The sequence below is a fragment of the Oncorhynchus keta genome, unplaced genomic scaffold (assembly GCF_023373465.1).
Source record: "Oncorhynchus keta strain PuntledgeMale-10-30-2019 unplaced genomic scaffold, Oket_V2 Un_contig_7430_pilon_pilon, whole genome shotgun sequence".
NCBI lineage: Eukaryota > Metazoa > Chordata > Actinopteri > Salmoniformes > Salmonidae > Oncorhynchus > Oncorhynchus keta.
Genome location: NW_026289456.1, coordinates 4,798 through 76,190, shown reverse-complemented (window position 1 = coordinate 76,190; position 71,393 = coordinate 4,798). Strand labels below are relative to the sequence as shown.

Here is a 71,393-nt window from a genome sequence, read left to right as displayed (position 1 = left end):
GGGATCACTGTTTCAAAATGTGGAAGACAGTAGGGATCACTGTTTCAAAAGGTGGAAGACAGCAGGGATCACTGTTTCAAAAGGGAAGGAGGATCACTGTTTCAGTAGGGATCACTGTTTCAAAAGGTGGAAGACAGTAGGGATCACTGTTTCAAAGGGTGGAAGACAGTAGGGATCACTGTTTCAAAAGGTGGAAGACAGTAGGGATCACTGTTTCAAAAGGTGGAAGACAGCAGGGATCACTGTTTCAAAAGGTGGAAGACAGTAGGGATCACTGTTTCAAAAGGTGGAAGACAGTAGGGATCACTGTTTCAAAAGGTGGAAGACAGTAGGGATAACTGTTTCAAAAGGTAAGGTCACTGTTTCAAAAGAAGACAGTAGGGATCACTGTTTCAAAAAGGTGGAAGACAGTAGGGATCACTGTTTCAAAAGGTGGAAGACAGTAGGGATCACTGTTTCAAAAGGTGGAGGACAGTAGGGATCACTGTTTCAAAAGGTGGAAGACAGTAGGGATCACTGTTTCAAACAGGTCACTGTTTCAAAAGAAGACAGTAGGGATCACTGTTTCAAAAGGTGGAAGACAGTAGGGATCACTGTTTCAAAAGGTAGAAGACAGTAGGGATCACTGTTTCAAAAGGTGGAAGACAGTAGGGATCACTGTTTCAAAAGGTAAGGTGGAAGACAGTAGGGATCACTGTTTCAAAAGGTGGAAGACAGTCAGTGATTCAACAAATAAATGAGATTGAACGTTGTTAGTTTTAAAGCTGGGGGTTCATTAAAGGTGCACTACACTGTTATCACAAAGGTGGAAGACTAACTGTTGGTCTCCACCAATAGCAGGTGTCAGCCGATGCCTATTGAACATCTGGACAACCTTTTGACTGATACACCTTTAATTATCACCAGACAGAATTAAAACAAGGCAGAAATTAAACAAGGCAGAAATAAAACGGCAGAAATAAAACAAGACAAAAAGAAAATGAAAGAGGGTGAGGTCTTGCAACACTTTTTTCCGCTGCCACCAGAGCCGCATTGCAAGGTTTAGGGGAGAGAGAGAGTAAGAGCAAGAGCAAGAGAGAGAGAGAGAGGGATCAAGAGAAGACAGAGAGAGAGAGAGACTGTTTCAGAAGAGAGAAGAAAGAGGTCAGAGAGACAGAAAGAGAGAGATCAGAGACAGAGAGACAGAAAGAGACAGAGAGCAAAAGAAGACAGAGACAAGAGAGAGACAGAAAGAGAGAGAGACAGAGAGAGAAGAGAGAGAGACAAGAGAGACAGCGAGAGAGAGAAGATCAGAGAGAGAGACAGAAAATGAGAGAGAGAGAGCGAGACAGAAGAGAGAGAGCGAGAGAGAGAGCAGAGAGAGAGAGACAGAGAAGAGAGAGAGAGAGCAGAGAGAGAGAGCAAGAGAGAGAGAGACAGAAAGAGAGAGAGAGCAAGAGAGAGAGAGAGAGACAGAAAGAGAGAAGAGAGCAAGAGACAGAGAAGAGAGAGACAGAAAGAGAGAGCGAGAGCAAGAGAGCAAGAGAGAGAGCGAGAGAGAGAGAGAGAGCAAGAGAGAGAGCGAGAGAGAGACAGAAAGAGAGAGCGAGAGCAAGAGAGAGAGAGAGAGAGAGACAGAAAGAGAGAGCAAGAGAGAGAGCGAGAGACAGAAAGAGAGAGCGAGAGCAAGAGAAAGAGAGAGCGAGAGAAAGAGAGAGAGAGCGAGAGAGAGACAGAAAGAGAGAGAGCGAGAGAGAGACAGAGAGAGAGAGAGCGAGATGTAGAAATAGAAAGAGTTGTGATCCCTTCAGGTGAAATATCACTACTAGACCTCATCAATATTACTGTAAGATTGACCCTACTGACTGCAGTCTGTACCCCACTCTCTCTGCCCTACTGACTGCAGTCTGTACCCCACTCTCTCTGCCCAACTGACTGCAGTCTGTACCCCACTCTCTCTGCCCTACTGACTGCAGTCTGTACCCCACTCTCTCTGCCCAACTGACTGCAGTCTGTACCCCACTCTCTCTGCCCAACTGACTGCAGTCTGTACCCCACTCTCTCTGCCCTACTGACTGCAGTCTGTACCCCACTCTCTCTGCCCAACTGACTGCAGTCTGTACCCCACTCTCTCTGCCCTACTGACTGCAGTCTGTACCCCACTCTCTCTGCCCTACTGACTGCAGTCTGTACCCCACTCTCTCTGCCCAACTGACTGCAGTCTGTACCCCACTCTCTCTGCCCTACTGACTGCAGTCTGTACCCCACTCTCTCTGCCCTACTGACTGCAGTCTGTACCCCACTCTCTCTGCCCTACTGACTGCAGTCTGTACCCCACTCTCTCTGCCCTACTGACTGCAGTCTGTACCCCACTCCCTCTCCCTAATGACTGCAGTCTGTACCCCACTCCCTCCTCCCTAATGACTGCAGTCTGTACCCCACTCCCTCCTCCCTAATGACTGACTGACTGCAGTCTGTACCCCACTCCCTCCTCCCTAATGACTGCAGTCTGTACCCCACTCCTCCTCCCTAATGACTGCAGTCTGTACCCCTACTCCCTCCTCCCTAATGACTGACTGACTGCAGTCTGTACCCCCTACTCCCTCTACCCAATGACTGACTGCAGTCTGTACCCCACTTCCTCTACCCTAATGACTGCAGTCTGTACCCCACTTCCTCATGACTGACTGAAGTCTGTACCCTCTCCTCCCTACTGACCTGCAGTCTGTACCCCACTAATGACTGACAGTCTGTACCCCACTTCCTCTGCCCTACTGACTGCAGTCTGTACCCCACTCCCTCCTCCCTAATGACTGCAGTCTGTACCCCACTCCCTCCTCCCTAATGACTGCAGTCTGTACCCCACTCCCTCCTCCCTAATGACTGACTGACTGCAGTCTGTACCCCACTCCCTCCTCCCTAATGACTGACTGACTGCAGTCTGTACCCCACTCCCTCCTCCCTAATGACTGACTGACTGCAGTCTGTACCCCACTCCCTCCTCCCTATGACTGATGACTGCAGTCTGTACCCCACTCCCTCCTCCCTAATGACTGACTGACTGACTGCAGTCTGTACCCCACTCCCTCCTCCCCTAATGACTGACTGACTGCAGTCTGTACCCCCTCCCTCCTCCCTAATGACTGACTGACTGCAGTCTGTACCCCACTCCCTCCTCCCTAATGACTGACTGCAGTCTGTACCCCACTCCCTCCTCCCTAATGACTGACTGCAGTCTGTACCCCACTCCCTCCTCCCTAATGACTGACTGACGTCTGTACCCCACTCCCTCCTCCCTAATGACTGCAGTCTGTACCCCACTCCCTCCTCCCTAATGACTGCAGTCTGTACCCCACTCCCTCCTCCCTACTGACTGCAGTCTGTACCCCACTCCCTCCTCCCTAATGACTGCAGTCTGTACCCCACTGAAGCAGATGTAATAGAAAGTGCTGAACAGAACAGAGTCAAAGGGAATGAAAAGGGTAGACCTTGTGTCGGCCTGCCGTCAAAGCCTAGCCGTTTCAAGGTGCACAGGAAGACACACCCCTTTTCCTCCTATTACAACCAATCAACATAACGGAAACATTAGGATTCATATCAATAGCAAATAGGAAGTAGTAACAACTTGAATTAATTCAATTCAATTTCTTTAGGAAAACAAAGTTATTTGAAAGTAGTTATCAATTACTAAAAAAAAAAAAATGTTCACAACAAGTGTTTTTGTCAATAAAATGATGCACTGTTGTTGTCTGTTATTTTGTCAATAAATGGAGAGAAAAAAGGTGAATGCAGAATTTAGACAAATCCAAGAGGTGTTTTACCTTTTCTGATTCCCTCTTTCCTGTCTTTTCCTCTAAAGACCTCATTTTGGGACAAGTAATGAATTTGAAACTATAACAAGACTGTTGGTAGATCAACTCAAGACATTAGTAATGGATGTCGGGGTTGAAGGGCAACAAGCAACAACAAAAACCTTTGACCTTTAGGGACTATGAAGTCTTTATGTGCTCAAAATAAGTCTGTTGCCAACTGTCACAGAAATGGAACAGCATGAGGTCGCAGAGATGTTCACGTCACTACTTAACTAAACAAGGTAGTGATCTTTCTGCTTACCAGGATGGTCTATTGTTTTGCTCTTCAGCGGGAGGGGGCTTGTTTTATCGTTTCCCTGAACGGTGTTGTCAAGAGGAGACTTCAGGTAGCTCTTATAAAAGGTAAGCTAAGCACGGCATCTCCCCCCTCCTGTCTGCGTACCCCTTTACAACTAACCAAACCATCTGAGGAGGCCAATATAACATAGTAACTTAGTGGTATCACAACTAAAACGTTCTCTGGCTGACAATATCCCAGAGCTGTGTTACACGGCTATTTAACGGCTAGTGGTGACGCTGTGCCTGCAGTGTATTTAACATGTTTACATGGTCAGCACAACGGTAGCTTACTTTTGATTACATCAATTCTTTAAACATTCACACAAAAATGTGTTTTAACTGATGAAGATTATCTCATAGAACAAAACATAAGTTATATTTTCAGCGTTTAGACAACAACAACAACAAACGACAAAGAAAAAAACACTAATCTCCCCCAATGGCTTGCCCAACGAGCCCCGGGGGACTTATCCTCCGTTAGTGCCTACAAAAAGACACCGCTACTACTGCTCACTATGATTGTGAGTACCATACTAAGGTATTTCACGTGTAGTGAGTACCATACTAAGGTATTTCACGTGTAGTGAGTACCATACTAAGGTATTTCACGTGTAGTGAGTACCATACTAAGGTATTTCACGTGTAGTGAGTACCATACTAAGGTATTTCACGTGTAGTGAGTACCATACTAAGGTATTTCACGTGTAGTGAGTACCATACTAAGGTATTTCACATGTAGTGAGTACCATACTAAGGTATTTCACGTGTTGGTACCATACTAAGGTATTTCACGTGTAGTGAGTACCATACTAAGGGTAGTGAGTACCATACTAAGGTATTTACGTGTAGTGGTACCATACTAAGGTATTTACGTGTAGACCATACAAGGTATTTACGTGTAGTGAGTACCATACTACCATACATATTTCACGTGTTACATACTCCCGTGTAGTGAGTACCATACTAAGGTATTTCACGTGTAGTGAGTACCATACTAGACCATACTAAGGTATTTACGTGTAGTGAGTACCATACTAAGGTATTCCACTGTGGAGATGCCTAGTTTGACTCAAGCTGACGAATGGGGGTGGTAGGGGGTCAAGGAGGAGAAACAAAACCTACATCAGTGTTACAACTCCCAAATCTAGCAACACCAAAGACAGACCAAAACAACCAACCACATCCCTCCACAAATATTCTATCAAATCAGATAATTTGTGACATAGGGAGAACGACAGGGCTCGACAGACAGAACTACACGATAACCTACCATTGGGCTCGGCAGGCAGAACTACACGATAACCTACCATTGGGCTCGGCAGGCAGAACAGAAACCTACCATTTGGCTAGACGATAACCTACCATTGGGCTCGGCAGGCAGAACTAAACGATAACCTACCATTGGGCTCGGCAGACAAAACTACACGAAACTACCATTGGGCTCGAGAGAACTATAACCTACCATTGGGCTCGGCAGACAGAACTACACGATAACCTACCATTGGGCTCGGCAGGAACTACAGAAACCTATTGGGCACGATAACCTAACCTACCATTGGGCTCGGCAGACAGAACTACACGATAACCTACCATTGGGCTTGGCAGGCAGAACTACACGATAACCTACCATTGGGCTCGGCAGACAGAACTACACGATAACCTGCCATTGGGCTCGACAGACAGAACTAAACGATAACCTACCATTGGGCTCGGCAGACAAAACTACACGATAACCTACCATTGGGCTCGGCAGAGAACTAGACGATAACCTACCATTGGGCTCGGCAGACAGAACTACACGATAACCTGCCATTGGGCTCGGCAGACAGAACTACACGATAACCTACCATTGGGCTCGGCAGACAGAACTACACGATAACCTACCATTGGGCTCGGCAGACAGAACTACACGATAACCTACCATTGGGCTCGGCAGACAGAACTACACGATAACCTACCATTGGGCTCGGCAGACAGAACTACACGATAACCTACCATTGGGCTTGGCAGACAGAACTACACGATAACCTACCATTGGGCTCGGCAGACAGAACTAGACGATAACCTACCATTGGGCTCGGCAGACAGAACTACACGATAACCTACCATTGGGCTCGGCAGACAGAACTACACGATAACCTACCATTGGGCTCGGCAGACAGAACTACACGATAACCTACCATTGGGCTCGGCAGACAGAACTACACGATAACCTACCATTGGGCTTGGCAGACAGAACTACACGATAACCTACCATTGGGCTCGGCAGACAAAACTAAACGATAACCTACGTTTGAGTGTGTGTGTGTTTTAGTTTGATCCATCGAACCCTGTTTAAAGTTGTTGTTCTATGTAAGAGCGCTGCTGTTGATGCCACATGCTCCTCAAGGGGGAAAAGGCCTAAGTAACACCACTGTATCTGACATTTAGCAGACGTTTTCATCCAGATCCACTTTTAGTCATGTGTGCGTACACGTTTACATACACGTGACGTGGGGAAATGGAACCCACTATCCTGGCGTTTGCAAGCGTAGTGCTCTACCGACTGAGTGACAAGTGAGTTGTAACTACCAGCACCTAACTTCCTCACAGCTGAAGTGCTGCGACCCTCCACCAACGGGTGCTCCCTGCGGGGTTTTGACTTACTTTGGTGTTCATGCTCTGGGAGAACTCCAGTATGGTGTCCACTCTGGTCCAAGCATCCGGGTGCTCTTTCAGCTGGGTCAGAACCTCCTGAGCCAGCCTTTGCTGCAACGCAGGAACAGGAATGGATGAAATACCATGTTGAAACATGGGCTCACACACTCTTTCACACACACACACTAAAATGAACACCCGCCAAATGCAGGTAGATTTGGCATTGGTGAGTAAGATGTCCATTTCAAGCCTAATCAAATCTTACTGGTCACATACACAGGGTTAACAGATGTTATTGGTCACATACACATGATTAGCAGATGTTATTGCGAGTGCAGCGAAATGCTTGTGCTTCTAGTTCCGACTGTGCAGTAATATCTAACAAGTAATCTAACAATTCCACAACAACTACCCAATACACACACATCTAAAGGGATGGAACAAGAATATAGACATTACCATTCAAATGTTTGGGGTCACTTAGAAATGTCCTTGTTTTGAAAGAAAAGCACATTTTTTGTCCATTAAAATAACATCAAATTGATCAGAAATACAGTGTAGACATTGTTAATGTTGTAAATGACTATTGTAGCTGGAAATGGCTGACTTTTAATGGAATATCTACATAGGCGTACAGAGGCCCATTATCAGCAACCATCACTCCTGTGTTCCAATGGCACGTTGTGTTAGCTTATCCAAGTTCATCATTTTAAAATACTATTTGATCATTAGAAAACCCTTTTGCAATTATGTTAGCACAGCTGAAAACTGTTGTGATTAAAGAAGCAATAAAACTGGCCTTCTTTAGACTGGTTGGGTATCTGGAGCATCAGCATTTGTGGGTTCGATTACAGGCTCAAAATGGCCAGAAACAAAGACCTTTCTTCTGAAACTCGTCAGTCTATTCTTGTTCTGATAAATGAAGGCTATTCCACCGGAGAAATTGCCAAGAAACTGAAGATCTCGTACAACGCTGTGTACTACTCCCTTCACAGAACAGAGCAAACTGGCTCTAACCAGAATAGAAAGAGGAGTGGGAGGCCACGGTGCACAACTGAGCAAGAGGACAAGTACATTAGAGTGTCTAGTTTGAGAAACAGACGCCTCACAAGTCCTCAACTGGCAGCTTCATTAAATAGTATCCGCAAAACACCAGTCTCAACGTCAACAGTGAAAAGGCGACTCCGGGATGCTGACCTTCTAGGCAGAGTTGCAAGGAAAAAGCCATATCTCAGACTGGCCAATAAAAAGAAAAGATTAAGATGGGCAAAAGAACACAGACACTGGACAGAGCAACTATTGCCTAGAAGGGCAGCAAGCATAATTGCAAAAGGGTTTTCTAATGATCAATTAGCCTTTTAACATGATAAACTTGGATTAGCTAACACAACGTGCCATTGGAACACAGGAGAGATGGTTGCTGATAATGGGCCTCTGTAAGCCTATGTAGATATTCCATTAAAAATCAGCCGTTTCCAGCTACAATAGTCTTTTCCAAATTAACAATGTCTACACTATATTTCTGATCAATTTGATGTTATTTTAATGGACAAAAAAAAGGTGCTTTTTTCTTTCAAAAACAAGGACATTTCTAAATGACCCCAAACTTTTGAATGGTAGCGTACATATAAACGTTGGCATATTGGTTAAAAAAATAAGAAATAAATAAGAACTATACCACATTACTTCTTACTAGTAAGACATGTATTGTTTTAGACACATTACAAAGCATTCTCATCCATTTCTGCCATTTTTAACAGAAAAATCTATTTTGTCTGGTAAAAAAATGTGAGTGACCGGTACACCGAAACGTGAGTGACTGGTACACCAAAACGTGAGTGACCGGTACACCAAAACGTGAGTGACCGGTACACCAAAACGTGAGTGACTGGTACACCAAAACGTGAGTGACCGGTACACCAAAACGTGAGTGACCGGTAGACCAAAACGTGAGTGACTGGTACACCAAAACGTGAGTGACCGGTACACAAAAACGTGAGTGACTGGTACACCAAAATGTGAGTGACTGGTACACCAAAACGTGAGTGACCGGTACACCAAACGTGACACCGGTACACCAAAACGTGAGTGACCGGTACACCAAAACGTGAGTGACTGGTACACCAAAACGTGAGTGACTGGTACACCAAAACGTGAGTGACTGGTACACCAAAACGTGAGTGACCGGTACACCAAAACGTGAGTGACTGGTACACCAAAACGTGAGTGACCGGTACACCAAAACGTGAGTGACCGGTACACCAAAACGTGAGTGACTGGTACACCAAAACGTGAGTGACTGGTACACCAAAACGTGAGTGACTGGTACACAAAACGTGAGTGACCGGTACACAAAACGTGAGTGACTGGTACACCAAAACGTGAGTGACTGGTACACCAAAACGTGAGTGACTGGTACAAAAACGTGAGTGACTGGTACACAAAAACGTGAGTGACTGGTACACCAAAAAGTGGCTGGTACAAAACCGAGCGTGAGTGACTGGTACACCGAAACGTGAGTGGCTGGTACAAATCCCGAAAACGTGATTGACTGGTACACCAAACGTGAGTGGCTGGTACACAAAAACGTGAGTGACCGGTACACCAAAATGAGTGACTGGTACACCAAAACGTGAGTGACCGGTAACCAAAACGTGAGTGACTGGTACACCAAAACGTGAGTGACTGGTACACCAAAACGTGAGTGACCGGTACACCAAAACGTGAGTGACCGGTACATTTATGCCCTGCACACACACACACATTTAAAAAGGCAGATGCATTTAAACTTAAACCCTTCAACCAATGACAAAGTGTGATAGAAAAGATGTCCCTGTTAATACATCACAATTTCAGACATTATTTTCTGCAATAGTAATTTGTATCTGTCCACCCAAAAACTATAAGTAAAACCGAGCAAGGCACCTGGGCAAGCAACCATCATAGCAAAATTACAAATCCCGCAAAACTCCATTAACTTTGTGGTTACTTGACAACTTACAGTTAGTGAGTAATTTAGCAGACACTCTTATCCAGAGTGACTTACAGTTAGTACATTCATCTGAAGATAGCTAGGTGGGACAACCACATCTCAGTGGTAGTAAGGGGGGTCAGTGGTAGTAAGGAGGGGGGGGAGTCAGTGGTAGTAAGGGGGGTCAGTGGTAGTAAGGGGGTCAGTGGTAGTAAGGGGTGAAAGTCAGTGGTAGTAAGGGAGGAAAGTCAGTGGTAGTAAGGGGGAGTCAGTGGTAGTAAGGGGGAGTCAGTGGTAGTGAGGGGGGAGTCAGTGGTAGTAAGGGGGAGTCAGTGGTAGTAGGGGGAGTCAGTGGTAGTAGGGGGTCAGTGGTAGTAAGGGGGGGTCAGTGGTAGTAAGGGGGAGTCAGTGGTAGTAAGGGGGAGTCAGTGGTAGTAAGGGGGGTCAGTGGTAGTAAGGGGGAGTCAGTGGTAGTACGGGGGAGTCAGTGGTAGTCATCTGGTACAGTGGTAGTAAGGGGGAGTCAGTGGTAGTAAGGGAGGAAAGTCAGTGGTAGTAAGGGCCAGTCAGTGGTAGTAAGGGGGGTCAGTGGTAGTGAGGGGGGGGTCAGTGGTAGTAAGGGGGGAGTCAGTGGTAGTAGGGGGTCAGTGGTAGTAAGGGGGGTCAGTGGTAGTAAGGGGGGTCAGTGGTAGTAAGGGGGAGTCAGTGGTAGTAAGGGGAGTCAGTGGTAGTAAGGGGGAGTCAGTGGTAGTAAGGGGGGAGTCAGTGGTAGTAAGGGGGAGTCAGTGGTAGTAAGGGGGAGTCAGTGGTAGTAAGGGGGAGTCAGTGGTAGTAAGGGGGAGTCAGTGGTAGTAAGGGGGGAGTCAGTGGTAGTAAGGGGGGAGTCAGTGGTAGTGAGGGGGAAGTCAGTGGTAGTAAGGGGGAAAGTCAGTGGTAGTAAGGGGGGAGTCAGTGGTAGTAAGGGGGAGTCAGTGGTAGCAAGGGGGAGTCAGTGGTAGTAAGGGGGAGTCAGTGGTAGTAAGGGGGAGTCAGTGGTAGTAAGGGGGAAGTCAGTGGTAGTAAGGGGGGAAGTCAGTGGTAGTAAGGGGGAAAGTCAGTGGTAGTAAGGGGGTCAGTGGTAGTAAGGGGGGAGTCAGTGGTAGTAAGAAACGGGGAGTCAGGGTAGTAAGAGTCAGTGGTAGTAAGGGGGAGTCAGTGGTAGTAAGGGGGAGTCAGTGGTAGTAAGGGGGAGTCAGTGGTAGTAAGGGGGAGTCAGTGGTAGTAAGGGGGAGTCAGTGGTAGTAAGGGGGAGTCAGTGGTAGTAAGGGGGGTCAGTGGTAGTAAGGGGGGTCAGTGGTAGTAAGGGGAGTCAGTGGTAGTAAGGGGGAGTCAGTGGTAGTAAGGGGGAAAGTCAGTGGTAGTAAGGGGGAGTCAGTGGTAGTAAGGGGGAGTCAGTGGTAGTAAGGGGGAGTCAGTGGTAGTAAGGGGGGGTCAGTGGTAGTAAGGGGAAAGTCAGTGGTAGTAAGGGGGAGTCAGTGGTAGTAAGGGGGAGTCAGTGGTAGTAATAATAATAATAATATATGCCATTTAGCAGACGCTTTTATCCAAAGCGACTTACAGTCATGTGTGCATACATTCTACGTATGGGTGGTAATATAATAATAATAATATATGCCATTTAGCAGACGCTTTTATCCAAAGCGACTTACAGTCATGTATGCATACATTCTACGTATGGGTGGTCCCGGGGATCGAACCCACTACCCTGGCGTTACAAGCGCCATGCTCTACCAACTGAGCTACAGGGGAGTGGTAGTAGTCAGTGGTAGTAAGGGGGAAGTCAGTGGTAGTAAGGGGGGTCAGTGGTAGTCATGGGGGTAAAGTCAGTGGTAGTAAGGGGGAAGTCAGTGGTAGTAAGGGGGAGTCAGTGGTAGTAAGGGGGAGTCAGTGGTAGTAAGGGGGAAAGTCAGTGGTAGTAGTGGGGGGGGGGTCAGTGGTAGTAAGGGGGGGGTCAGTGGTAGTAAGGGGGAGTCAGTGGTAGTCATGGGGGTAAAGTCAGTGGTAGTAAGGGGGAGTCAGTGGTAGTAAGGGGGAGTCAGTGGTAGTCATGGGGGTAAAGTCAGTGGTAGTAAGGGGGAGTCAGTGGTAGTAAGGGGAGGAAGTCAGTGGTAGTAAGGGGGAGTCAGTGGTAGTAAGGGGGAAGTCAGTGGTAGTAAGGGGGGTCAGTGGTAGTAGTCATGGGGGAAGTCAGTGGTAGTAAGAGGGGGAAGTCAGTGGTAGTAAGGGGGGAAGTCAGTGGTAGTAAGGGGGTCAAGTGTCAGTAGTACTTACCTGTGTTCCGATCCCGTGGTACAGACAGTTGACCACGTTGTCCAACAGGTTGATGTCTAGTTTCTGGCTGAAGTCTAGCAGCTGCTGCGCTGCATGATCTGCTAACACTGTCATAACTGCTGGCATGGAGCTCTGCAAGGATGGACAGCAAGGAGGGGTTAGACTATGTGTGTGTGTGTTATGACTGACAAGAGGCAGAGAAAACATTCAACAGCAACAGGCAGAGAGTCATGTGAATGAATGGAGCATTCCAACCAGCTAACCACCTCTCCTAACCCCCTTCCCCTGCTCCCCAGTCAGTTACACACACACACAGAACGCTGGTGGCTCCTTAAATTGGGGAGGATGGCTCAAAGTGATGGCAGCAAAGGAATCAATGTAAAGATATCGAACTCATCAAACACGCGGTTTCCATGCGTTTGATACCATTCCATTCCAGACATTAGTATGAGCTGTCCTCCTCACAGCAACCTCCTGTGACACACCCCTCCTCACCATCTCCACCAGTAACAGTTGTATTTGTTGTATTCTGACAGTTGTATATTGACAATTCATAAAAAGCTTTTTCTGATATCGTTTAATAAACAAACATGTGTGACATACTGAAAATATCACATTATCATGCCACCTCCAGAAAAACAATCGAACCACGTGCCACAGAACGTCACTTTGTTTACATCTGCACCTGCCAGGCGTGGCTATTTCGAAGTTCAAACACACCTTAAAATTTTACAGTAAACACTGACGAATGTGGAAGAATACTGAAATAAGCTGCTTTATCGTCTTATATCCGATGCGATCCATCAGTTTTTCCTCGCTTAACACAACCACCAACTGCGGTTGATAGCTACGGTGTAGTTAACGTTAGGTAGTATTGGGTGCGTTCCAGGTCTATATAATGCCGCGTTCAAAACAACTGGGTGCATGGAAAAATACAAAGTCAAATCATGACATCATTGATCTTCAGGTGGGAAATTCGGAGCTCTAGAAAGAGGCCCGACTTCCCGAGTTTGATGACCATTCAAATCGATTTTTCCCAGTCAGAAGCTCGTTTTTCTCCCGACAACTGAAGTCAGAGATGTACTAGTTCCCAGTAGATTTGAACGCGGCAATAAAACATGCGCTAAGCAGCCCACGTGACATTTATCCATTACCTGCAACACTTCGTAAACGATAACAAGTTAGCGAAACTGGATACTGGTAAGGCTAGTTTACAAGTTCGTTTCAATTGGGGGAAAATTCAACGATCTCAATTCGATTAAAAAAAATGTAAAATTGTAAATACACCAGCGCATTGCCCTGGCTAAATTCTGATTCGGTACCAAGCTATTGATAGGACTGTCGTTGATACCAAGACAAAAGGAAGTCTATGCCTCCAGAGAAAACATAAGGTGAATGCACCAATTTGTAAGTCGCTCTGGATAAGAGCGTCTGCTAAATGACTTAAATGTAAATGTAAAACGTGTGGTCCTCCATAGCAGGCTATCATCACCCTGACTCCCAGACACACGCCTCCCCTACCCCTCCCACTCCACGCTTATCAAAGGGAAGGATTGCGTCCTTTACTACCCAGACAGTACAGCAAGTAATACACGTCTAACAAAATAGCTTTTTTTTTTTTAAATAAGTTTGAAAAGTAGCTATGACCCTAATGTATCTTAATGTTTTTATGCCTTACTAAAATAACAACTAACTTTGCCGTCCAAACACGGCGCATCACTGGTAAAGTTAACACAATTAACGTTAGAAAACTAGCAACAAAATGCATCCGCTCACACAACGGACGCTGTTTCTGAGGAAGGACTGAATGAATGAATTCATAATTTTTTTGTTTTTGTCGTCCCCCCCGGTCCTCAGCATTGCTTGCTATCATCACCACACCACTCACACCCAACCCTAGCGGACTTTCTCACACACCCGCATCCCTTTGTAAAGTGCATCACACAGAAACGTTACCACTTACTTACCTACCTAGTAGTTACACTTTATTACTGGATGCTCTCTGGATTTTACATTCCAAAAGTGAAATTAAAGTCTAAAATATATATATTTTACCCCCCCCCAAGTCAAATGCTACTTTGCACCCCTGAGTTACCTACCAAAAGTCCAAGCCTCTGACTGAAAGAAGATGGGCTTTTTTCCCCACAGGGAAGCTTGCTACAAGGTTATATACAATATCGTTGTTTAGTCAGAAATAGACTGGCTAACTGTTATCTCTGACACGTTAGCTGGCTCCAATTCCAGAAGGTGTATATTGATGGCTAGTTAATAAGGATCACAGATGTGGATTCCGCAACTATTATCACGGTACGCTCAATAATATACTCCGATTCATTTTACGAAATAAAAAAAAAATAAACCTTGATTTACAATTTAATTCTTTAACTATAATGTTGTTGTTTTTTTTTGTTGCAGCGGGGCGGTTTTGAGAGATTGTATTCCTGCGCCTCTTCTCCTCGTTGAAGCAACTAACTCACATAACCGGTTGAAACCGGTTCAGACTGGGAGATTCCATCTCGGTTTAGTTTTCAGCCGATGGCGCCGCGGAAAGTTTGGACTAACGGCACGCCCATTTTACACTCCCATTGGTGGGGTTGTTTTTTACGGACATCGTTGCTTAAACTCTATTGGGTAACTCCGTTGTCAATCAATTTAAATTCGTCCAGGCACCCACGCGACTGCTCCGCCCGTGGTCAGAAAAAAGAGGGCGGACTCCGATCTTGCAGAATGGACTTTTCAATGCCTCCAACGTGAATGGCAAATAGTGCTTTCAATATTGTTTTGCCATTGTGTGCGCGTTTGTTAACAATCAACAATCACTTTGCAACTTGAGAAGTGTCGCTAGTATTGCACAATAGTCTTGACTTGATTGACGTTTAGAGAAATATAATTTTCCAACACTGTATCCATTGCAAAAGGATGTGTGACTTATCAACAGCATTTAATTTCGTTATCGACCCAGCTCACCATCACGCTGTTTTGTTGTGATCATGACATTGCAATTCACTAGTCTGTGCTGTGCAACCTACACGAGATTACAAAGAGGAAACGTGTTTACATTAGGTAAAGGAGATACAGTCCACAATACAATCGCCTGACTCGTGAGCCTGTTGCTGGTAATTTTCCACCAGCCACGAGTGGGAGTGGTTACAATGAATCCGCGCACTGCACAAGTTTACAAAAATGACATGGAAGGGAAATGTCCACGCTATGTGGTGTCCCTCTTCAGTTCAGAACATGACGTTAGCGTCAAAGACCATGTAACATTAGTCCCGATTGCAATTTAGGAGAGTTAAACAAATATGTCGTATCATTGCTACTCTCTGTAAAGGATGCAAACATGACAGCGGTTTTTTTAAAACCCTAACTGTCACGTGACCCAGCGTGCCACTTGATGGAAAAATACTGGATTTAGTGTCGGCAAGCCGTACTAGTAAAGTCATCCGCGAACATAATTGAGAGCGAGGTTTCAGAAGGACGTACGTTCCATTATTCTATAGGCTACCTTGCCCAGCAACACAACGCTGTTTACCCTCAAATTCAATGTGCTCAGTGTGATTTGAGCTATCATAGAGAGAGACATTCATGACAGATTTTCAATCATTACGTGGCTATTACACACGTGCAATAATCAGTGTGTGGTTTTAATGTTCTATACTTTTGCACACAAACAAACATGGTCATCAATTAAGCAGACCATGCACACTGTCATTGCATGCTATTCTGCACAAGTCTGATTTACAATGCACACTACATGACCAAAAGTATGTGGACACCCCTTCAAATGAGTGGATTCTGCTATTTCAGCCACACCTGTTGAGCACACCGCCATGCAATCTCCATAGACAAACCTGTTGAGCACACCGCCATGCAATCTCCATAGACAAACATTGGCAGTAGAATGGCCCGTACTGAAGAGCTCAGTGATATTCAACATGGCACTGTCATAGGATGCAACCTTGACAACAAGTCAGTTTGACAAATTTCTGCCCTGCTAGAGCTGCCTGTGTCAAGTAAGTGCTGTTATTGTGAAGTGGAAACGTCTAGGAGCAACAACGGCTCAGCCCTAAGTGGTAGGCCACACAAGTTCTATGGGACCACCGAGTGCTGAAGGGCATAGCGCACAAATATTGCCTGTCCTCAGTTGCAACACTCCATAGTAATGCACATGATTTTAGAATGAGATGTTCGACCGAGCAGGTGTCCAGTGGAAGTTCACATTTTTCTTTTTTTTTGTCAAATGTTAATTTCACCTGTATTCTACAAAGCTATTTGGGTTGAATCATATTAGTTAATTCACCCATATTCTACAAAGCTTTTTGGGTTTAAGCCTATTTTAACAATATGTGCTGGCTACACACAGAAAAATGTTATCTTCCTGTCTATGTGTGAACTTGATGCCTTCACTAGCCTACTACAGCCACGCCTGAAAGATAACAGCAATGAAGAGTCATTTAGGTAAACCATATATAGAAATATACACACAAGCCAAGAAGTCCTCAGCCATGCAGGTCATTCAGTAAATGTTTGAAAGAGTGTGTATAGTCCCCTCTGGCTTAGATTTTCTCTCATCTTCTTCTTCTCTTGAAGTCAATGTGAAATTCCAAGAAATTCCACCTTGAAAGAAAAACAAACAGGGCTGCCGACTTTCCAGGAACTTGAGAGAAAAAAAAGCAGCGTTTGAGTTACGTCCCTCAGTGATCTCAGCTCCTTCAGGTTTAAATGTAACAGGTAGACAAACGGACGGCTCAAATGGCACCCTAGGCTCTGGTTAAAAGTAGTGTATTATATAGGGCTATATAGGGCTCTGGTCAAAAGTAGTGTATTATATAGGGCTCTGGTCAAAAGTAGTGTATTATATAGGGCTCTGGTTAAAAGTAGTGTATTATATAGGGCTCTGGTCAAAAGTAGTGTATTATATAGGGCTCTGGTCAAAAGTAGTGTATTATATAGGGCTCTGGTTAACAGCAGTGCATTATATAGGGCTCAGTGGTTATATAGTGGTTGAGTAGTGCATTATATAGTGTATAAAGGGAATAGGATGCCATTTGGGATGCACTGTGTGCACGGACTGTTGAAATAAGATTCTGAGATTTAGGTCTGCCTCAGGAGAAAATAGGTTTCTATTCTCAAAGGGATTCTAACCTGGTTAAATACAAGCTATATGAGTTCAGTTTCTGTTGTTTACATACATGTTTACATTGCAATGAGTGAATAGATATGAGGAACAGATATGTCAGGTATTATTCAGTCACAACTTATAAGACAATTGAAATAAATGGAAACATTCTTCTTTATTGATACAAAACCAAGACGTGTATCATTAGCTAGCCTCCATCAGGCCGCCTACAGAGAGAAGAAGACTGTTGTGTACATGAACACGTTGTCATGGATTATCTTCATTAATCAATAAGGTGAACTATCCTACTAACGTGACAAGCTGCAGGCACAGTAACAAGCCTGCGCTTGTAATAATAACAGCTTGTCCGATTTGAATATAATATATTAACAGATTTTGGCAGACAAATGGCAGCATATGATTTACACCTGTGTGTAATATCTGGACTTCTCTCGTACTCTCATGGTTTTGTTTGAGGGTTATTTCAGTTACATAGAGGGATATACCTCTATTCTTCTTTTGAAAAGGGACATAGCCACCTCCTAAACGTATTATAAGTGCACTATTTTGACTGAGTAATGTTTGCAAATATTGACTGACCAATGTGCAGCTGTCACTGGACTTTTAAAAGTCCCTCCATATACAGTCAGCTTTCACTCCATGTCATATTATAGAGATATATTCTACCTATTCTATGTTTCTATAGCATGCATCATTTAACTATCCTGTCATGACTTGTCCCAATAAAACTATTCAAATGAACCTGTCAGAGAAAAAAAGTCACTTTTTGACTTCAGAGAGAGAGAGAGCGGTATTATTTGAAAATGAAAAATGGTTAGGCTGTGATTTGTGTCCCTCCCTTCCTCCTTACCCCTGTCAACAGCTCTCACTCTCTCTCTCTCGCACAGGAATTCATTGTTACACATGTGCGAGAATTGGAAGTGAGCAACCAAACCCGCTCACTCAGGATTAGACTGGTCAAATCTTGTTCTGTCTGGTTGTGATTGGGGACAGCTCATTTACATACATTATTCATTACATCATAATAGGGTTCTGACCCTGGTGTTCTAGGAGTTCCACCACAACAAACGTAAATTGACTTGTGTTGTTGTTGCACAGCCAGTGCAGTGTGATATAATACAGACTAGTGGAGATATTGGAACTCTGGCACGGTTTGGGAGAGCATGTAGATTGATACTAGCCTGCAAAGTAGAGGGGCGATAAAGTCTGTATCGGGTTGTTATTGTGGTGTTGTTTTCAAACCAGTGTATATGGAAGCTGTTTGTGATAAATTACATGGTAGTAGTAGATGTGTTAGGGATCCTCAATTGTTGAAAATCATAGAAAATAATTTGAGTTATTTAACAGTAGTATGGTATTAGTACACACTGTTTCCATATTGTAATGTTTTGAGGAAAATACTATCATAGTGTGTAGTAGTGGTGTGTGTATACACGCCTTTCACTCAGTAAACTATAAACAGTGTGCCGTAGTGGTGTGTATATACACACACCTCTCACTCAGTAAACTATAAACAGCGCCACCTTGTGTCTTCGGAAGTGAACTGGTGAGATTGCTGTGCAAATTAAAGCCTACAGCGCCTACTAGTGGTTGAAACAAAAACCTTACGTGCAAGAGCTACTTTGAAGGATCAGAAATGAGGACTGATTGACTTCATTAGATCATTCCATTGTGGTGGAAAACAGGCTATTCGTTTTGCACTACTGAGAGACAGACACAGCACTTTCTTCCTTTCCTATTTATTTTCCATTTAACAAGACAACAACAACACAGTGACAAACATCTGTGTGTGGGGGGTTGTGTTCTGGCCATGGTCACTCACATGGAGGTAGTGATGGGGGTGTTCTGGCCATGTTTGGTACACTGGGTGGGTTCCTGCCAGTAAAATTAACAATGAAAACATGACAATAGATAATGGGGGGTCAGAGGGCAAAGGTAGCACCCCCACAGACAGGCATTCCATTCCAGTGACCCCCTGGCTGGCAGGTGGGAGGCATGTCGTGGGTCTATGGAGGAGATGGGAGGTGTGAAGTGGGTGTGGAGGAGATGGGAGGCGTGTCGTGGGTGTGGAGGAGATGGGAGGCGTGTCGTGGGTTAATCAGTAAAACTAATTTAGGGAGGAGAGTACTTGGGCCTTTTCGCCGTGGTTACTGGTAGATCAAATCAAATTTTATTTGTCACATACACATGGTTAGCAGATGTTAATGCAAGTGTAGCGAATTGCTTGTGGACATTGGCGAGTAGTATGCTAGGGAGTGGTATGGTAGGGAGTGGTATGGTAGGGAGTGGTATGCTTGGGAGTGGTATGCTAGGGAGTAGTATGCTAGGGAGTGGTATGCTAGGGAGTGGTATGCTAGGGAGTGGTATGCTAGGGAGTGGTATGCTAGGGAGTGGTATGCTAGAGTAGTATGCTAGAGAGTAGTATGCTAGGGAGTGGTATGCTAGGGAGCGGTATGCTAGGGAGTGGTATGCTAGGGAGTGGTATGCTAGGGAGTGGTATGCTAGGGAGCGGTGCGCGATGTGCCCGTCTCCGGAGCCTGACCAGAAGACCGCTTTGTCTGCCCCTTTTACGGCGACGTTGTTTTGGTTCGCCGGCTGGGATCCGATTGGGTGGTGGGCAAAACACAGGATCTGTTCGGGAAAGTCGTATTCCTGGTGGTAATGATGGTGAGTGATAGGGGTTTGTGTTCTGGCCATGGTCCATTATCATCCAGTAGTTTCTCCAGACTGTATGTAATAAAACCTAAGATGACCTGGGGTACTCAATGTATGGGAATAACACGTAAAAAAAACTAAAAATACTGCATAGTTTCCTGGAGGAAGTGATGGCGGGGAGTCGGCGCCGGAAGTTTGGGATGGGGGGGGGGGGGGCTACACTGCTCCCCCCCGAGAGAAATGATGGCACTCAGGGAAAGTCAAGGTGGAATTTGGGCTGAGGGACAACTTAAAAACTGGTCAAATACCCCCGTTTGATGTACAGCTGGATAGGATGAATCCCCACCCCAATAACATGTTATTCTGGTATCGACCAGGGTTGGGGTCAATTCATTGTCATGGTTGAAGTGTACCTATGATGAAAATTACAGGCCTCATCTTTTTAAGTGGGAGAACTTGCACAATTGAGGCGTGGCTGTAAGATGGGAGGCGTGTTGGGTCTGTGGATGCTGGGAGGCGTGTCGTGGGTGTGGAGGAGATGGGAGGCGTGTCACTGTCGTCTGGGAGGAGATGGGACAATGGGTGTGAGGAGATAAATACTTTGTTGCCCACTGTATGCATAATGTGTTCTAAATGGGAGCGTTACGTATGCATAATGTGTTCTAAATCCATTACGTATGGGTGTGTTCTAAATGACGCATTACGTATGCATAATGTGTTCTAAACTAATTACGTATGCATAATGTGTTCTAAAACTGGTATGCATAATGTGTTCTCACATACACGTTATGCAGAATGTTAATCAAATGTACGTATGCTTGTGGACATTGCATTAGTATGCATAGGGAGTGTGTTCTAAATCGATTGGTATGCATAATGTGTTCTAAATGCTAGGGAGGGGTACTAAGTATGCATAATGTGTATGCTAAATCACATTACGTATGCATAATGTGTTCTAAATCAGTGGTACGTATGCTAATGGTTCTAAATGGTATGCTAGGGAGTGGTATGCATAATGTGTTCTAAATGGTATGCTAGGGAGTAGTATGCATAATGTGTTCTAAATCGAGTACGTATGCATAATGTGTTCTAAATCGCATTACGTATGCATAATGTGTTCTAAATGCTATTAGCGGTATGCATAATGTGTTCTAAATCGCAGTGGTATGCATAATGTGTTCTAAATGCGCAGGGACGTATGCATAATGTGTTCTAAATGCATTACGTATGCATAATGTGTTCTAAATCGCATTGGTATGCTATGTGTTCTAAATCGCATTACGTATGCATAATGTGTTCTAAATCGACGTATGCATAAGCGTGTTCTAAATCGCATTACGTATGCATAATGTGTTCTAAATCGCATTACGTATGCATAATGTGTTCTAAATCACGATTACGTATGCATAATGTGTTCTAAAGCGGTATTACGTATGCATAATGTGTTCTAAAGCGGTATTACGTATGCATAATGTGTTCTAAATGCCCGTTACGTATGCATAATGACCGTTCTAAATCTGCCCCTTTTACGGCGCATAATGTTTTGGTCTAAATCGGCTGGGATTACGTATGCATGTGGGCTAAACACAGGACTGTTGGGAAAGTGTATTCCTGGTCGTAATCATGGTGATTACGTATGCATAATGTAGTTCTAAATCCAGACGTATGCATAATGTGTTCTAAATGACATTACGTATGCATAATGTGTTCTAAAAAAATTAAAAATATGCATAATGTGTTCTAAATCGCATTACGTATGCATAATGTGTTCTAAATCGGATTACGTATGCATAATGTGTTCTAAATCCCATTACGTATGCATGTGTTCAAATTACATATGCATGTGTTCTAAATCGCATTACGTATGCATAATGTGTTCTAAATCGCATTACGTATGCATAATGTGTTCTAAATCGCATTACGTATGCATAATGTGTTCTAAATCGCATTACGTATGCATAATGTGTTCTAAATCGCATTACGTATGCATAATGTGTTCTAAATCGCATTACGTATGCATAATGTGTTCTAAATCGCATTACGTATGCATAATGTGTTCTAAATCGCATCTGCATAATGTGTTCTAAATCGACAAATGTACGTATGCATAATGTGTTCTAAATCACATTACATATGCATAATGTGTTCTAAATCACATTACATATGCATAATGTGTTCTAAATCGCATTACATATGCATAATGTGTTCTAAATCACATTACATATGCATAATGTGTTCTAAATCACATTACATATGCATAATGTGTTCTAAATCGCATTACATATGCATAATGTGTTCTAAATCGCATTACATATGCATAATGTGTTCTAAATCGCATTACATATGCATAATGTGTTCTAAATCACATTACATATGCATAATGTGTTCTAAATCGCATTACATATGCATAATGTGTTCTAAATCGCATTACATATGCATAATGTGTTGGATAAAGCGTCTGCTAAATGACTTAAATGTATGTAAATAATGTGTTCTAAATCACATTACGTATGCATTCTAAATGAATTGCACTGTATGTGTGCAGACAGCCTCAGGATAGTGATGATACTGTATAGTGTATTACAATTCAATGGAAACATTGAATATATGATGAATAAACACTTTGTTTGTGTCTCTGTGCCCACTTGTGGTCAAAGTGCTCGTTAAGTTAGTGTGAGAGAGTTGTGGCAACACTGTATAAAATGTTTTTTTATGCCAATAGTTTCAGCTCTAATCACCATATCCCAAAGTTAGACTTTTCCTTCTTTATTTAACTAAGTACCACATTCCTAGACAGTGGGGTACTTGGACAGGAGAACAGAGGTGGTTACGTGTCACAATTCACACATTCTACGATCGACACTCTCCTCACCCCCTCTGATGTTTTGAGGATTCACCCTCAGGCTACTCTCACCAGAACCCATGTTCATTAGGTCACACCGTAGCAAAATGTTTCACGGAAAACCGTTTCCTATTGGACAAGTTCAGATAGTACCGCCCCTCTACCGTTTCTTCTGTTTCGTGCCGAACACCAGCCAGCAACACAAGTCCAGTATTTATCAACACCTTCTGTTGTGACTGTTGTTCACCCAGCTCCAGAACCAGACTTGTTTGCCCCTCATCCTCTCCCGTCTGTACCCCTGAAGGACAGACGGGCCTTCCTAACCATGGTCCGGGCCTTCCTAACCCACCTGGAGAATCCCGGGCTGGGAACCCGGGCCCCCGCACCCCTGAAGGACAGCCCGAGGCGGGCAGGGAATGGTGGAGGGGAGCACCGGGCCTTCCTAACCCACCTGGAGAATCCCGGGCTGGGGAACCCGACCCCTGAATCCCGGGCTGGGGAACACCGGGCCCCGCACCCCTGAAGGAACCAGGCCTTCCATGGAGGACCAGAGGAGCTCTGGACAGGAGGCTGGTCTCGATACACTCCACGTTCCCAGCAGCTTGGTTCAGGGAGAATAGAGGGATCCCAAGGGAGAGGAGCGCGGTGAGGGAGAAGGAGAATGAGGAGCAGGAGGAGGGAGACTGAGGAGGATGAGGGAGAAGAAGAAGAACGAGCAGGAGAAGGTGGCTTTGGGAGCAGTCCCAATTAGACAGACTGGAGCTGGAGGCATCACGGAGAGGGCTGTGGGCTGTGGGCCAGGGAGAGGACCCAGGGAGAGGACCTGAGGCAGCGGCTGGAGACAGAGGGTCCCTGAGGCAGCGGCTGGAGACAGAGAGGGTCCCGGCGGCCCGGGGGAACCAGGAACTTAGGGCCCTTCTGGAGCAGACCAGAGACATCCAACACATCCACGGCCTGAAAGAGCAAAGGGTGAAGCAAAAGGGTGGAGGAATGAAGAAACCCAACCATTGTTCCGCCCTCTCTTTCTCTCCTGTGTAAAACCCAACCAACGTTCCTCTCTTTCCTGTGTAAAACCTAACCATTGTTCCGCTCTCTCTCTCTCCTGTGTAAAACCCAACCAACGTTCCTCTCTTTCCTGTGTAAAACCCAACCATTGTTCCGCTCTCTCTCTCCTGTGTAAAACCAACGTTCCTAAACCTAAACAACGTTCCTCTCTTTCTCTCCTGTGTAAAACACAACCAACGTTCCTCTCTCTCCTGTGTAAAACCTAACCATTGTTCCGCTCTCTCTCTCCTGTGTAAAACCAACGTTCCTAAACCTAACCAACGTTCCTCTCTCTCCTGTGTAAAACCTAACCAACATTCCTTTCTCTCCTGTGTAAACCTAACCTCCACACTGTCCTCCACACAGAGTGGCCCTGCAACAGTCCTCCACACAGAGGGGCCCTGCAACAGTCCTCCACACAGAGGGCCCTGCCAACAGTCCTCCACACAGAGGGGCCCTGTACAGTCCTCCACACAGAGGGGCCCTGCTACAGTCCTCCACACAGAGGGGCCCTGCTACAGTCCTCCACACAGAGGGGCCCTGCTACAGTCCTCCACACAGAGGACCCTGCTACAGTCCTCCACACAGAGGGGCCCTGCTACAGTCCTCCACACAGAGGGACCCTGCTACAGTCCTCCACACAGAGTGGCCCTGCTACAGTCCTCCACACAGAGTGGCCCTGCTACAGTCCTCCACACAGAGTGGCCCTGCTACAGTCCTCCACACAGAGGGACCCTGCTACAGTCCTCCACACAGAGGGGCCCTGCTACAGTCCTCCACACAGAGGGGCCCTGCTACAGTCCTCCACACAGAGGGGCCCTGCTACAGTCCTCCACACAGAGGGCCCTGCTACAGTCCTCCACACAGAGGGGCCCTGCTACAGTCCTCCACACAGAGGGGCCCTGCTACAGTCCTCCACACAGAGGGGCCCTGCTACGGCAGGACATGGTACAGCCATGATATATCAGACCGTATACCACGGGTATGACAAAACAAATATTTAACCAGTTTATAATAGCATTAAGGCACCTCAGGGGTTTGTGGTATATGGCCAATATACCACGGCTAAGGGCTGTATCCAGGCCTTATTGGTTAAATAACCCACAGCGTTAGATATATGCTCAGATGATTTTGACAGGCTACCTTTCTGATTACCAGTTTAGTTTGCTAAAAGTTAGCTCGCTAGCTGTAACTACCTCCATTCATAGACACCAACTACCTTCAGTGTCTATTGCTGAAGGCATCTTCTTCCTGGGGACCTTCATTAAGAACCCTGACTCTTGCTCTAAACATGAACCGCTTGCGGTATGATTTTGGGAAACATACGGAACGTAACTTTAATATCAGCGAGAAATAATACCTTTTTTTATTTTTTAAAAAGGTTAAATTCCTACACACCTTCATAGAGTTAGTGTTCCCACGGCCAGATCTCCATGTTACGACGCTCGTTTAGAGAAGTCAGATATGACCACTTGTGCTAATTAGCTAACGTGATTTCCCAGTTTTTTTTTTTTAAATGGTATTTTTACAACAAAGAGGTAGAAATAACTAATGATGATAACGCCCTTTGTGTAAGAGCTGTTTGAAAAGAAATCCTGGAATTTCAGCCTGTTCTGCTCCATATCATGACATCACAATCTGATCGGATTGATTCTGACCAATGACCAATCATCCTTTATTTGCAGATGTATCCTCCTACTTTGAAGGGGTACGCGGTTAGGCTCTAGAGCAGGACTGACTAAACTGGGGCCTGCTTGTCAAACTTGGCCCACGATAACGTTTCGTTTGGCCCGACAAAAAGGTTTCAGATTTCTATCAGTTGGGCTCTCAACTTACTGGTTTTTCCCACCCCATGGCAAAATGAGTGGAATTACATGAAATGTGTGATACAATTGTATAACTGTTCTCTTCAACCCATGGTACAATATGCAGAATTGCACTTTAAAAATGTATTCGTTTCTCTCTACCAAATCTCTCTTAAGCTGCGTTTACATGGTACAAGGAAGACGGCAAACCGGATGTCATTGTTCCACCGTAAATGCTATGCCACTATGCCGACGATTTTTGTGTCTCTCGTCTAAACGCAGCATTAGGGTCCCCCTAAAGTCTAGGTAATAAGGTAATGATAACGTATTATTAGGTGTCAAGTTAAGGCCACTAATTATACGATTGCTTAAAAAAAAAAAAGATATTGCTTCAAGACCATAAAAAGTTATTGTTTACATATTCTATTTCTAAATAGATCCTATCTATTTACTCCGCCCATGGCCCACCACTCAGATAATATTTCACCAACCCCAAAGGTTTGAGCACCCCGGCTCCAGTCTAGACGAGCCTGTCCGCCAATCAGGCCTGTGTATGTAAATATATTTACATTTGTATCACCACAACCAGACTGAGCATTTCAATGGCAAAAGGAGGCTCAGGGAATTAAATTATTTTTTTTAAATATAGTGTTATTTTACTGAAATAAACACAGTGATTTAGTAATCATACAGTGATGATTTAAATATATTGTTTTAAACACTGCATGGGGCTTTAAGTAGCAATGTGACATGATCTCTGGCATTAAATCTGATATTGGTATCTCTATAACATATTAGAGACAGGAATGCATCCAGCCCAATACAACAAAGCAGAAGATTTCACAAAGACAATCATTCAATAGTAACATGAATACAGGAAAATACAGGAGTTTGATCTGAAAATAGATTTGGTCATGAAACATGTCCTTAGGGGTATCAGGTAGCCTCGCGTTAGAGAGACGGGCCTGGAACCAACATGTCGCTGGTCTCAATTAGGTCCACTATTGCTCTAAATGATTAACACAGCTGTTCACACACAGGTTCATTTTTGGAGAAATGTAAATACAGCACTAATTTCACCTATACAAAAATAAAGGATGTCACCCAGTGTACTCTCTATCTTCGATAAACACAGATATTAAAACTGCCTACTGAAATTGTCATCCCGTCTCAAGACTTACGTATCCAAATTGGTCCACAAGGACCGAAGCGGGTTTGTAAAAAAATATATATATATATTTATCCTCTGATTAGATCCGTGGACTATTCCATATCTTCGATGCTTCATCATAATCAACAGGGCCTTGGGCTGTTTCATCTCTCCGTGCAGAAAAAGCTTTTACTAAACTAGAATGGTTAGATCTCTGGTCGGTCTTGAAAAATGTCTCCAATTTCATTAATATGCCAATCCCTCAGCCATAGTTATAACAGGCAATATGTGCTCTGTTCAGAATCACTAGAAGCAGCAGACAAGGCGATCTATTTCTCCCTTGTTATTTTAGTATCCATGGGAACCCCTGGCCCAGGCCATTGATCAATCAAAGAAAATAACACCAATACGCAGACGATATTGTACTATATCTAGACAATGTATCTCTATTGCTCCCAAATGCATTGAAGATCATAGATAAAATTCAGTTTAATCTCAAATTTTAAAAAATGTATCAAAACCAAATAAGCCCTACTGCCTCTCAAGATCCCGATGGAGGACTCCATCTCTACTTACAGTTATAGATCTGTCACTCTCACTGAAAAGCAATTCTAGGAAGCCGGAAGATCTGTTCTATGTGCCCTATTTCTATGCTTCCCGTTCTTAAGATTTGTTTTTTGCGTCTTTTACTTTCAAGTTTTGTACACCAGCTTCAAAACAGACAAAAATACTATATTTTTGTTTATGGAAAATATATTTCACAGCGGTTTAGATGGTACAATGATCCTGTAGTCTACACTATACTTGCTTGTTTTGTCACAAACTGAAATTAGGTTTACCATTAGAATTTTACCAACCAGGAAGTGGCAAGTTAATTTCTTCTTCAATGTTTTTAGTGGCAACCCACAGGTACAATGTGTGAACTAATGAATATAAAATATATGAACAGAATATGAATTTAAATATTGGTACCTGTAACCCCCACCACACACAAAGTCGCTGGTTCAAATCCCTGGCTGGTTTGAAGTCTGACTGGGAAACGCAATGACTAAGGTGTTGCGTTGACAGTCTCTGGACCTGATTTGAAGTCCCCGTCAGGGCCGATGTCTCCCAAGTTTGCTGCAGTACTCTGTCTCCGTTTGACTCTATTTACATAGAACTTAATGCCCGACCAGTTTCTGCTTTTGAGCGCCACAGGTTCTGACTGGAGGCATTTGAGGCAGTCCCTCTTTCCAGGAACTTGGCCACTCTTTATGAACGGCATTATGTGTTTCTCTACTGCTGCTCCCTCATCAACTATCCTCTTTAATCTCACAGTGTTTCTTTGGGTTTGCTGGGCGCCGGCTCAGCTGGGAGACAGGCCTGCTGGGAGCCTGTGCGACGGGTCGGCTGGGCGCCGGCTCCGCTGGGAGACGGGCCGGCTGGGCACCTGTGCGACGGCCGGCTGGGCGCCTGTTGAGAAAAGGTTGCTTAAAAGGTGCAAAAATGGCAGCAAAGAATGGAAAATAATATCACGATTTTCATATTTCACTTTTTGGCTCAACAGGAGTTGACAATGTTGCAGCTGAAACAACCAGAGAAAGACAGAGAGAAAATGAATATAAAATATATGAACAGAATATGAATAAACGTGACCATTTCCAGGCAAATTTCCTGTCTAAAAAAATATATACAATATTATAATACTTGGAGAGCTAGCCTGACCTACAAGGTGTATAAACCATCCACTTGGAGAGCTAGCCTGACCTACAAGGTGTATAAACCATCCACTTGGAGAGCTAGCCTGACCTACAAGGTGTATAAACCATCCACTTGGAGAGCTAGCCTGACCTACAAGGTGTATAAACCATCCACTTGGAGAGCTAGCCTGACCTACAAGGTGTGACATTTGACTTACATTTATTTTGGGGTTCACTGAGAGTGGACAGTGCTCCAGCCAAAACAACCTCATTCCACTTGAAACTTTTGAATTTGCCAGCAGACTCCGCGACTTTGTGTCGTCCTGACGTCAATGCACAGGATTCCACAGCTCTGCCAATGTTCATTAAGTTGTATCCCATTTGAACAGCCAGCGTCGGACGGTCGTACGTTTTGTTCTCCTCGTTGTAGCCAGCAACAGCTCTCACTGCCGTGATGACGTGAGGTAAATTACTAGGTATGACCAAGTCCTCAAAGCACATCAGAGGGTACACGTCCTGGCCGTGATGAGGAGTCTTGCCACCTCTCTCATTCTTTGTTGAATGTATCTGTTTCTTCTGTCATCTGGTTGTAGTTTGTTGTACAGCTCCTCTCCCATGAGGAGGATACATTTGTCATTTCTAACCACAAATGAAACTCGGCCGGACTTCATACCACAAACGATCTTCCAAAGACCTGTGCTGACGTAGTCGGGTTGAGGACACATCTTAAACGCCATTGCTGACTGAATCCTCATCTTTGGTCCAGGTTTTGGTTTTTCAGCTTTGGGGTTCAGAGGGCAGTATCTGATATGCTTCCGTAGTGACTTTCGAATGTACAGACCTTGACAGTGCAAGCAGTGGGTGTAACGTCGAGTGGATCCTGGCACTTTGGGACGGGAACAGGAGGCCATCTCTCCACTCCCACGTCTTGCTACGGCAGCATCATGCACCCTCTGACAGATCCTCTTAGCTGGATAATGAGCCCCAGAGTCTGTTTGGATGTTCATGTCTTTGTTTCCGTCTGAAGGGCTGATCTCAGTCCCCGGGTTGTTTTCATCACATAAGTTGGACAAATCAGATGGTTCATTCACCACACCACTAGAATGGCATGTTCTCTTCGCTGGTTTACGTGCCTCAGAGTCTTCTTTAGTGCAGGAGCTACTGTCTGAAGAGTTTCTGTCTGTTACGGAGATGTTGTCCTCACTCCAGGTGGAGAAACTAGATGCTTCATTTGATTCCACGTTACTAGAATCCTAAGAGGGAAACAAAAAGGAGAGATGAATGTAATATGAAAACTCTCGGACAGCAGAGATCCCGTTTTGGAACGTAGATATGTTCGTAGAGTTATCATATTAAACATTGTACAGTGCATTCGGAAAGTATTCAGACACCTTGACTTTTCTCCCATTTTTTTTACATTACAGCCTTATTTTAAAATTGGTAAAATATTTTTTCCCCAAGCTTGTAGCGTCATAACCAAGAAGACTTGAGGTTGTAAACGCTGCCAAAGGTGCTTCAACAAAGTACTGCGTCAAAGGTCTGAATACTTGTGTATATGTGATAGGTTTTTATAAATTTGTGCAAATTTATAAAAACTGTTTTTGCTTTGTCATTATGGGTTATTGTGTGTAGATTGAAGAGGGGGGGAAAAAAACAATTTAATCAATTTTAGAATAAGGCTGCAACGTAACAAAATGTGGAAAAGGGGGTCTGAATACTTTACCAAGTGGACAATTCTGTGGGAATGAGACTCAAGATGTTTCACATTAAAAAGTACACTACATGACCAGAAGTATGTGGACACCTGATCGTCAAACATCTCATTCCAAAATCATGGGCATTAATATGACGTTGGTCCCCACCTCTGCTGCTATAACAGCCTCCACTCTTCTGTGGAGGCTTTCCACTAAATGTTGTAACATTGCTGCAGGGACTTGCTTCCATTCATCCACAAGAGCATTAGTGAGGTCGGGCACTGATTTTGGGCGATTAGGCCTGGATCACAGTCGGAGTTACAATTCACCCAAAAGGTGTTCGATGGGGTTGAGGTCAGGGCTCTGTGCAGGCCAGTCAATTTCTTCCACACCAATCTCAACAAACCATTTCTGTATGAACTTCGCTTTGTGCTCGGGGGCATTGTCATGTTGAAACAGGAAAGGGCCTTTCCCAAACTGTTGCCACAATGTTGGAAGCACAGAATAGTCTAGAATGTCATTGTATGCTGTGGGGTTAAGATTTCCCTTCTCTGGAACTAAGGGGCCCGAACTCTGAAAAACAGCCCCAGATCATTATACCTCCTCCACCAAACTTTACAGTTGTCATTATGCACTCAGACAGGTAGCGTTATCCGGTCATCCGTCAAACCCAGATTTGTCCATCCAGCCAGATGGTGAAGTGTGATTCATCACTCCAGAGAACGTGTTTCCACTGCTCCAGAGTCCAGTGGTGGCGAGCTTTACACCAGATGGCGATGTTAGGCTTGTGTGCAGCTGCTCGGCCGTGGAGACTAATTTAAATGAAGCTCCGTTGAACAGTTAATTGTGCTGATGTTGCTTCCAGAGGCAGTTTGGAACTCTGTAGTGAGTGTTGCAACCGAGGACAGACGATTCTTAAGCTCTACACTTGGCTCAGCACTTGGCGGTCCTGCTCTGTGAGCTTGTGTGGCCTACCACTTTGTGACTGAGCCATTGTTGCTCCTTGACGTTTCCACTTCACAATAACCGCACTTGCAGTTGACCGGGGGCAGATCTAGCAGGGCAGAAATTTGACAAACCGACTTGTTGGAAATGTGGCATCCTATGACGGTGCCACGTTGAAAGTCACTGAGCTCTTCAGTAAGGCCATTCCACTGCCAATGTTTGTCTATGGAGATTGCATGGCGGTGTGCTCAATTTTACACACCTGTCAGCAACGGGTGTAGCCGAAATAGCCAAAGCCACTCATTTAAAGGGGTGTCCACATACTTTTGTATATATAGTGTATGTCAAACAAAAAAAACAATGATTGCAAGGTTAAACAAACCATACAACTACTGTATTCACAAGGACAACTTTGAACAATTTCCACAGAATGTTTTACAAAAACACATGTACTGGAAGACCAATGCAGATAGAAAGTCAGAATGACGGTTGGTGCCGTTGGTGCCGTCATTCTGTTACCAGAATTTGCATCTACAAAAGTCGTCCTTGTGCATAGAGTTGTATGGTTTGTTTCACTTTGCAATCATTGATTTTTGTTTGACATACATTTCATTAATTTCTCCAACTTGACAGGATTTAGAAGTGTGTTTTGGGTTCACCCAAGGAGTACTATAGACACACATCATTATATTAACTTTGTCCATTCTGTGAGTGTGAGATATTAAGGTTGTGATTTTGCTTGCAAATGTAATGTCCATAATGCTGGAATTGTCCATATACTTTATATTTAAAAATGTATACATTCATGTTCATGTTCATATTTTTTTGTATTCATTTTCGTTAAAGAAATTTCTTTCAGAATCTCAAGTAATCAATTGGCTGTTTTCGCTACAATTAAATGCTGCCTTTTTGTGCTGTTCTACATGTATACTAACACAATAAATATAATCTTACTTGTTCTGAAGAAGTGCTGGGACTCAGATGAACTTTACCGTTTTCACTCTGAGCTGCAGAACAGTCTGGATTTACTGCAGAGAGGAGCTGAGAGTCACTGGTTGGTTCTGATATGCTGTAATCCTCTCCATCAGGTTCTGTTTTGATCTGTTCAGTTGTGTTGGTGGGTAGAGAGTCCCTCTCTCTGTTCTCCAAGGTTTGGTCAAGATGTGAGGGCAGAGGTGGGTCCTGTTCATAGTCACTTTTCACACAGGCAGGGATTAAGATGTCTTTGGTATCAGGTTCCAGCCCTTGAGGCTGGTCTTCCTCTTGACTGGTCCTGACTTCCTCCTCTTCCTCTTTAATCTGTGTGGGCTCTGGGTCCTCCTGCCCCTGACTGGGGCTCCTCTCCTGCTCACAGTGCTGCTGCTCATGGGGAACCTCCTCTTCAGAGACAGGAAGAGAGTGCTGCTGGGAGTCTGGAGGGAAGAAAAGGAAAACAAATCAAATCAGAGTTTATTCACGTACTGCAGGATGCAGCAGGATACAACAGGTGTAAACAGTGATTGCAAGCTCCTCCTTAACAATGCAGTTCAGGAGGCTGGTGGGAGGTGCTATAGGAGGAATCAATAGAACTGAGTCCAACATGTGGTTTCCATATGATTAATACTGTTCCATTTATTCCATTCCAGCCATTACAATAAGCCCATCCTCCTAAAACTGCTCCCACCAGCCTCCTCTGATGCAGTTATACTGGTCATATAAAAGTAATAGACGAGAAAAAAAATGGGGGTGATAGGTTGAAGATACTGTATCCCTGGAAAAGGGATGTTTTGGATGTTTAAGGTTTCTATCACCCCGCTGAGGCTGGTGTGCCACACACACACGATGCTCCTTGTTCCCTCTGGCTAGTGATCTGTGTGATCTTCAGACCTGGATTCAAATACTATTTGAAATCATTTCATACGGAGTTAAACATATAAGACTGAGTGGACCGATGTATTTAATAGAATAAAAAAACAAAAAAAAAAAAAAAAACACTATTTATGGAAGTGGTGATTTTGCTAGGTTACTACAGGAAACATGCTTGTTTGGGTCCCCCGGGTGTGGAGACAGACGGGTTAATATACTGCAGTCTAACTGTGTGTGTGAATGACTAAATGAGTATAATTATTTGATGAATAATTTTGTTTCCCACAGTAGTTATTATTACAAACCTGCTCGACGTAACTTGATTTCCGGGTGGAAAACCAAATCCAACAGCCGCTGTAGACGTTTGTTCTCCTCCTTCGAACGGGAGATTTCGACCCGGTACTCGACAATCTTTTTTTCGAAGACAGCCGATATCTCCACAGCGGCCGCTGTTAACCGCTGAGTAAGAAACGTATTCAACTCCATCTGTAATTTGGGAATTTTACGGTCTATAGAGCCACATGTCAACGAGGAAAATAAACCAACGCTCGAGCTATTCACTTCCTGCTTTAATTCTTCTTGTTTTGGAGTTGGTTGTCGGATTGCATCCAACTTTAAGGTGCATACACCGCCACCTACTGTAGGGAAGAGAGTGGTGTGAGGCCATTCACGGTCTACCTACATTATATTCTTTGATACAATATTAAATTAATACAATATTGGGGACACGGGAAATTGCCATCAATTCCACTATTGAACCCTATCTAGTCCAACTCTAGACCAGTGGGTTGAGAAGACAAAACTCTACCACTCCCCCTGCAGCTGTTCTGCAGTAAATCCTCGCAATCCCAAGTACTTCTCTACCGCTGCCACCACAACCTCTATTTTCTGTGACTTTCAATTCATTTCTGCAGTACAATTGACGACCACGACTATAAATGATAAAAAGCCCACCTTGCTGAAGCAAATATTCTTCCCATCACGGTCTCTTGATCTCTCACAGGAATCCTCTCAGGATCCCTCACCCTGTACCCATGTTCTTCAACCACTCTCTTCCCTGCTTCAGCATACCACACTTCCTGTACTACTGTAACCCTGGCAACCTCAATCTGCCTTTCTCTCACCGGACACCTCCCAACTCCAGCCCCATGATCACCCCACAACTTTTCACATCATACAGGTTTCTCCGATCAAATAGCCTAATCTAAATAGAGCTCAATCAAATACAAAATGCACTGTCATGTTAAGAAACAACATATTCCATCCTGTCAACAGCGCCATGCTCCGGAGAGAAAAACCCATCACAATCCTTATCCCTTATCTCGTAATCCGGAGCGCCCTCTCCCTCTGGGTGGAGGAAACACAATAAATCATCATGAATCCCACTCCAAGTTACCATCACCAATTCAACAGTCCCCAACCTGTCATCCACCCAATCTGGCACCACATATGGATCAACCAAAAAGCAAGGATCCATTCTCTTCACAAATGTCACTCCCACTGGGCCAAAATCAACCTTGGGACGCGGGACGAACTCGGCGATCCTCACCGCAGCTACTTCACCCTGACCCCCATCACTCTAAACTCATTCTGGAACTCTTATCCCCGTTCTTTTAACTTCTTCTTTTTATTCTTCCATGGTGTTTTGGAAACCGAACTTCAATGTTGCATGTTGTAGGACGCTAACTACCTGCAGTAACCCATCAACCTCTTATGGACGATCCACTGAGGTTAACAAATACTGGGGGGATGAAATTTGAACGAATTTGTCACGTCGGTGTGAAAGAAAGGTTTTGAAGTTGGAGGCATATTTACTTCCAGTAGGTGGTAGTGCATCCTTTAAATTGTGTAACAAATGCCTTAAAACAAAATAGAAGAAGAAGAAGAAGTACAACGTGAACGGCTAGTGCTTTGGTTTGTTTACATCGTGAATATAAAATGTCACAATTACAGTTCTTGAATGTGTTTATTACCGAACGATTAACAGCGGTAGCTATGGAGATATCCGTTGTACTTGAACAAAATATAGGCGAGTACCTGGAAGAAATCTCCCGTTCAAATGAGGAGAACAAACGTTTACAGAGCCTGTTGGATTTGGTTTTCAACTCCGAAATCAAGTTACACCGCGAAGGTTTACAATTAAATAATGACAACTCAAAATGCACGAATCATATAGTTACTGTGAGCAACACTTATTGATCAAATAATTATACAAATGTAATCATTGGTTTTTTCTTTTCCCTCTTGCCAGATTCCCAGCAGCTCTCTCTTCCTGTCTCTGAAGAGGACCTTCCACATGAGCAGCAGCAGCACTGTGAGCAGGAGAGGAGCCCCAGTCAGGGGCAGGAGGACCCAGAGCCCACACAGATTAAAGAGGAAGAGGAGGAAGTCAGGACCAGTCAAGAGGAAGACCAGCCTCAAGGGCTGGAACCTGATACCAAAGACCTCTTAATCCCTGCCTGTGTGAAAAGTGACTATGAACAGGACCCACCTCTGCCCTCACATCTTGACCAAACCTTGGAGAACAGAGAGAGGGACTCTCTACCCACCAACACAACTGAACAGATCAAAACAGAACCTGATGGAGAGGATTACAGCATATCAGAACCAACCAGTGACTCTCAGCTCCTCTCTGAAGCCCAGGGAGGAAACATAGAAGAATGTGTTGATGGGATGGAGAGACCCATTCCCCCTCCCTTCTCTCCAGACTCCCAGCAGCCCTCTCTCCCTGTCTCTAAAGAGGAGGTTCCCCCAGAGCAGCAGGAGAGAAGCCCCAGGCTGGGTCTGGAGGAACCAGAGCCCACAAAACAAGAGGAACTCTGGACGAATCAGGGGGAACAGCAGCTGGAATCTGACAGCAGAGTATCAGAACCAACCAGTGACTCTCAGCTCCTCTCTGCAGTAAATCCAGACTGTTCTGCAGCTCAGAGTGAAAACAGAGTATCAGAACCAACCAGTGACTCTCAGCTCCTCTCTGCAGTAAATCCAGACTGTTCTGCAGCTCAGAGTGAAAACAGAGTATCAGAACCAACCAGTGACTCTCAGCTCCTCTCTGCAGTAAATCCAGACTGTTCTGCAGCTCTGAGTGAAAACAGAGTATCAGAACCAACCAGTGACTCTCAGCTCCTCTCTGCAGTAAATCCAGACTGTTCTGCAGCTCAGAGTGAAAACAGAGTATCAGAACCAACCAGTGACTCTCAGCTCCTCTCTGCAGTAAATCCAGACTGTTCTGCAGCTCTGGGTGAAAACAGAGTATGTGTTGATGGGGCAGTGGAGATGCTTATTCTTATTCTCCTCCCTCCAGACTCCCAGCAGCTCCCTCTCCCTGTCTCTGAAGAGGAGGTTCCCCCTGAACAGCAGCACTGTGAGCAAGAGAGGAGCCCCAGTCAGGGGCAGGAGGACCCAGAGCCCACACAGATTAAAGAGGAACAGGAGGAACTCGGGACCAGTCAAGAGGAAGACCAGCCTCAAGGTCTGGAGTCTGAAATCAGAGTATTAGAACCAACCAGCCTCTGCAGAGTTTTAGAACCAACTAGTCTTTGCAAAGAATTAGAATCAACGTCTGCAGTAAATCCAGACTGTTCTGCAGCTAAGAGTGAAAAGATAGAAGAATATGTTGGTGGGTTGGAGAGACCCATTCTACCTTCCAACCCTCCAGAACTCCCTGTCTTTGAAGAGGAGGTTCCCCCTGAGCAGCAAGAGAGGAGCCCCAGTCTGCAGCAGGAGGACCCAGAGCCCACAAAGGTTAAAGACAAACGGGAGGAATTCAGGACCAGGCAGGAGGAAGAGCAGCTTTACATTGGGCTATCAGAATCAACAAGCCTTTGTAGAGTATCAGACCCAACTCTCTCTGCAGCAAATCCAGACTGTTCTGAAGCCCAGGGAGGAAACATAGAAGAACGTGTTGATGGGATGGAGAGACCCATTCCCCCTCCCTTCTCTCCAGACTCCCAGCAGCCCTCTCTCCCTGTCTCTAAAGAGGAGGTTCCCCCAGAGCAGCAGGAGAGAAGCCCCAGGCTGGGTCTGGAGGAACCAGAGCCCACAAAACAAGAGGAACTCTGGACGAATCAGGAGGAACAGCAGCTGGAATCTGACAGCAGAGTATCAGAACCAACCAGTGACTCTCAGCTCCTCTCTGCAGTAAATCCAGACTGTTCTGCAGCTCAGAGTGAAAACAGAGTATCAGAACCAACCAGTGACTCTCAGCTCCTCTCTGCAGTAAATCCAGACTGTTCTGCAGCTCAGAGTGAAAACAGAGTATCAGAACCAACCAGTGACTCTCAGCTCCTCTCTGCAGTAAATCCAGACTGTTCTGCAGCTCAGAGTGAAAACAGAGTATCAGAACCAACCAGTGACTCTCAGCTCCTCTCTGCAGTAAATCCAGACTGTTCTGCAGCTCAGAGTGAAAACAGAGTATCAGAACCAACCAGTGACTCTCAGCTCCTCTCTGCAGTAAATCCAGACTGTTCTGCAGCTCAGAGTGAAAACAGAGTATCAGAACCAACCAGTGACTCTCAGCTCCTCTCTGCAGTAAATCCAGACTGTTCTGCAGCTCAGAGTGAAAACAGAGTATCAGAACCAACCAGTGACTCTCAGCTCCTCTCTGCAGTAAATCCAGACTGTTCTGCAGCTCAGAGTGAAAACAGAGTATCAGAACCAACCAGTGACTCTCAGCTCCTCTCTGCAGTAAATCCAGACTGTTCTGCATCTCAGAGTGAAAACGGTAAAGTTCATCAGAGTCCCAGCACTTCTTCAGAACAAGTAAGATTCTATTTAATTTATTATTTAACATGTTAAATGGCACTCAGCACACACAACAAAGCAGCATTTAATTCCAGAGACGACATGAGATTTTGATAGCAATTTCCTTGAAAAATATAAACATGAATAAATGTAAAGTAATTTAAATATGAAGGATATACATTGTTTAAAATGCTAAACTCTATGACCATATCTACGTTCCAAAACGGGATCTCTGCTGTCCGAGAGTTTTCATATTACATTCATCTCTCCTTTTTGTTTCCCTCTTAGGATTCTAGTAACGTGGAATCAAATGAAGCATCTAGTTTCTCCACCTGGAGTGAGGACAACATCTCCGTAACAGACAGAAACTCTTCAGACAGTAGCTCCTGCACTAAAGAAGACTCTGAGGCACGTAAACCAGTGAAGAGAACATGCCATTCTAGTGGTGTGGTGAACGAACCATCTGATTTGTCCAACTTATGTGATGAAAACAACCCGGGGACTGAGATCAGTCCTTCAGACGGAAACAAAGACATGAACATCCAAACAGACTCTGGGGCTCATTATCCAGCTAAGAGGATCTGTCAGAGGGGGCAGATGACTTCACCAGAGGTTGTGTGCAGTAGGGTGACTACCCCATCAGCAGCTCCAAGCTCCACACACGTCATACCGATGTCTGTAACCGACAGTAGAAGGTCTAAGAAACGGTGTTGTCGGTACTGTGGAAAGGCTTATGTTAAAATCGCGAGACACCTGCGGATTGTGCATCGGGATGAAGTGGATGAGGTCAAGGCCTTCAGCTTCAGAAAGAAGTCCAGAGAGAGAAAAGTCTTAAGTCTTCTGAATAAAAAGGGAGGCTTTGTGCGTAATGCTGCCGTAGCAAGACGTGGGAGTGGAGAGATGGCCTCCTGTTCCCGTCCCAAAGTGCCAGGATCCACTCGACGTTACACCCACTGCTTGCACTGTCAAGGTCTGTACATTCGAAAGTCACTACGGAAGCATATCAGATACTGCCCTCTGAACCCCAAAGCTGAAAAACCAAAACCTGGACCAAAGATGAGGATTCAGTCAGCAATGGCGTTTAAGATGTGTCCTCAACCCGACTACGTCAGCACAGGTCTTTGGAAGATCGTTTGTGGTATGAAGTCCGGCCGAGTTTCATTTGTGGTTAGAAATGACAAATGTATCCTCCTCATGGGAGAGGAGCTGTACAACAAACTACAACCAGATGACAGAAGAAACAGATACATTCAACAAAGAATGAGAGAGGTGGCAAGACTCCTCATCACGGCCAGGACGTGTACCCCTCTGATGTGCTTTGAGGACTTGGTCATACCTAGTAATTTACCTCACGTCATCACGGCAGTGAGAGCTGTTGCTGGCTACAACGAGGAGAACAAAACGTACGACCGTCCGACGCTGGCTGTTCAAATGGGATACAACTTAATGAACATTGGCAGAGCTGTGGAATCCTGTGCATTGACGTCAGGACGACACAAAGTCGCGGAGTCTGCTGGCAAATTCAAAAGTTTCAAGTGGAATGAGGTTGTTTTGGCTGGAGCACTGTCCACTCTCAGTGAACCCCAAAATAAATGTAAGTCAAATGTCACACCTTGTAGGTCAGGCTAGCTCTCCAAGTGGATGGTTTATACACCTTGTAGGTCAGGCTAGCTCTCCAAGTGGATGGTTTATACACCTTGTAGGTCAGGCTAGCTCTCCAAGTGGATGGTTTATACACCTTGTAGGTCAGGCTAGCCCTCCAAGTGGATGGTTTATACACCTTGTAGGTCAGGCTAGCTCTCCAAGTGGATGGTTTATACACCTTGTAGGTCAGGCTAGCCCTCCAAGTGGATGGTTTATACAGGTCATTTGCCTGGAAATGGTCATGTTTATTTACCCTGTTCTTTCTGTAATTTTTGCTATCTTTTCTCAACAGGTCCACAGCCGACCCCTGTCACACAGGCGCCTGGCCAGCCGACCTGTTGCACACGCACCCAGCCGACCCCTATCACACAGGCGCCTGGCCAGCCGACCTGTTGCACAGGCACCCAGCCGACCCCTATCACACAGGCGCCTGGCCAGCCGACCTGTTGCACAGGCACCCAGCCGACCCCTATCACACAGGCGCCTGGCCAGCCGACTTGTTGCACACGCACCCAGCCGACCCCTGTCACACAGGCGCCTGGCCAGCCGACCTGTTGCACAGGCACCCAGCCGACCCCTATCACACAGGCGCCTGGCCAGCCGACCTGTTGCACAGGCACCCAGGCGACCCATCGCACAGGCACCCAGGCGACCCGTCGCACAGGCACCCAGCCGACCCGTCGCACAGGCACCCAGCCGACCCGTCGCACAGGCACCCAGCCGACCCGTCGCACAGGCACCCAGCCGACCCGTCGCACAGGCACCCAGCCGACCCGTCGCACAGGCACCCAGGCCGACCGTCGCACAGGCACCCAGGCGACCCGTCGCACAGGCACCCAGGCGACCCGTCGCACAGGCACCCAGGCGACCCGTCGCACAGGCACCCAGCCGACCCGTCGCACAGGCACCCAGGCGACCCGTCGCACAGGCACCCAGGCGACCCGTCGCACAGGCACCCAGCCGACCCGTCGCACAGGCACCCAGGTGACCCGTAGCACAGGCACCCAGGTGACCCGTAGCACAGGCACCCAGGTGACCCGTAGCACAGGCACCCAGGCGACCCGTAGCACAGGCACCCAGGCGACCCGTAGCACAGGCACCCAGGCGACCCGTAGCACAGGCACCCAGGCGACCCGTAGCACAGGCACCCAGGCGACCCGTCGCACAGGCACCCAGCCGACCCGTCGCACAGGCACCCAGCCAACCCAAAGAAACCCTGTGAGATTAAAGAGGATCGTTGATGAGGGAGCAGCAGTAGAGAAACACATAATGCCGTTCATAAAGAGTGGCCAAGTTCCTGGAAAGAGGGACTGCCTCAAATGCCTCCAGTCAGAACCTGTGGCGCTCAAAAGCAGAAACTGGTCGGGCATTAAGTTCTATGTAAATAGAGTCAAACAGAGACAGAGTGCTGCAGGGAATTCAGAGGGCAGCACCCCTGACCTGGACTCAAACTCAGGTCCAGAGACTGGCAACCCAACACCTTAGCCAAACAAAATGTTATTGTTCTTTGACTCAATAATTGGTGCATTCTGGGTGTGCTATAAAGTTCAGAAGTTATGGGCAGAGTTAGAAATCTGACTGTCAAGAGGTTTTACAATGTAAGTTTACTTTGAATCCGTCTATATGCATATTTCAAGACATGGCATATTAGATAACGTTAGATAACCAATGGGTTGGACAATATTATTTTACTTAAATACTGGAAGTCAAATTATACTCCAACATTAAGAAAATGGAAGAATCAAACATTTTATTATTTAAAAATATTGAATACAATCTTTCTACAGACAGAAACACGACGATTTGAAGTCGTGGGAAAATGGCCCCTTTTTTTAACTTGTTTTTCAACCCCTGAGAAACACCGTTACTGAAGCGTCCCTGGAGCAGTTTAGTGGATCTGTGCCTTGCTCAAGGGCACAACAGCAGGAGGCGGCGTCTAGGATACCCGGAAGCCTACCAGAATTGTTCCGTTCAGACTTGGGATTCAAACCAGTGACTTTCCAGTTGCAGGTCTGCCTCTCAGGACATGATCAATTAAATGTTACCTGGCTAAAACCATTTACTACAACTACTACATTACAAACTGTTTTCCTTAGCTCGCTGAATAACCTAGTGTTGGACTACGGTTAGCAAAAATCACAGGTTTTCCAGAAATCCTGGTTGAAATATTCACAGAATCAGAAGGGATTTTAAGCATGAAATCCGGAATCTTCGATCCAGGATTTAAGGAGTTACCTGTGAGTTTTGGGAGAGATAGCAGGATTTCCGGAATACCTGTGAGTTTAGGGAGAGATAGCAGGGTTTCCGGAATACCTGTGAGTTTTGGGAGAGATAGCAGGGTTTCCGGAATACCTGTGAGTTTTGGGAGAGATAGCAGGGTTTCCGGAATACCTGTGAGTTTTGGGAGAGATAGCAGGGTTTCCGGAATACCTGTGAGTTTTGGGAGAGATAGCAGGGTTTCCGGAATACCTGTGAGTTTAGGGAGAGATAGCAGGGTTTCCGGAATACCTGTGAGTTTAGGGAGAGATAGCAGGGTTTCCGGAATACCTGTGAGTTTTAGGAGAGATAGCAGGATTTCCGGAATACCTGTGAGTTTAGGGAGAGAGAGCAGGATTTCCGGAATACCTGTGAGTTTAGGGAGAGAGAGCAGGATTTCTGAGTTTAGGGAGAGAGAGCAGGATTTCCGGAATACCTGTGAGTTTAGGGAGAGAGAGCAGGATTTCCGGAATACCTGTGAGTTTAGGGAGAGAGAGCAGGATTTCCGGAATACCTGTGAGTTTAGGAGTTTAGAGAGATAGCAGGATTTCCGGAATACCTGTGAGTTTAGGGAGCGATAGCAGGGTTTCCGGAATACCTGTGAGTTTAGGGAGAGATAGCAGGGTTTCCGGAATACCTGTGAGTTTAGGGAGAGATAGCAGGGTTTCCGGAATACCTGTGAGTTTTGGGAGAGATAGCAGGATTTCCGGAATACCTGTGAGTTTAGGGAGCGATAGCAGGGTTTCCGGAATACCTGTGAGTTTTGGGAGAGATAGCAGGATTTCCGGAATACCTGTGAGTTTAGGGAGCGATAGCAGGGTTTTGCAACCCCAGTTGGGCTCTATTAAAGTTACTATTGAATGATCATCATCCTTGTGAAATCTTTATTGATCGAGCTGAATACTGCTTCCTACATGGTCACTTTTATGATAGAATTGGGCAGGACTCAATCATTTTGCCATTATAGAGATATATATGTATATATTTGTAACATCCCAATTTAATGTCTGGTGTATTTCACATTACTCGACAACTTCATTTGGTGTCGACTACAATACAATATGTGCCAATGTTACCCTAAATGACTTTGTTTTATTTTCCACAACAGACAGACTACTTTTGTGTGTTTTCTCATGGATGCATTGTCATACACCTGTGAACAGTGGGAAAAGACACTGCTACAAACAAAACAAGGGCTTCGTTCAAAAATGTAAATTCAAGACAGTTTATCAAGACATGATCAGTGTCGTTATTAGAACACGCAAATACAGTCTCAGATGTCTCCAAAACATCTAGTTTATGTATGAAACCACTGTCATCTGTCATGTATTAACTCAACTCTGTTACATTATTAGAGACCAAGTATTCGCACCCCTTGACTTTTTTCCACGTTTTGTGTTACAGCCTGAATTTAAAATAGATTGAATTGAGATTTTTGTCACTGACCTATCTCATAATGTCAAAGTGGAAACAGTTTTTTATTTTTTATTTTACAAATTAGATGACATATTTCTGTATTTCATTTTCAATAAATGTGCAAATATTTCTAAGAACATGTTTCTACTTTGTCATTATGGGGTATTGCGATGTCATTTTGGGGTGTTGTGATGTCATTTTGGGGTGTTGTGGTGTCATGGGCTGTTGTGATGTCATTATGGGTTATTGTGATGTCATTATGGGCTGTTGTGATGTCATTATGGGGTATTGTATGTAGATGGGGGGATATTTAATCCATTTTTAATTCAGGATGTAACACAACAAAATGTGGAATAAGTCAAGTGATATGAATGCTTTCTGAAGGCTCTGTACACGTAAAGGATGACCCAGAGAGACAGGAGTTAACATGTTTAGTGGTAGAGGATACAGGTCTTGACTTTGACCAAAATGAATGAACCCTTTACAGAACACTTTCAACGACTTGATCATGGCTTTTACACACGCTGATGTAGTCTGTTTTTCCTGCTGGGAGAGGGAGGTCCTCCTGACTGACGAGAGACGAACAGAGGTTGTTGGGGCTGCCAGGGGTACAGAGTGGGTCGATGTAAGACAACTCCCTCTCTCTATCCTTCCTCCTCTCAGACTCCATGTCTATCTGGAGCTCAAGCTGCTTCCTAGGTCCCCCCGTCCCCATCTTGATCGACGGACGCCTGCTCCGGCTCTGAGACCGCCAGTAGCTATTGCTGTCGTAGGACGGGAGTCCCTCCTTTTTTAGGCGAAAACTCTTCTCTTTCTCCACAAGCGTTAGGCCCTGGTCCTCGCCCTCCTCTGTGTCCCCCCTCTTCTCTCCTGGACCCTCGGCCCGCAAGCCTGGTGTAGATCGCGTGCTGTGTTGGTGGGTCATATTCTTCAGTTTCTTCTGACTCGTCAGCTGCTGCTGCTGCACTTTGCTCTGCTGCCTGTGGGTGGCGCTGTGGCTGTAGTACACAGACCTGGGCACCGGCCTGGCCTTGAATGCCCTCCTCTCCTCTTTGGCCACCAGGTTCCCCAGTTCCACTTCAATCCTCTGCTCCCTCTTCCTCCTCTCTCTCTCCAGGAAGCTGAACGGTCTCTGGGGTGAGCAGGAGGAGGCCCGCTGGTTGCCACCGCTGACCGTGACACACCGATAATTACCGAAGTTAACTCCGTGGTTACCGGGATGGTAACCGGGCCACTGGCTGAGGCGTCGGCTGATGACGTCGTAGAGTGGCAGGCGAGTGTGGGCGGGCGCCGGCGAGGCCCGGAACTTCATGCCACACTCCCTCAGCTCGTCCAGCTCCCGGCGCAGCAGGAAGTTCTCCAGCTCCACCTCCGAACGCGTCCTGACCTTAATGACAATAATACATCAATATTACATTAGTTTTATAATGTACTTTTTAACCCAAACACCCAGAGGGACATTTGCTCAGCACGTCTGGCATACATATATTTACTCTATTTATGACAGGTAGAACATTCCCTATGGAATGCTGTGTTCCATTATTCATTCAAGACTCTTTAGGGAACAATACAACTAAACAAAAACCTCCTCACCTTCCTCCTCTTCTTCTCCTCCTCCCTCATCATCATCCTGAACGGCTCGGGGACGGTCACAGTCCCCCTGGAGTTATCAGGACCTCCATCCCCCCTATAGCTCTCGCCTCTGGTTCTCCTCCCTGTGTTGCTCAGGTTTCTTCCCTGGTTTCTGCCCTGGCTCATGGGGCAGCAGCCTCTCAGCTGGAGCTGGATCTGGAGCTGGCTCCTCGATGATGACGTAGATGATGGCTGCTTACGGGTGGTGGTGGTGGTGGTGGTCACACTCTCTGGACAGCAGGACTGACTGTCCCTGTGTAAAAGAAAGCTTGAATTGCAACGTATATCTTCTAGGGAATGATGTTTTGAGACCTTTGGCTCCAGGCACCCTTTCACGTATTTATGCAAGAGGATATGAGTACATTGATTTAATTGTTTTATTTAATTTAAATTCATACAGTTAAGAACAATTTAAAGTAGAAAGAACCCCAGAGGAAGTCACATTCTCTCTCTCTACCTGAGACTGTTCCTGAGGGGTTTCTCTTTCCTTCTCCAGGCCCCAGGGCTGTGGCTGTCCTCTACAATCAGAAAGAGACAAAATAGTCAACTATTAAAAATGTGACCTTGACGGATGGATTCAGTGATTCTGTGTTGACATACAATGCCTTCAGAAAGTATTCACACCCCTTGACTTTTTCCACATTTTGTTGTGTTACAACCTGAATTTAAAATGAATAAAGTTCAGCTTTTTTCACATTTTTGACTAATTCGTTAAAAATGAAAAGCAGAAATGTCTTGAGTCAATAAGTATTCAACCCCTTTGTTACGGCCTAAATAAGTTCAGGAGTGCTTAACAAGTCACATACGTTCCATGGACTCACTGTCTGCTATTTTTAAATGACTAATCATCTCTGTACCCCACACATACAATTATCTGTAAGGCCCCTCAGTCGAGCTTTTAAACACAAACAGATAAGCGCAGGAAAATCCTAGTGGAAAACCTGGTTCAGTCTGCTTTCCTTACAGACACTGGGAGATGAATTCACCTTTCAGCAGGACAATAACCGAAAACACTACACCAAATTGACACTGGATTTGCTTACCAAGAAGACATTATACAATCCAGGTGTGCAAAGCTCTTAGAGACTTACCCAGAAAGACTCACAGGTGTGACCAAGGGGATTCTGACATGTATTGACTCAGGGCTGTCAATACTTTTGTAAATGAGATACTGTATTTCTGTATTTAATTTCCAATAAATGGTTTTCTTTTTAAAGAAAAACATGTTTTCACTTTGTCATTATGGGGTATTGTGTGTAGATGGGTGAAGAAAAAATGTATTTAATCAATTTTGAATTCAGGCTGAAACACAGCAAAACATGGAATGAGTCAAGGGATTTGAATGCTTTCTGAAGGCTCTGTTTATACACAGTACATTTACATTTACATTACATTTAAGTCATTTAGCTGACGCTCTTATCCAGAGTACATACATGTATTTATTTAAATGTGACCCGGATTTCACAATATAGTCAGAGACTTACTCTTTCTCCATTTTGTGAACTTTTTGCTGAATTATTTACACAAATATTGTCAACGGTAGGAGAAGATTAGCATATTGTATTATAACAGGTGTTATATTCATGACATGCTGTTTCTGGCTCTTTTCCCCCACCGACCTTCTCTCTCTTCCAGCAGCAGTTCATAATGGTTATCCTCCTCTTCTCCGTCTCCACCAACACCGTCTCCTGATTGGTCAGACACGTCAACACCGTCTCCTGATTGGTCAGACACGTCGCCGGACGTCTCCTCGTGGAAGTTCAGCTCCTCGTCTGAAAGGATTCTCTGCAGTCGCCTCACTGGCATAGAGCCAGAGCTCTGGCTTTCCCACGTGACACTGAGAGACAGGAGAGATTGAGCATCATTTAAGGTGAGCTTTCATTGTTGCTGCCGTGAAAAAAGTCTCAAGCGCATCTCGGTTAAAGCCCCTCTTAGGATGTGAAACACTAAAATACCTTCTTCTGAAGCACAACAAAACAAACACGGATGTTTTTGTTCCCCAAATACTACACTGGACAAAAATATAAATGCAACATGCAAAAATGTCGAAAGATTTTACTGAGTTACAGTTCATATAAGGAAATCAGTCAAGTGAAATAAATTAATTAGGCGCTAATCTATGGATTTCACATGACTGGGCAGGGGCACAGCCATGGGTGGGCCTGGGAGGGCATTCCTGCAATCAGCACGCCAATTGCACGCTCCCTCAACACTTGAGACATCTGTGGCATTGTGTTGCACATTTTAGAGTGGCCTTTTATTGACCCCTGCAACTGTGTAATGATCGTGCTGTTTAATCATTTTCTTGATATGCCACACCTGTCAGGATTATATTGGCAAAGGAGAAAGGCTCACTAACAGGGATGTAAAAAAATGTGTGCACAACATTTGAGAGAAATAAGCTTATTGTGAATATAGAACATGTCTGGGATTTTTTTTTATTTCAGCTCATGAAACATGGAATCAACACTTTACACGATGCATTTATATTTTGGTTCAGGATAATAAACACTTCATTTTCACCCGTCTTGTAAAAAGGTAGCACAAGGTTACATAGCCTACAACCACTTAACTAAAAACTCAATTCCATTTCAAAAGGTACAGTACCAAAAGCCATGATATCAGACCTGGGTTGGAGATCCTGATTGTCTCTGCCCTCTCTCTCCAAACACTCCTCCTGATTGTCCTTCTTGTTGACCTTTGACCTTGTACAGATATACATCTTCTCCAGCTCAGCCATGTTCCTCAGGTGGGTTCTCTGCAGCTGCTCCAGCCTCTGGTAGTAGTCCTGGTGTGGGAAGAGGAACACCCACATTTAGGACCGGGATTCAATCCGATTAAAGCCCGACTATGCACCTTTTAAAGACAATGTTCCCATTGCCGAGGCCCATTTGTCATGATAAACGCTTTGAAAGACAATGACCACACATTCATGATAAACGCTGCATTTGTTGGCTCAAGAGGAGTTTTTGGCTTATCCTATGTGAAAGATTTGTATCCCAACTTTTGAGATCAAGCAATCTTTTGACCCTTTTCACACTACCAAACCAAACCAAGACAAACCAAAGCAAGCCAAACCAAAGCAAACCAAGACAAACCAAACCAAGCCAAACCAAGACAAACCAAAGCACACCAAACCAAACCAAGCCAAACCAAACCAAGCCAAACCAAGACCAAGCCAAACCAAAGCAAGACAAACCAAGCCAAACCAAAGCAAACCAAACCAAACCAAAGCAAGCCAAACCAAAGCAAATGGCTTTTCAAACCAAATGCAAACCAAGCCAAACCAAACAGCAAACCAAACCAAACCAAACCAAACCAAACCAAAGCAAGCCAAACCAAAGCAAACCAAACCAAAGCAAACCAAACCAAAGCAAGCCAAACCAAGCCAAACCAAACCAAACCAAACCAAACCAAACCAAAGCAAGCCAAACCAAAGCAAACCAAACCAAAGCAAGACAAACCAAGCCAAACCAAAGCAAAGCAAACCAAACCAAAGCAAGCCAAACCAAACCAAAGCAAACCAAAGCAAACCAAACCAAACCAAACCAAACCAAACCAAGCCAAACCAAGCCAAATCAAAGCAAACCAAGCCAAACCAAGCCAAACCAAGCCAAACCAAGCCAAGCCAAACCAAGCCAAACCAAACCAAGCCAAGTCAAACCAAGCCAAACCAAGCCAAGCCATAGTAGCTGGAACCGTGCTAGAAAAGATCAGGTTAAGGTAAAAATTGCCAAGCCATTAGATTAAAGTTTGGGTTGACATGATAGTGTGAAACCAGGCACTACTTTCCCATCGCAGCAATTTAGTTTCAACATCAGTTGTTAATGAAACAACAGGCAAAGTCTTTATTTGGCCCTCCGTCCATATACAGAGGAACAGTAGAAACAGTAAAGGAATGGTCATGAATTTACAGTAAAAAAGGGCCCAAAAGGTGCAAAGACCTGGGTTGGAGCAGTATCTATTCTAGGCTACCTGATTGGAGAAGTCTTCTCCAGCTCAGCGTTCCCAGGCCTGCAGCGCTCCCCTCTCTCCACGCCGTATCCTTCCTCCAGAGTTCCCAGAGAACGCTCCGACATGTCGTCTCTCTCCTCCTCGCTGCCCAATCTGAATCCACATCATACTCCTGAAAGATTCATTCAGAATATTATGTACAGTAAACACACACAATAAGACCTTATAGTTCTGTATAAAGACTCCTAACCAAACATGAATAAACACCCACTACAGTGAAGATTTAACATTAATTAACACACAAAGCAGACCTTATAGTACTGTATCAGACTCCTAAGCAAGACATGAATAAACACACAATAAGACCTTATAGTACTGTATCAGACTCCTAAGTCATGAATCCAACACCCAAGCTCTACCAAACCAAAGTGAAGATTTAACATGAATTAACACCCACTACAGTGAAGATTTAACATGAATTAACACCAAAGCAAACTAAACGGTGAAGATTTAACAAACCAAACCATTATACCAAAGCCCAAACAGTGAAGATTTAACATGAATTAACACCCACTACGGTGACAGATTTAACAATGATTAAACCAAACCAATACAAACCAAACCAAAGCAAGACAAACCACCAAGCCAAACCAAACCACCCAAAGCAAGACAAACCAAACCAAAGAAGATTTAACATGAATTAACACCAAACCAAACTAACAATTTGTGAAGATTTAAACCAAACCAAACCAAAGAATTAAACAAACCAGAACCACTACAGTGCAAGATTTTTTCCATGAATTCAAAACCACCAGTGACAAACAAACCATAAATATGTGAAGATTTTGGTTGTTAAACAGTGAAGATTTAACCATACCAATTAAGCAAGCATTTCTTCAAAACATGAGAAAAGATAACAATGAACATGATTTAAACCAGGCACTACTTTCCCAGTGAAGATTTCAACATCAGTTGTTAATGAACAACAGGCAAAGCCTACTAAGAGGAACATTAGAAACAGTAACATGAATTTCACAAGAGCACGGGCAGTATCTATTCTAGGCTGATTGGAGAAGTTTAACCTGACGCTCCCCTCTCCACGCCGTATCAGTGAAGATTTCTTTTCCTTGCCCTCTGAATCCACATTACTCCTGAAGATTTATTCAGAATATTATGTACAGTACACACAATAAGACCTTATAGTTCTGAAGACTCCTAACATGAATAAACACACAGTAAGACATAGTTCTGTAAGACTCCTAACATGAATAAACACACACTAAGACCTTATAGTACTGTATCAGACTTAACATGAATAAACACAGTAAGACCTTATAGTACTGTATGGTGAAGATTTAACATGAATTCACACCCACTACAGTGAAGATTTAACATGAATTAACACCCACTACAGTGAAGATTTAACATGATTATCACCCACTACAGTGAACCATTTTGAACAAGCCCACTGTTTTTAACATGAATTTACAGTGAAGATTTATTGAATTAACACCCACTACAGTGAAGATTTAACACACCCACTACAGTGAAGATTTAACATGAATTAACACCCACTACAGTGAAGATTTAACATGAATTAACACCCTAACAATTTTTGGAAAAATAGTTCATTGATAAACAGCCACTAAGTGAAGATTTTTGATTAAAAACAGTGAATTTAACCACCAAGATTTGTGTTAACACCCACTAACAATTTGTTGGAAAAATAGTTAACTTTGATAAACAGCCAGAAACTATAGATTTTCTTTCAAAATCCAAACAAACCAAAATATGTGTTTTTGGTTGTTGAAATTTGAATTTCAAGCATTTCTTCAAAAATATATATACAATGAACAAAAATATATATTCGCAACATGAAACAATTTTACTGAGTTACAGGAAATCAGCCCATTTAAATAAATTCACTAGGCCGTAATCTATGGATTTCACATGACTGGGAATACAGATATGCATCTGTTGGTCATAGATACCTTTAAAAAACAAAGGTAAGGCGTGGATCAGAAAACCAGTCAGTATCTGGTGTGAACATCGTTTGCCTCATGCAGCGCGACACATCTCCTTCGCATAGAGTTGATCAGGCTGTTGACTGTGGCCTGTAGAATGTTGTCCCGCTCCTCTTCAAAAGCTGTGCGAAGTTGCTGGATATTTGCGGGAAACCATAACACGCTGCCGTACATGTCAATCCAGAGCATCCCAAACATGCTCAATGGGTGACATGTTTGGTGAGTATGAAGGCCATGGAAGAACTGGTGCATTTTGTGTACAGATTCTTGAGACATTGGGCCGTGGTGGACATTCCTACAGTCACAGCATGCCAAATTACATGCTCCTTCAAAAACTTAAGACATCTGTAGCATTGTGTTGTGTGACAAAACTGTACATTTTAGAGTGGCCTTTTATTGTCCCCCAGCACAAGGTGCACCTGTGGAATTATCATGCTGTTTAATCAGCTTCTTGATATGCCACACTTGTCATGTGGATGGATTATCTTGGCAAAGAAAACATTATTTTTTTTGTTTGTTTGTTTGTTTTTTTAACCTTTATTTAACCAGGCAAGTCAGTTAAGAACATATTCTTATTTTCAATGACATGCTCACTAACAAGGATGTAAACAAATGTGTACAAAAGAAATTGAGAGAAGTTTTTCATGTGAATGGAACATTTGTGGTATCTTTTATTTCAGCTCATGAAACACTGACAGTATCACCAGCAAGCACCCCTACACCACCACCAGTGAAGATTTAACACCTCCTCCATGCTTCACGGTGGGAACCACACATGCGGAGATCATCCGTTCCCCTACTCTGCATCTCACAAAGACACAGCGGTTGGAACCAAAAATCTCAAATCTGGTCCTCATGAGAGCCAAGCTTCATCATACCGCTTGATGGTTTTTGCGACTACACTTGAAGACACTTTCAATGTTCTTGACATTTTCCAGATTGACAGACCTTCACGTCTTAAAGTAATGATGGACTGTCATTTCTCTTTGCTTATTTGAGCTGTTCTTGGTCTTTTACCAAATATCTTCTGCATACCACCCCTACCTTGTCACAACACAACTGATTGGCTCAAACACATTAACAAGGAAAGAAATTCCACAAATGACCTTTTAAGAAGGAACACCTGTTAATATTCCAGGTGACTACCTCATGAAGCTGGTTGAGAGAATGCAGAGAGTGTGCAAAGCTGTCATCAAAGCAAAGGGTGGATACTTTGAAGAATTTTAAATATCAAATATATTTTGATTTGTTTAAATATATTTTTGGTTGCTACATGATTCCATATGTGTTATTTCACTGTTGATGACTTCACTACTATTCTACATTGTAGAAAACAGTAAAACATTAAGAAAAACCCTGGAATGAGTAGGTGTGTCCAAACTTTTGACTGATACTATATATCATACCCCCCCAAAAAATGCTACCCTCCCCTGTTATTGTAATGGTGAGAGATTAGAACATCTTGGAGGTATGATATTTGTGCATCTGTAACTTTCTCTCTAATCATTATTCATGATTCATTCAGGACTATCAGTAATCGTGGTAGAATCCACATTCACGTAGAAGTGTTTAGAAACATATTCTATTCTTATTTACAATAAAAGTGACTCCAAAATGACACAACACATGGTTTACCATTCATTTCTGTAACTATACATTCAGGTACATACTACCTCAGTTGGCCAGACCAACCAGTGCCCCCACACATTGGCTAACCGGGCTATCTGCACTGTGTCCCGCCACCCACCACCCGCCAACCGCCACCCGCCACCCGCCACCCCACCACCCGCCACACGCCACCCCACCACCCGTCACCCTCCACCCGCCACCCGCCAAACACCACCCGCCACCCGCCACCGCCACCCACCCACCCGCCACTCCCACCCCCCGCCACCCACCGTCCGCCAACCCCCACTTTTATGCTACTGCTACTCTCTGTTTATTATACATGCATAGTCACTTTAACCATATCTACACGTACATACTACCTCAGTTGGCCAGACCAACCAGTGCCCCCACACATTGGATAACCGGGCTAACTATGTACAAAAAGTGGTGTAATGGTTCACCTGATATGGATAAAGATGCCAAAAATGTAAGCCGACAGTCTGCACTTTAACATAGGGTTTGATTTCAAATCCAAACTGTTGGAATATAGAGCCAAAAGAAAAAACATGCTGCTGTGTCCCTGTAATTACAGAGGGCTCTGCATGTAGTTCTGGATAGTTATCTGGCTAACTCTTTGAACCTGCTTTGTGGTATCCTGGTCTCCTCACCTCATAGCCAGGGCCCCGGTCTCCTGGTCTCCTCACCTCATAGCCAGGGCCCCGGTCTCCTGGTCTCCTCACCTCATAGCCAGGGCCCCGGTCTCCTGGTCTCCTCACCTCATAGCCAGGGCCCGGTCTCCTGGTCTCCTCACCTCATAGCCAGGGCCCCGGTCTCCTGGTCTCCTCACCTCACCAGGGCCCCGGTCTCCTGATCTCCTCACCTCATAGCCAGGCCCCGGTCTCCTGGTCTCCTCACCTCATAGCCAGGGCCCCGGTCTCCTGGTCTCCTCACCTCATAGCCAGGGCCCCGGTCTCTGGTCTCCTCACCTCATAGCCAGGGCCCCGGTCTCCTGGTCTCCTCACCTCATAGCCAGGCCCCGGTCTCCTGATCTCCTCACCTCATAGCCAGGGCCCCGGTCTCCTGGTCTCCTCACCTCATAGCCAGGGCCCCGGTCTCCTGGTCTCCTCACCTCATAGCCAGGGCCCCGGTCTCTGGTCTCCTCACCTCATAGCCAGGGCCCCGGTCTCTGGTCTCCTCACCTCAAGCCAGAACGGTACCCCATCTCTGATCTCCTCACCTCATAGCCCAGAGCCCCGGTCTCTGATCTCCTCATAGCCTCATCTCTTATAGCCAGAGCCCCGGTCTCTGGTCTCCTCACCTCATAGCCAGAGCCCGGTCTCCTGGTCTCCTCACCTCATAGCCAGGGCCCCGGTCTCCTGGTCACCTCATAGCCCCGGTCTCTGGTCTCCTCACCTCATAGCCAGGGCCCACACTCCTGATCTCCTCACCTCATAGCCAGGGCCCCGGTCTCCTGGTCTCCTCACCTCATAGCCAGGGCCCCGATCTCTTCCTCTGTAGCCCAGGGTGACCGGTCTCCTGGTCCGACCTCGCCAGGAGCTCTCCGGTCTGCTCTGCAGTGAAGGTCTCCTGGTACCTCAAGCCACAGCCATCTCTGTGTTCCTCCTGTACCCAGCCTGTTACTGGTCTCCTCAACGTTGTTGGCAGATGGTCTCCTCACCTGTTGTTATTGTTGAGCCCCGTTCTCGTCTTATCATTACCCCAGTCTCGATGTCACCTATTTTTTATTCCCAAAAAAGCATGTCTCATGTCTCCTCACCTCACCGGGCCCCGGTCTCCTGATCATCACCATTCCAGAGCAACCAGGGCCGGTCTCCTGATCTCACCCCCTCAAGGGGCCCCGAATGGCCCACAGACTGCTGGGTGAAGGTGATATAAAAATAACACACATCTGACTGTGTTCCTCCTGAACACTTCTCCTACGCACACACACACACACATTCCCACATGGCTGTGCGCACCTGGCGCTTCACCATGTAGTGTGCCGCTGACTCACTGAGTTGAATGGCCCACAGACCTGAGTTCACTTGACTTTACCTGACACACGCACACACACACACACACACACACACACACACACACACACACACACACACACACACACACACACACACACACACACAAAAAACAGGATGATCCTCAGTCTTAAAGCCATGCAGGAATCGTGATTTTACTGTGGCAGGTGACACAGAACACACAGGTTGAATGTAATTCACCAGCTGTTCTCCATATGGCCGAGTCAGGGCTTAACCGCTATAAGGCCTACAGACATGATTCCCAGTGAGATACCCAGCCTGTATGTGTCCAGACAGTCAACGTTTCCAATCAGATTCGCAGATTAACAAACACGCTTAATTACAGTTGAAGTGTTGATCTGATTGGATCTGGTTAGGAGGAGGCAGCACGTAGACACACCTTCTGCTCTGTTGCCGTGGCAAACAGTAAGTCAGGAAGCAAAAGTCCAAGATTGTCTCTGAAATGGCACCCTATTCCACCTATATTGGCTTCGGGTCAAAAGTAGTGCACTATATAGGGACTAAGGTGTCATGTCACATACAGACCAATTTGAGTTGCAAAATGAAATTCCAGAGCAACTAAACACACACACAACTGATTCAGCCAATCAAGGTCCTAGCGGGCAGATTTAGTAGACTTTAGAGTATGACTTGAACAAAACCCTGCATGGGATGTAGTGATATAAAAAAAAAATGTTCAGTTGACTGACTTTGACCTGAGTTGACTTGGCTTTGACTGAGTTGACGGCTTTGCCTGAGTTGACTTGACTTTGCCTGGGTTGACTTGGCTTTGCCTGGAATTGACTTGGCTTTGCCTGAGTTGACTTGGCTTTGCCTGAGTTGACTTGACTTTGCCTGAGTTGACTTGACATTACCTCAGTTGACTTGGCTTTGCCTGAGACTTGACTTTGCCTTTGCCTGAGTTGACTTGGCTTTGCCTGAGTTGACCTGGCTTTGCCCTGAGTTGACTTTACTTTGCCTGAGTTGACTTGGCTTTGCCTGAGTTGACTTGGCTTTGCCTGAGTTGACTTTACTTTACCTGAGTTGACTTGACTTTACCTGAGTTGACTTGGCTTTGCCTGAGTTGACTTGACTTTGCTGGAGTTGACTTGACTTTGCCTGAGTTGACTTGGCTTTGCCTGAGTTGACTTGACTTTGCCTTACCTGAGTTGACTTGGCTTTGCCTGAGTTGACTTGACTTTGCCTGAGTTGACTTGGCTTTGCCTGAGTTGACCTGGCTTTGCCTGAGTTGACCTGGCTTTGCCTGGGATTGACCTGGCTTTGCCTGAGTTGACCTGACTTTGCCTGAGTTGACTTGGCTTTACCTGAGTTGACTTTACTTTACCTGAGTTGACTTTACTTTACCTGAGTTGACTTGACATTACCTGAGTTGACCTGGCTTTGCCTGAGTTGACTTTACTTTACCTGAGTTGACTTGACATTACCTGAGTTGACCTGGCTTTGCCTGAGTTGACTTGACTTTGCCTGAGTTGACCTGGCTTTGCCTGAGTTGACTTGACATTTACCTGAGTTGACCTGAGTTTTCCTGAGGCCACTCAAGTTTACCGTCCACTAGCCTCCATCACTGTTGGTCACCTCATGTAACGTTCTCCTCCTGTGTGATGATTGTCCCCAGACGGCAGTGAAGGCTGCCAGGGCCTACTCACCGTACACTAATGACCCCAGGCTGATAGATGTCAACGAGGCAGTATATAGACACACCTTCTGATCTGTTGCTGTGGCAGTAAGACAGTCATGAAGCATAAGTCCAATTTAGGGCTGGAACAAAACCCTGCAGAATGGTTAAGTTATGTGTAAGTTGATTCACCCCAGATGACAGTGCCAGGGGCTGGGCTGAGCTACACAGAACGAAAGGTGCTATCTAGAACCTAAAAGGGTTCTTCAGCTGTCCCCATATGAGAACCCTTTCAATAAGTATTTTTGGTTCCAGGTACAAACCCTATTGTTTCCAGGTACAACCCTTTCCACAGAGGGTTCTACATGGAACCAGAAAGAGTCCTACCTGAAAACAAAAAGGGTTCTACCTGGAACCAAAAAGGGTTCTCCTACGCAGACAGACGAAGCACACTTTTGGAACCCTATTTTATAAGGCTGTACCAGGACCTGCCAAGGCTACTCAGTTACCAGGACCTGCCAAAGCTACTCAGTTACCAGGGGTTACTCAGTTACCAGGGCCTGTCGAGGCTACGCAGTTAGCAGGGCCTGCCAAAGCTACTCAGTCACCAGGACCTGCCAAAGCTACTCAGTTATCAGGGCCTGCCAAGGCTACTCAGTTACCAGGACCTGCCAAGGCTACTCAGTTACCAGGGCCTGCCAGGGGCTACCCAGTTACCAGGGGTTACTCAGTTTCCAGGGCCTGCTAAGGCTATTCAGTTACCAGGGGCCAAGGCTACTCAGTTACCAGGACCTGCCAGGACTACTCAGTTACCAGGACCTGCCAAGGCTACTCAGTTACCAGGACCTGGACTCAGTTAGCAGGGCCTCAGTTTTACCATGGACTACTCAGTTACCAGGACCTGCCAAGGCTACTCAGTTACCAGGACCTGGACTACTCAGTTACCAGGGACTAATCAGTTACTCAAGGGGCCTGCCACTACTCAGTTACCAGGACCTGAAGGCTACTCAGTTACCAGGACCTGCCAAGACTACTCAGTTACCAGGACCTGCTACTCAGTTGCAGGACCTTACCAGGGACCTGCCACTCAGTTACCAGGACCTGTCAAGAGTCATCACTCAGTTATCCAGGACCTGCCAAGGCTACTCAGTTATCAGGACCTTCCAGGAGGCTACTCAGTTATCAGGGGCCTGCCAGGGCTACTCAGTTAGCAGGGCCTGGCAAGACTACTCAGATAGCAGGGCCTGCCAATGCTACTCAGTTAGCAGGGCCTGCCAAGGCTACTCTCAGTTAGCAGGGCCTGCCAAGGCTACTCCAGTTAGCAGGGCCTGTTAGCCAGAGGCTACTCAGTTATCAGGGCTCAGCCAGAGGCTACTCAGTTATCAGGGCCTGCCAAGGCTACTCAGTTACAGGGCCTGGCAAGACCTGCTACTCAGTTAGCAGGGCCTGCCAAGACTACTCCTGGCAGTTCAGCAGGGCCTGCCAAGGCTACTCAGTTAGCAGGGCCTGCCAAGACTACTCAGTTAGCAGGGCCTGGCAAGGCTACTCAGCTCAGTCACTGTAATTCAGCTAGTCTGATGGATGTAAACTAGGCAGATGGTTGTCACAACTAATCTCTTTACAGCAATGTCTCTGTCCATCTGGGTCCAGTCTCGTAGCTTTATGGAATATGTCAATCAATTCTGAGAGGGAGAGAGGGAGAGAGAGAGAGAGAGAGGAGAGAGACAGAGAAAGAGAGAGGAGAGAGACATAGAGAGAGAGAGAGAGACAGAGAGAGAGAGAGAGAGAGAGAGAGAGGTCTGGGGTCCGCTCACCAACCAAGACTGTTTGGGACAAACACCAAATTGAGACTCTGCACGCAGAATTCTGCAAAAATATCCTCCGTGTACAACGTAGAACACCAAATAATGCATGCAGAGCAGAATGAGGCCGATACCCACTAATTATCAAAATCAGAAAAGAGCCGTTAAATTCTATAACCACCTAAAAGGAAAGCGATTCCCAAACCTTCCATAACAAAGCCATCACCTACAGAGAGATGAACCTGGAGAAGAGTCCCTAAGCAAGCTGGTCCTGGGCTCTGTTCACAAACACAAACCACCCTAAAGAGCCCCAGGACAGCAGCACAATTAGACCCAACCAAATCATGAGAAAACAAAAGATAATTACTTGACACATTGGAAAGAATTAACAAAAGAACAGAGCAAACTAGAATGCTATTTGGCCCCTAAACAGAGAGTACACAGCGGCAGAATACCTGACCACTGTGACTGACCCAAAATTAAAAAGCTTTGACTATGTACAGACTTGGTGAGCAATGCCTTGCTATTGAGAAAGGCCGCCGTAGGCAGACATGGCTCTCAAGAGGACAGGCTATGTGCTCACTGCCCACAAATGAGGTGGAAACTGAGCTGCACTTCTAACCTGCCAAATGTACTGCCCATTTTGTACATTGTTAAAACACTGTATATATATAATATGACATTTGTAATGTCTTTATTGTTTTGAAACTTCTGTATGTGTAATGTTTACTGTTAATATTATTGTTTATTTCATTTACATATTATCTACCTCACTTGCTTTGGCAATGTTAACACATGTTTCCCATTTCAATAAAGCCCTTGAATTTAATTGAATTGAGAGACAGAGAGAGAGACAGAGACAGAGAGAGAGAGAGAGAGAGAGAGAGAGAGAGAGAGAGAGAGAGAGAGAGAGTAAATGGGGCATTGCACCAGTTTAATTTGCTACTCCTGGTGGAAACGTTGTTACTGACTGGCCTCTGTTTTATCTGCCTCTGCTAATTCAACAATGGATGAGGTTGCAATGTCAGAACTAGCCACATGGTGGTGCATTCACCTTGCACTGCACTACATGGCAGATAACGTAGCAGACTCCAGGAGGAGACTTGCTAACAAGATCAACCATCATAAGAAAGATATGGCTGAATGATGACTTTATGTGATGCTATAAATATGGAGGAAAAATCAAACTCTTAGACTAACGCTCTGTGATTACTAGTATTCTTGTGTGTGTGTGTGCCCCAAACTCTCTCCCTCTATAGCTGCTTCACTCGCAGTAAACTAAACTGAACAAAAATATCAACACATCATGCAAAATTTCAGTTCATATGGGGAATCAGTCAATTGAGAAAAATTCATTAGACACTAATCTATGGATTTCACATGACTGGGAATACAGATATGCATCTGTTGGTCGCAGAAACAAAATGGGCCTCACAATGGGCCTCAGGATCTTGTCACGGTATCTCTGTCAATTAAAATGACGTTGATAAAATGCAATTGTGTTCGTTGTCCCCCATACACGTGGTCTGCGGTTGTGGGGCCTGTCGAACGTATGGCCCAAATTCTCTAAAACAACGTTGGGGGTGGCATAAGGTAGAGAAATTAACATGAAATTCTCTGGCAACAGCTCTGGAGGACATTCCTGCAGTCAGCATGCCAATTGCACGCTCCCTCAAAACTTGAGACATCTGTGGCTGTGTGTTTTGTGACAAAACTGCACATATTAGAGTGGCCTTTTATTGTCCCCCAGCACAAGGTACACCTGTGTAATGATCGTGCCGTTTAATCAGCTTCTTGATATGCCACACCTGTCATGTGGATGGATTATCTTGACACAGAAGAAATGCTCACAAACAAGGATGTAAACTCATTTGTACACAAAGTTGAAGAGAAATAATAAAATAAAATAAAGCTTTTTATGCGTATGGAACATTTCTAGGATCTGTTATTTCAACTCATGAAACATGAGTTTATATTTTTGTTCAGTGTAGTTTCAGCAGGAAGTGGGTTTTGGTGTGGAGCCTTGAGTCATATAGAGATAGGGCACGTTCCTCTGCCTGTGCCTTTCTGACCATACCAGATCTCTCACTACACCTGGATAGGTATTATACCTATCCGCAGACCACATCACATGTTATAGCAATCTGTCAGTCGATGACACAGCCGACCAGTGACTAAAGAGGGCTTTTCACACTACTGAGACGAACCAAACTGACTCAAACCACCTGCATAGTCAGCCAGCCTGGTCTCAGAGCATTTCGTATTATTCTGCACATAAATCCGAAAATATGACACACTCCATTTAGTATGATATGCTGCGTTTGGTATGGTCAAATAAGACAGGGGGTGGGTGGGTGTACGTTAAAAAAAAATAAAAAGTGAGGTTGGGGGTATAATGTGAATGTGTAGCAACCCAAGGGTTGCGAGTTCGAATCTCATCAAAGCCAACCTTCGCATTTGACCTAACTTTTCAACTACTTACTACTTTTTAGCTACTTTGCAACGACTTAACTAACCCTTTCCCTAACCCTAACCTTAACTCTTTAACCTAACTCCTAAACTTAACCTCTAGCCCAGCTTAACCCTTACATTAGCCACCTATCTAGAATTCGTAACGTATCATACTAAACGGTGTGTACAGAACAATACGTAATGCTCTGAGACCAGGTTGAGTTATACAACACAGTGGCTGGAACCTTGCTAAAAAGGACCATGTGAAAACAGCTCTGTAGCTCAGTTGGTAGAGCATGGTGCTTCCAAGAGAGTGGGACCACCCATACATAAAATACTGAGCATTTATTCACGACAATAAAAAGCTTTTGTTAGAAGTGTCTTCTCAATGGAACATATATGAAAGTCAGCCCAGTACATTTCAGTTTGGCCTATAGTGTGAATTAGAAATAAAAGTATTCACACATCAGTAAGGGTCAGTGTCTGTTTTTAAAAGTTCCTCCTGAGATTTGGCTGGGATTAATGAATGGTGAAAGTAGCTCGGTTTCCATCTAATTAGCAACAGATTTTCAATGTGAATATTTAAAAAATCTGCATAAAAACAATATGCGCATTTTCCATTAAATTGACATGTGGATAAAAGGCTGTGCGTGATGACATAGTGCACATTAAAATAGCGTATGCTGTTAAATTCCTGTGTATCGAATAAAAAGTTCAAATGGTTTCTCACAAAATAAATATTGCGTTATATAGCGAGTGTGCCCAGTGTCGTGTATTCATGGATACCAAGGGAAGCCAGGCGTCCCTCAAAAATAAAAATACAAATAAAGAAGTTATCTTTCATCCCTCTGTGTTTATCATTTTCCTTCACTTTGCAAGAGGCTGAATGTTTCTCCCCGGATACAGCATCCTAGTGAGCAAAACAGCGCCCCCTCTGTCCATGTATGTGTAGGCCATCTATCTGATGCTGTCTGGTCAAAAAGAGTATGACACTGTTGCCACCTGTAACGTAATACATAATGCTCATTGAATGCACTTTGCCTCCCTTGATTAAAAAATAGTAGAAAATAATAGCCAATCAGTGTTTAGCTAAACTGAGTGTCAATTGTAGCCCATTTGGATTTGTCTTCACATCAAGAGAAATACCTAATTGACAGAAACAACTTGAATTGTTGCCTGTTGTTGTGTTGCTGTTGTCCTCTGGTGGCTAGCGAGCTAAAATGGTCCCTTTCCTAAATTATCTATGGATGGAGATAGCGATTTTGACGTGTGATTTGACTTAATTCTCCGTATTGGCCAATGATTATATAATGGCGATTCTGATCCAACCATAGATTCATACATTGTGCCCCTGGACTGAGAGGATGGAAGTTCGATATGTAGCTAGACGTAAGGCTAATGTTAACTAGCTAACGTTGCCCATGAAAGGAAGTTATGCTAACAATCAAGCATTTTAGCGTGTAGAACAACCATTTAAGTCTGTACTGTATGACAGAGTGATAGACTGTCTGTACTGTATGACAGAGTGATAGACTGTCTGTACTGTATGACAGAGTGATAGACTGTCTGTACTGTATGACAGAGTTAGCGAGTAGTGTAGAACAACAAAACATTTAAGTCTGTACTGTATGACAGAGTGATAGACTGTCTGTACTGTATGACAGAGTGATAGACTGTTTGTACTGTATGACAGAGTGATAGACTGTCTGTACTGTATGACAGAGTGATAGACTGTCTGTACTGTATGACAGAGTGATAGACTGTCTGTACTGTATGACAGAGTGATAGACTGTCTGTACTGTATGACAGAGTGATAGACAGTTCACAGTCTGTGTGTATGACAGAGTGATAGACTGTCTGTACTGTATGACAGAGTGATAGACTGTCTGTACTGTATGACAGAGTGATAGACAGTTCACAGTCTGTACTGTATGACAGAGTGATAGACTGTCTGTACTGTATGACAGAGTGATAGACAGTCTGTACAGATCCTGTTTTCTTTGTGACTTGCGGTAACTCTCTGTGGTTCTAAATCAATAGTTCAGTGGTCTGAAAATGTCAGAAACATGAACTTGCTTGACCAAGCTGTAGGTCATGTAACTGTCTGTTTCATGTCGTATGTTTGTGGACTTCACCAAACAGATGTCGCTCTCTGGTTGTGATGAAACAAAGGTGTGGTTGAATTTATTCTGCCACTGTGTCATCTAATAGTCTCGGCCTTTAGGCCTATATATCAGAGTGGCAAGGGATATGAACTAACAGGTTATAGACAAAACAACACAATTATCACAACACACAGGTTGTTTTTCTGGCTTGGTTTCCCCAGTGATTTTACCCACGCACCTCTACTGTAGTGTGCCGACTATTGGCACGCACTCTAGCCAACAGACTGTATTGGCACGTGACACTCTAGCCAACAGACTGTATTGGCACGTCACTCTAGCCAACAGACTGTATTGGCACGTGCACTCTAACCAACAGACTGGGCTGGCACGTGCACAACCAACAGACTGTATTGGCACGTACCTAACCAACAGATTGTATGGCACAAACCAACAGACTGTATTGGCACGTGCACTCTAACCAACAGACTGTATTGGCACGTGCCTCTAACCAACAGATTGTATTGGCACGTGCACTCTAGCCAACAGACTGTATTGGCACGTCGCTCTAACCAACAGACTTATGGCACGTGCACTCTAACCAACAGATTGTATTGGCATGTGCACTCTAGCCAACAGACTGTATTGGCACGTGCACTCTAGCCAACAGACAGTGTATTGGCACGTGCACTCTAGCCAACAGACTGTATTGGCACGTGCACTCTAGCCAACAGACTGTATTGGCACGTGCACTCTAGCCAACAGACTGTATTGGCACGTGCACTCTAGCCAACAGACTGTATTGGCACGTCACTCTAACCAACAGACTGTATTGGCACGTGCACTCTAACCAACAGACTGTATTGGCACGTGCACTCTAGCCAACAGACTGTATTGGCACGTCACTCTAACCAACAGATTGTATTGTACGTGCACTAGCCAACAGACTGTGATGGCACGTGCACTCTAGCCAACAGACTGTATTGGCACGTGCGCTCTAGCCAACAGACTGTATTGGCACGTGCGCTCTAGCCAACAGACTGTATTGGCACGTGCACTCTAGCCAACAGACTGTATTGGCACGTGCACTCTAGCCAACAGACTGTATTGGCACGTGCACTCTAGCCAACAGACTGTATTGGCACGTGCACTCTAGCCAACAGACTGTATTGGCACGTGCACTCTAGCCAACAGACTGTATTGGCACGTGCACTCTACCCAACAGACTGTATTGGCACGTGCACTCTACCCAACAGACTGTATTGGCACGTGCACTCTACCCAACAGACTGTATTGGCACGTGCACTCTACCCAACAGACTGTATTGGCACGTGCACTCTACCCAACAGACTGTATTGGCACGTGCACTCTACCCAACAGACTGTATTGGCACGTGCACTCTACCCAACAGACTGTATTGGCACGTGCACTCTACCCAACAGACTGTATTGGCACGTGCACTCTACCCAACAGACTGTATTGGCACGTGCACTCTACCCAACAGACTGTATTGGCAAGTGCACTCTAAATCCAACAGACTGTATTGGCACGTGCACTCTACCCAACAGACTGTATTGGCAAGTGCACTCCTAGCCAACAGACTGTATTGGCAAGTGCACTCTACCCAACAGACTGTATTGGCACGTGCACTCTACCCAACAGACTGTATTGTACGTGCACTCTACCCAACAGACTGTATTGGCACGTGCACTCTACCCAACAGACTGTATTGGCACGCACCTAACCAACAGACTGTATTGGCACGTGCACTCTACCCAACAGACTGTATTGGCAATGCGCTCTTCTACCCAACAGACTGTATTGGCACGTGCACTCTAGCCAACAGACTGTATTGGCACGCACTCTAACCAACAGACTGTATTGGCACGTGCACTCTAGCCAACAGACTGTATTGGCACGTGCACTCTACCCAACAGACTGTATTGGCACGTGCGCTCTACCCAACAGACTGTATTGGCACGTGCACTCTAGCCAACAGACTGGCACGTGCACTCTACCCAACAGACTGTATTGGCACGTGCACTCTACCCAACAGACTGTATTGGCACGTGCACTCTACCCAACAGACTGTATTGGCATGTGCACTCTACCCAACAGACTGTATTGGCACGTGCACTCTACCCAACAGACTGTATTGGCACGTGCACTCTACCCAACAGACTGTATTGGCACGTGCACTCTACCCAACAGACTGTATTGGCACGTGCACTCTACCCAACAGACTGTATTGGCACGTGCACTCTACCCAACAGACACGCATTGGCAACGTGCACTCTACCCAACAGACTGTATTGGCACGCACTCTACCCAACAGACTGTATTGGCATGTGCACTCTAGCCAACAGACTGTATTGGCACGCACTGCCAACAGACAGTACTCTACCCAACAGACTGTATTGGCATGTGCACTCTAGCCAACAGACTGTATTGGCACGTGCACTCTACCCAACAGACTGTATTGGCACGTGCACTCTAGCCAACAGACTGTATTGGCACGTGCACTCTAACCAACAGACTGTTGGCACGTGCACTCTAACCAACAGATTGTGAGCTGGCACGTGCACTCTAACCAACAGACTGTATTGGCACGTGCACTCTAACCAACAGATTGTATTGGCACGTGCACTCTAGCCAACAGACTGTATTGGCACGTCAATTTCAACTAACAGATTGTAATGGCATGCACTCTAGCCAACAGACCCGTATTGGCACGCTCTAGCCAACAGACCGTATTGGCACGTGCACTCTAGCCAACAGACTGTATTGGCACGTGCACTCTAACCAACAGACTGTATTGGCACGTGCACTCTAACCAACAGACTGTATTGGCACGTGCACTCTAACCAACAGATTGTATTGGCACGTGCACTCTAACCAACAGACTGTATTGGCACGTGCACTCTAGCCAACAGACTGTATTGGCACGTCACTCTAACCAACAGACTGTATTGGCACGTGCACTCTAACCAACAGACTGTATTGGCACGTGCACTCTAACCAACAGATTGTATTGGCACGTGCACTCTAACCAACAGACTGTATTGGCACGTGCACTCTAGCCAACAGACAGTATTGGCACGTCACTCTAACCAACAGATTGTATTGGCACGTGCACTCCAGCCAACAGACTGTATTGGCACGTGCACTCTAGCCAACAGACTGTATTGGCACGTGCGCTCTAGCCAACAGACTGTATTGGCACGTCACTCTAACCAACAGACTGTATTGGCACGTGCACTCTAACCAACAGACTGTATTGGCACGTCACTCTAACCAACAGACTGTATTGGCACGTGCACTCTAACCAACAGACTGTATTGGCACGTGCACTCTAGCCAACAGACAGTATTGGCACGTCACTCTAACCAACAGACTGTATTGGCACGTGCACTCTAGCCAACAGACAGTATTGGCACGTCACTCTAACCAACAGATTGTATTGGCACGTGCACTCCAGCCAACAGACTGTATTGGCACGTGCACTCTAGCCAACAGACTGTATTGGCACGTGCGCTCTAGCCAACAGACTGTATTGGCACGTCACTCTAACCAACAGACTGTATTGGCACGTGCACTCTAACCAACAGACTGTATTGGCACGTGCACTCTAACCAACAGACTGTATTGGCACGTGCACTCTAACCAACAGACTGTATTGGCACGTGCACTCTAACCAACAGACTGTATTGGCACGTGCACTCTAACCAACAGACTGTATTGGCACGTGCACTCTAACCAACAGACTGTATTGGCACGTGCACTCTAACCAACAGATTGTATTGGCACGTGCACTCTAACCAACAGACTGTATTGGCACGTGCACTCTAACCAACAGACTGTATTGGCACGTGCACTCTAACCAACAGATTGTATTGGCACGTGCACTCTAGCCAACAGACTGTATTGGCACGTCACTCTAACCAACAGACTGTATTGGCACGTGCACTCTAACCAACAGACTGTATTGGCACGTGCACTCTAACCAACAGACTGTATTGGCACGTGCACTCTAGCCAACAGACAGTATTGGCACGTCACTCTAACCAACAGATTGTAATGGCATGTGCACTCTAGCCAACAGACTGTATTGGCACGTGCGCTCTAGCCAACAGACTGTATTGGCACGTGCACTCTAGCCAACAGACTGTATTGGCACGTGCACTCTAACCAACAGACTGTATTGGCACGTGCACTCTAACCAACAGATTGTATTGGCACGTGCACTCTAACCAACAGACTGTATTGGCACGTGCACTCTAACCAACAGATTGTATTGGCACGTGCACTCTAGCCAACAGACTGTATTGGCACGTGCACTCTAACCAACAGACTGTATTGGCACGTGCACTCTAACCAACAGACTGTATTGGCACGTGCACTCTACCCAACAGACTGTATTGGCACGTGCACTCTAACCAACAGACTGTATTGGCACGTGCACTCTAACCAACAGACTGTATTGGCACGTGCACTCTAACCAACAGACTGTATTGGCACGTGCACTCTAGCCAACAGACAGTATTGGCACGTCACTCTAACCAACAGATTGTATTGGCACGTGCACTCCAGCCAACAGACTGTATTGGCACGTGCACTCTAGCCAACAGACTGTATTGGCACGTGCGCTCTAGCCAACAGACTGTATTGGCACGTCACTCTAACCAACAGACTGTATTGGCACGTGCACTCTAACCAACAGACTGTATTGGCACGTGCACTCTAGCCAACAGACAGTATTGGCACGTCACTCTAACCAACAGACTGTATTGGCACGTACTCTACCAACAGACTGTATTGGCATCGTGCACTCTAGCCAACAGACTGTGGCTGGGCACGTGCGCTCTAGCCAACAGACTGTATTGGCACGTCACTCTAACCAACAGACTGTACATACCTGCACTCAATCAACAGACTGTAATAACGTGCACTCTAGCCAACAGACAGTATTGGCACATCACTCTAACCAACAGATTGTATTGGCACGTGCACTCCAGCCAACAGACTGTATGTTGGCACGTGCACCTCAGCCAACAGACTGTGGCTGGTACGTGCGCTCTAGCCAACAGACAGTATTGGCACGTCACTCTAACCAACAGATTGATTGGCACGTGCACTTGATCAGCACGTGCACTCTAAATCCAACAGACTGTATTACACGTGCACTCTAACCAACAGATTGTATTGGCACGCGTACTCTAGCCAACAGACTGTATTGGCACGTGCACTCTAACCAACAGACTGTATGGCACGCACTCTAGCCAACAGATTGTATTGGCACGTCACTCTAGCCAACAGACTGTATTGGCACGTGCACTCTAGCCAACAGACAGTATTGGCACGTCGTCACTCTAACCAACAGACTGCGCACGTGCACCTCTAGCCAACAGACTGTATTGGCACGTCGCACTCTAGCCAACAGACTGTATTGGCACGTGCACTCTAGCCAACAGACTGTATGGCACGTGCACTCCTAGCAGCAGACTGTATTGGCACGCGTGCACTCTAGCCAGCAGACTGTATTGGCACGTGCACTCTAGCCAACAGACTGTATTGGCACGTGCACTCTAGCCAACAGACTGTATTGGCACGTGCACTCTAGCCAACAGACTGTATTGGCACGTGTATTCTAGCAACAGACCGTGCACTCCTCTAGCCAACAGACTGTATTGGCACGCGCACTCTAGCCAACAGACTGTATTGGCACGTGCGCTCTACCCAACAGACTGTATTGGCATGTGCGCTCTAGCCAACAGACTGTATTGGCACGTGCGCTCTAGCCAACAGACTGTATTGCACGTGCACTCTACCCAACAGACTGTATTTGCACGTGCGCTCTAGCAACAGACTGTATTGGAAAGTGCGCTCTAGCCAACAGACTGTATTTGCACGTGCACTCTACCAACAGACTGTATTAGCACGTGCACTCTACCCAACCAGACTGCATTGGCACGTGCACTCTACCCAAAGACTGTATTGGCATGTGCACTCTACCCAAAGACTGTATTGGCATGCGCTCTAGCCAACAGACTGTATTTGCACGTCACTCTACCCAAAGACTGTATTGGCACATGCACTCTACCCAACAGACTGTATTGGCACGTGCGCTCTAGCCAACAGACTGTATTGTAAAGTGCGCTCTAGCCAAAAAGACTGTATTGGCACATGCACTCTAGCAACTTACTGTATTGGCAGTTTTGTCACAAAAGACTGTTTGGCAACAGATGGAACAGACTGTGGCTGGCACGTGCTCTAGCCAACAGATTGTCTTGACATTTTTAGCCAACAGACTTATTGGCACGTGCACTCTAGCCAAAAGACTGAATTGGCACGTGGTTTAGCTAAAGACTGTATTGGCACATGCACTCTAGGAACACATTTTCATGTGAATATTAAAATATCTGCACAAAGCAAATAAATATGTTAATTTTCCTACCAGACTGGTGTGTTTACCCACCAGACTGTTTGGCAGGTCTAACCAACAGACTGTTCAATGTTAACCAACAGACTGTATTGTACGTCACTCTAACCAACAGTTATTGCAATGTTAGCCAAGTTCAATGTGTTTCCATGGTATTTTCAACTCTACTGATTGTATTGTCACGTAACTGTTGCCAAAACTGTATTGCAAATGTGCACTCTCTGGCCAACAGACTGTATTGGAAAGTGCACTCTAGCCAACAGACTGTATTGGACAGTGTGCTCTAGCCAACAGACTGTATTGGACAGTGTGCTCTAGCCAACAGACTGTATTGGACAGTGTGCTCTAGCCACAGACTGTATTGGACAGTGTGCTCTAGCCAACAGACTGTATTGGACGTGCACTCTAGCCAACAGACTGTATTGGACAGTGCACTCTAGCCAACAGACTGTGATGGACAGTGGGCTCTAGCCAGCAGACTGTATTGGACAGTGTGCTCCCCAGCCAGCAGACTGTATTGGACGCGTGTGCTCCTAGCCAACAGACTGTATTGGACAGTGTCTAGCCACAGACTGTATTGGACAGTGTATCTGGCCGCAGACTGTATTGGACAGTGCGCTCTATGCCAACAGACTGTATTGGACGTGTGCTCTAGCCACAGACTGTATTGGAAAGGTGCTCTAGCCAGCAGACTGTATTGGACAGTGTGCTCTAGCCAACAGACTGTATTGGACAGTGTGCTCTAGCCAACAGACTGTATTGGACAGTGTGCTCTAGCCAACAGACTGTATTGGACGTGGGCTCTAGCCAACAGACTGTATTGGCACGTGTGCTCTAGCCAACAGACTGGGTGGACGTGTGCTCTAGCCAACAGACTGTATTGGCACGTAACAGACTGTATTGGAAAGTGTGCAGCCAGACTGTATTGGACATGCGCTCTAGCCAACAGACTGTATTGGACAGTGGGCTCTAGCCAACAGACTGTATTGGACAGTGTGCTCTGAGCCAACGACTGTATTGGACGTGCCTCTAGCCAACAGACTGTATTGGACGTGCACTCCTAGCCAAAGACTGTATTGGACAGTGCACTCTAGCCAACAGACTGTATTGGACATGTGCACTCTAGCCAACAGACTGTTTCGCCACGTGCACTCTAGCCACAGACTGTATTGGCACGTGCGCTCTAGCCAACAGACTGTATTGGACGTGCACTCTAGCCAACAGACTGTATTGGACATGTGCTCTAGCCAACAGACTGTATTGGACAGTGCGCTCTAGCCACAGACTGTATTGGACAGTGCACTCTAACCAAAGACAGACTGTATTGGCACGTGCGCTCTAGCCAACAGACTGTATTGGACAGTGCACTCTAGCCAAAAGACTGTATTGGACAGTGTGCTCTGCCAACAGACTGTATTGGACGTGCACTCTACCCAACAGTGTGCTCACTCTAGCCAACAGACTGTATTGGAACGTGTGCTCTAGCCAAAAGACTGTATTGGACACGTGCTCTAGCCCAACAGACTGTATTGGACATGCGCTCTAGCCAACAGACTGTATTGGACGTGCGCTCTAGCCAACAGACTGTATTGGACAGTGTACTCTAGCCAGCAGACTGTATTGGCACGTGCGCTCTAGCCAACAGACTGTATTGGCACGTGCACTCTACCCAAAAGACTGTATTGGACGTGTGCTCTAGCCAACAGACTGTATTGGCAGTGTGCACTCTACCCAACAGACTGTATTGGCATGTGCCTCTAGCCAACAGACTGTATTGGACGTGCACTCTGGCCAACAGACTGTATTGGCACGTGGAGCCAAAAGACTGTGCACTGCACCTAACCAACAGACTGTATTGGCACAGTGCTCTAGCCAACAGACTGTTTTCGCATGTGCACTCTAGCCAACAGACTGTATTGGCACGTGCGCTCTAGCCAACAGACTGTATTGGACGTGCACTCTAGCCAACAGACTGTATTGGACATGCGCTCTAGCCAACAGACTGTATTGGACATGCCTCTAGCCAACAGACTGTATTGGACAGTGCGCTCTAGCCAACAGGCTGTATTGGACGTGTGCTCTACTAACAGACTGTATTGGCACGTGCACTCTACCCATAAGTGTTTGGCATGTGCACTCTGACTGTATTAATTTTCAAGAGAAAAGTGCCTCTACCCAACAGACTGTATTGGCATTTGCATCTACCCAAGAACTGTTATGAAGCACGTGATCTAGATGTATTGGCATGTGCATTGCAATGTGCACTCTACCCAACAGACTGTATTGGCACGTGCACTCCCCCAACAGACTGTATTGGCCGTGCCCACCATGTATTGGCATGTGCCTCCACCCAAAGACTGTATTGGCAGCTGACATCTACCCAAAGACTGTATTGGCATGTGCACTCTACCCACACAGACTGTATTGGCAGTGCACTCTACCCAACAGACTGTAGATCACTCTGTCAGACTGATTGGCATGTCACTCTACCCAACAGACTGTATTGGCGTGCACTCTGCAAACAGACTGTATTGGCACGTGCACTCTAGCCCAACAGACTGTATTGGCACGTGCACTCTACCCAACAGACTGTATTGGCGTGCACTCTACCCAACAGACTGTCATTGGCATGTGCACTCTACCCAACAGACTGTATTGGCATGTGCACTCTAGCAACAGACTGTATTGGCACGTGCACTCTAGCCAACAGACTGTATTGGCACGTGCACCTAAACAGATCAGACTCAGTGTATTGGCACGTGCGCTCTCAGTGTTCTTAAGCACCATTGCACATTCAACTTCTGAT

General features: G+C 45.4%; 4 protein-coding genes and 2 long non-coding RNA genes across 11 annotated transcripts in view; 1 reads left to right on the top strand and 5 right to left on the bottom strand.

Moving 5' to 3' along the window:
* The window catches only part of LOC118381297 (exportin-1-like), a 76,864-nt gene extending 61,709 nt beyond the window's left edge, over positions 1–15,155 (bottom strand). Inside the window, exons 1-3 of the mRNA XM_052511747.1 lie at positions 15,016–15,155; positions 12,049–12,180; positions 6,777–6,878 (exon numbers count right to left, since the gene is read on the bottom strand). Coding sequence (XP_052367707.1) covers positions 6,777–6,878; positions 12,049–12,180; positions 15,016–15,018 — 237 coding nt within the window. The 5' untranslated portion in view covers positions 15,019–15,155. The remainder of the gene's footprint in view (positions 1–6,776; positions 6,879–12,048; positions 12,181–15,015) is intronic.
* On the bottom strand, positions 5,745–6,769 carry LOC127926324 (uncharacterized). 2 transcript variants are annotated; one of them, XR_008124010.1, is made up of 4 exons: positions 6,381–6,769; positions 6,196–6,306; positions 5,974–6,121; positions 5,745–5,936 (listed from the first exon to the last, which is right to left on the bottom strand). It is a non-coding gene; the product is annotated as an uncharacterized LOC127926324 (long non-coding RNA). The 2 variants fall into 2 exon arrangements; XR_008124011.1 differs by having other exon boundaries at positions 6,011–6,121.
* Positions 15,156–26,164: 11,009 nt separating the features above from the next.
* Positions 26,165–33,838, bottom strand: LOC118379486 (uncharacterized). The gene is made up of 4 exons (XM_052511748.1): positions 33,153–33,838; positions 31,957–32,414; positions 28,582–29,616; positions 26,165–28,136 (listed from the first exon to the last, which is right to left on the bottom strand). The coding sequence occupies exons 1-3, from the start codon at positions 33,331–33,333 to the stop codon at positions 28,864–28,866; spliced, it is 1,392 nt and encodes a 463-aa protein (XP_052367708.1). The 5' UTR covers positions 33,334–33,838; the 3' UTR covers positions 26,165–28,136; positions 28,582–28,863.
* Positions 33,839–34,788: 950 nt separating this feature from the next.
* Positions 34,789–41,314, top strand: LOC118379487 (cardiomyopathy-associated protein 5-like). 4 transcript variants are annotated; one of them, XM_052511758.1, is made up of 5 exons: positions 34,789–34,978; positions 35,099–37,608; positions 37,879–39,184; positions 39,527–39,970; positions 40,307–41,314. In XM_052511758.1, the coding sequence occupies exons 1-5, from the start codon at positions 34,843–34,845 to the stop codon at positions 40,717–40,719; spliced, it is 4,809 nt and encodes a 1,602-aa protein (XP_052367718.1). In that variant the 5' UTR covers positions 34,789–34,842; the 3' UTR covers positions 40,720–41,314. The 4 variants fall into 4 exon arrangements, with proteins under 4 accessions (XP_052367718.1, XP_052367717.1, XP_052367716.1 ...); XM_052511757.1 differs by having other exon boundaries at positions 40,283–41,314; XM_052511756.1 differs by having other exon boundaries at positions 39,527–39,994; positions 40,283–41,314.
* A 200-nt stretch (positions 41,315–41,514) lies between these two features.
* On the bottom strand, positions 41,515–42,310 carry LOC127926326 (uncharacterized). Of its 2 annotated transcripts, none has more exons than XR_008124012.1 (3): positions 42,167–42,310; positions 41,743–41,820; positions 41,515–41,664 (listed from the first exon to the last, which is right to left on the bottom strand). It is a non-coding gene; the product is annotated as an uncharacterized LOC127926326 (long non-coding RNA). The 2 variants fall into 2 exon arrangements; XR_008124013.1 differs by having other exon boundaries at positions 41,593–41,742; positions 41,782–41,820.
* Positions 42,311–42,433: 123 nt separating this feature from the next.
* Positions 42,434–47,353, bottom strand: LOC127926325 (uncharacterized). Its single transcript, XM_052511754.1, has 5 exons — positions 47,166–47,353; positions 46,158–46,375; positions 44,996–45,056; positions 44,500–44,791; positions 42,434–44,293 (listed from the first exon to the last, which is right to left on the bottom strand). Exons 1-5 carry the CDS (start codon positions 47,351–47,353, stop codon positions 43,388–43,390), a joined length of 1,665 nt encoding a protein of 554 aa, XP_052367714.1. The 3' UTR covers positions 42,434–43,387.
* Between the last annotated feature and the right edge of the window lie 24,040 nt (positions 47,354–71,393).

Bases quoted from the DNA above. Each gene is read 5' to 3' on its own strand.
- LOC118379486 (XM_052511748.1), bottom strand. From the start codon at position 33,333: ATGGAGTTGAATACGTTTCTTACTCAGCGGTTAACAGCGGCCGCTGTG. The intron at 32,415-33,152 runs GTTTGTAATAAT...TCTTCCCTCCAG, and splicing joins AATCAAGTTACGTCGAGCAG to ACTCCCAGCAGCACTCTCTT. The intron at 29,617-31,956 runs GTAAGATTATAT...TTTCCCTCTTAG, and splicing joins CCAGCACTTCTTCAGAACAA to GATTCTAGTAACGTGGAATC.
- LOC127926325 (XM_052511754.1), bottom strand. From the start codon at position 47,353: ATGTGGGTGTTCCTCTTCCCACACCAGGACTACTACCAGAGGCTGGAG. The intron at 46,376-47,165 runs GTCTGATATCAT...CCTGTCTCTCAG, and splicing joins AATCAGGATCTCCAACCCAG to TGTCACGTGGGAAAGCCAGA. The intron at 45,057-46,157 runs GTCGGTGGGGGA...TTCTGATTGTAG, and splicing joins GCTGCTGGAAGAGAGAGAAG to AGGACAGCCACAGCCCTGGG.
- LOC118379487 (XM_052511755.1), top strand. From the start codon at position 34,843: ATGGAGATATCCGTTGTACTTGAACAAAATATAGGCGAGTACCTGGAA. The intron at 39,185-39,526 runs GTAAGTCAAATG...TTTTCTCAACAG, and splicing joins CAGTGAACCCCAAAATAAAT to GTCCACAGCCGACCCCTGTC. The intron at 40,027-40,290 runs GCCGACCGTCGC...ACAGGCACCCAG, and splicing joins CCCGTCGCACAGGCACCCAG to GCGACCCGTAGCACAGGCAC.